At 43.8% G+C, this 70,000-nt stretch overlaps 3 protein-coding genes across 3 annotated transcripts in view; 1 reads left to right on the top strand and 2 right to left on the bottom strand.

Moving 5' to 3' along the window:
• The window catches only part of Mat1a (methionine adenosyltransferase 1A), a 17,424-nt gene extending 14,301 nt beyond the window's left edge, over nucleotides 1-3,123 (bottom strand). Inside the window, exons 1-2 of the mRNA XM_032918764.1 lie at nucleotides 2,789-3,123; nucleotides 94-171 (exon numbers count right to left, since the gene is read on the bottom strand). Of these exons, the coding sequence (XP_032774655.1) occupies nucleotides 94-171; nucleotides 2,789-2,882 (172 nt within the window). The 5' untranslated portion in view covers nucleotides 2,883-3,123. The remainder of the gene's footprint in view (nucleotides 1-93; nucleotides 172-2,788) is intronic.
• A 21,510-nt stretch (nucleotides 3,124-24,633) lies between these two features.
• Nucleotides 24,634-38,812, bottom strand: Dydc1 (DPY30 domain containing 1). The gene is made up of 6 exons (XM_032919469.1): nucleotides 38,665-38,812; nucleotides 38,122-38,223; nucleotides 33,422-33,511; nucleotides 29,813-29,866; nucleotides 28,775-28,879; nucleotides 24,634-24,663 (listed from the first exon to the last, which is right to left on the bottom strand). The coding sequence occupies exons 1-6, from the start codon at nucleotides 38,809-38,811 to the stop codon at nucleotides 24,634-24,636; spliced, it is 528 nt and encodes a 175-aa protein (XP_032775360.1). The 5' UTR covers nucleotide 38,812.
• Nucleotides 38,813-44,218: 5,406 nt separating this feature from the next.
• Nucleotides 44,219-57,655, top strand: Dydc2 (DPY30 domain containing 2). The gene is made up of 4 exons (XM_032919446.1): nucleotides 44,219-44,314; nucleotides 52,439-52,594; nucleotides 52,927-53,052; nucleotides 57,542-57,655. Exons 2-4 carry the CDS (start codon nucleotides 52,448-52,450, stop codon nucleotides 57,653-57,655), a joined length of 387 nt encoding a protein of 128 aa, XP_032775337.1. The 5' UTR covers nucleotides 44,219-44,314; nucleotides 52,439-52,447.
• Nucleotides 57,656-70,000: the final 12,345 nt, after the last annotated feature.

Below are 70,000 nucleotides of genomic sequence, written 5' to 3'. Positions count from 1 at the left end.
GACTTGAATATGACTCTATGATCTATGTGCACCATGAACTTCTTTTTCCAACATACTCAGGTCTCCAGCAAAAAAAGGGAACTTGTCTCTTACCACAGGCCACCTTGGCATTGGGGTCTTGCTTGAGGTGGGCATCCAGCACTGCATCACTAATCTGGTCACAGATCTTATCTGGGTAAGAACAAACACTGAGTGTAACAAGTAATATAATTGGTAAGCACGTCAAACTTAAATGCTAAAATAATTAGACATCTTACGAGGCAGCCTAACCTACCTATCAAAAAAATGGGATAATCTCTTACATATCAGAAATGAGAAATCCTTTTATAGATTTTGAATTTTTCCCTATTCTTTGGCAGTTGTGTATGCACAATATATTTTGCTCATAACCAATCCCCATTACCCTCTCTTATTCCCCTCCATTCCCTTGGAGCCTTTTCTTTAGGTCCCCCCTCTACTTGACTGTTTTGGTTTTGGTGACCCACTAACTTTGATTGGGGTAGCCTGCATGAGTGTGGATGTGTTGTTATTTACCAATGCATGACAGCCTTGCCACCAGTGGCTATACCACAGAGAGAAAATGACCTTCACTTCCTTAGCAGCCGTTAAGGGCCAATACAATAATTCCTTGGCTAGGTGAGGCCTCGTGAGCCCCCAGAAATGAAAATAATTTATTCTAATTCCTCCCTCATTTTGGATGGCATGCATTACATAAACTCACGAATACCTTAAAAGGAAAATGCATTTCAAAGCCAGCTCTTCTAAGAGTCTAAGGAGCTCACAATCACATTTTACTGAGAAGCCTTTCATCCCCCAATCCTATTCTCTAGTGCTAGCATCTAGAAAAGTTATGGCTATAACATCCTTCATGACATCGGTAAGATTGGGTACTAAGTGACCAGACAAATGCCTTATTGAGGTTCCACAGATGCAAGCTAAAAGATGCAAAACACAAACCAAGGTAGATGGCACCACCTACGATTCCCTCCACGAGGGAACCCACAGGCACCATTGTTGTTCATCGGAACACTACCATAAGCAGCTCTCAGATACTCCCTCTGGTCACTCGGCCTCCTGCAAGTCAGATGTCCTAAAAGCTGGGCTCAGATGGGACTGACAGAGATTGAGCAAGAGGCAGGAATAGTCTAATATGTAGATCACCAAGTGACGTTTTGCACAAATGTGCTCCAGCTTTGCAGTTCAAATGCGTCTACTTTAACTGCAAGTAACCGATTAGGAGATAAAAGAACTTCCTTTAGGAAATAGTCTTTTACTTAACGTTCAAAATGCCCAGAGTCTTCTCTTTAAGAGTGTCTTTAAGATTTCTCTTTATTTGTGTAAATGCATGTGTGTAATACGTGTGGGAGAATGTAGACACGTGGTCACAGATACCCATGGAATCTAGAAGCAGATGTTGGTCCTCTGAAGCTGGAGTGGATGCTGGGCCCCAAACCCCAGCCTTCTACAAAGGCACCGAGTGCCCTTAGCACTGAGCATCTATCTCTACCGCCCCTAGAGATTATTTTTAAGCATTCAGATCCTGAGTCAAGGAATTTAGTTATCAAACATAGGTACTAAGATATTGATTTATTTGCCATTGAAAGTCAACTTTTTAATTTTAAATAAACGATGGAGTTTTTCTATCCATCCTCTTGCTGGTTTTAAATCTGGGAAGATGTGAGTCCACAGCCTCTGGGATTCATATCAGCAAAGGCCTCCTTACATCCTAAAATAAATTGCATGGTGGCCAATATTGGCCTGTTAGAATGCCTAGAAGCTATTCATAGGTTAACCACAGACAGACATCCAGAAATCCCTTTCGTTTAAAGGACCCAGCTCACCTAGGGTACCGCACTATGTAGGAAATACAGGTACAGGAAAGTCGTGAAGACAGTTGGGTGATAAATCCCTGAGAGACCTCCCTCTCTCTCCTCCCTCCCCCTCCCCTATGGGATTTCTGAGAGTCACACAATGAGGTTTGCCTTGAACTTGCTCTACAGTCAAGGGTAATCTTGATGTCTTAATGGTCAGTGGATTGGCAGATGTCTCCATGCTCTGTCCACTAAGCACATTGCTGTTAGGTACAATGGGCTACACTTGAGACAAGTAGCCACTAAGAAGAACTCACTTCCCCAGGGGGTGTTCTTCACACACACTGGTGACTATCAGAAACTATGGAGCTGTCCAGTGGGTACCGAGTACCAGAGATGGACTATGATGAAGAGCTGCACTAGTGACATTTGGGACCAAATAGTTCTCGACGGTGGGGCTCACTCGTGTATTGTGGGATGTTAGCTGCCTGTCTGGTCTCTACCCAACAGCCCCCAGGAGCATCCTGCCTCCAAGCCCTAGAATGTAACAATCGAACAATGGCCCTAGACATACCAAAATGCCTCTGAAAGAAGAGGGCCTGGATTGCCTTCCGTTGGGAACCTGTGCGTGTTTCATGTGCAAAACTTGTTCCTATTTGGGACCCATTCTCCAGTGACTTTAACAGATCACTGGTAATAGATGAAAGCTTTACCCAAAAATGTATTGTTTAGTTTAGTCCTGTTAGTGCATACAGTGCATAGCCACCAGCCCCTGGCTGCACTGCGGAGATGCTGAGTGGGCTGCATCATGGACCTAGGCTTCAAGATGGGTGACAGCTTTACGACCAGCTCACACTCTCTGCAGAGTCTCTACAGCAACCGATGACCCTTGTTTTTAAGGTACCTAGTTAAAAAGGAACTCTCTGGGCACAAGCTGGGGATGGCAGGCTTGCCTGAGTTCAGGACAACCTACTTACCTGGATGCCCTTCTCCTACCGATTCAGATGTGAACATGAAGGCTCCCTCTTCACTTAGAGAATGGTCACACAAGCCATCCACAGGTCCATTCATGGTGTCACACTTTTCGACTTCACTTCTCCAAGGTGACAACTTCAAAGCTGAAAGTTTCTTTTCTCTGTCTCTCTCTTTTTTTCTTCCTCCCCCTACAAACCCAACGGGCAGATCTTGGGCAGAATCACAAGGAGATGACTTCTGCTTACGTGCCTATGAGCTTATGAGAACAGATTGCGGATGGGCAAAGAGGGAGAGAATGGATGGACTACAGATGTGTCACTCCCGGCTGGTCACAGCTTGCTCCCGGGTGACTCCTATATATGGAAAAGTGAAAGTGGCTGAATAATCAAGTAAGGACAACGGAGGAGTCCATTTCCTGGGAGGGGAGTCTTTTTACCTTGAGGAATTTCAGCCTTCAGCTCTGACGTTTCAAGTGGGAAGCCTGTGGTCCATGGGAGATGAGGAAAGGCTGTTTAGCCTCTCAGAACGGAAGTGCCTCCTGGACTTCCTTCAGCTCCTTAGCAGCTCTCTGAGTAGTTCCCCGAGATACGATCCCACTCTGGAGAGTTGAGGGCTTGGGGTCACTCAGAGGTAGCCAGAAACTCTCCCAGAGACTTGGTATGGGCTAAGGTTGCAACACTGTGTGGCTCTGTGAGTGCGTCCCTCCACCCCCACACCTGATCTGGATTGGGCTCAACCCCTCTACCTCCTCAGGGCAGAGCAGGAGCCAAGAACACGCACCTGTACCCTGAACCAGCTGTACCATTACACAACAGATTCGTTTGAGTTCGAGGGAAATCTTTGGCGCCAGCATTTGCTTTTTCTGCCACAAGAAATCACCTAAGTTGTCAATATCTCTTAAGAGACCTGCAAACAAATTAACAAGCTAGAGGTTTGGTGTTGGTGGTGGTGTTGGTGGTGGGGATCCAGGACACAAAGATTATTACTATTTTAAAATGTAATTTTGAGAAACAGATCCATTATGTGCACATTAGAATACACGCGATAATCACACCTTCCACGAATTCAGTTTTGCTCCTCTCATAAACACCTGGTTCCTGTAACTTCCTCATTCTTTTTGTTTTGCCCAAGGAAAAAGGAGTAGGCAGGATTGATAATATCCTTAATTAGCTTGTGTCATAAATGATAGCATCTATCTGCAGCTTTTTCTCCTACTCGCAGATCTATAGTCTTTGAAAAATGGGGAGTTGAGAGCAGACAGGGGAGTAGTAAGAAACCAGTTCCTTCTAGAATACAATAAAAAGTAACCAACCAAAACTCTGTGCATACAAAGTGGACTGGAGGAAGCTTGAAATAGGAGGGGGTGATGTCTCAAAAAACTAACCTTAGTGACTAAAACCTCCCCTCCACTTATACGGGTACTTAATACATTTTTTTTCTGGCACAAATTCTAGTTGTCCAAACATCGAGGTGAGTTAATCAATACATTCACTCTAGGAAATTAAAACTATCTTAAATCGACGTGGGATGCTATGAGGCAGTTGGTAAATACACAGGTATCAAAGCACTTAGCAAGAAGTGAGCTAACTTGTTAGACACAAAGCTAAAAGGTGGGAGTGAAAATGGCCCCTGGGAAGGGACAGAAAAATGAAGGATCAGATTGGGATTTTAGATCAAATGGCCAGCACACGAGATCTTTCCTGTGTGTACTGAAAATATTTCAACATTGTTGTCTCTTTGTAAATTACTTTTGGGTACATTAGTTTCAAGCCTAGAGACGTTACAAGCTAATGTTTAATTTGAACCTCAGACCTAGGTTACCCTGGCTAGTGGAACTGTAGCAATTGGGCTATGAATTTGCTTCAAGATCGACGTAAAGTCTAAATATCAAGAATTCTTCAAAGTTCTTAGATCCGGCAAGGAGAGAGAAAACAAGACACTTTTCTTTTGAATTCCAAAACAAGTAATAACATGATAGGGGCAGAGGGTACCAGTTAGAAGATGTCCTTTATAGAGAAGTGAGCCTTCAGAAATATGTGCCACGAATTCAAAGTGAGGGGGAAATCCTGAAGGCAATAGATTCAGCCTAGATCCTGTGCGAGCTCCGTACAACATGGCCACTAAATACAACGATGCCTCATGTTTTTTCATAAAATAAATGACAAGAAACCACAGAATATGGCAGGTGGCAGGTCAGGCTTCAGGGGTGGAGCCTCAGTTGTTTCTCTAACCTACTGCACAGCCCAGAGCAAACCTCTGTACTTCTGCAACAGGTAAAATAATTACCTGCCTTATAGAATTACTGTAAGAATGAGATTAGACTATTTATACAGAATGAGTCTTTAACTGCTAGAAAGCAATATGATGTTATAAATATTAGCAAATATAATTAGACAAGCTGTGCATGCATGTATGGTACTCTTCTGAGCAAAAATAGAACATTGTATATGTGCATATGTTTATCCACATACACATATTTGCAGTTTTTCCATATCTATATGTAGCCCACATTTTATATTTGACATACAGATAGATATTTCTTCTAGCACCTGAACAGTATCCCACAATAGGAATGTACTATATATTATTCAGGTGCTCATCCCCTGGTGCTTGAATATTTTTACTTTTCCGTTTATATTAACATCACAAATATATTCATCATACGCATGTTTTGATGAAGTAGAAAATGGAAATAGATTTTGCTGTTTTCACCTATAAATTGAAGCATTTCACAGGAGGCTGAGGCAAGAGGATTGTGAGTTGGAGGCCAGTTTTGGATAGTAAAATGATGTTTCCAAACAAAAACAAAGGCAGGACTTAGCAATGCTGAAGCAGATAATGATTTAACCTCCATAATAAATGTTATTAGTTATATAAACAGCAATCTATACAAGAATTAAAATAGTAGCTTCAGTCCTCTTCACAAATAACTAACAGATCTTGGCAGAGGTATAATTATTCTAAGAGCCAAACCCATGAAGACTTCATAGCTCTAAATTGCCAACTAAATGTAAATTGAATCTTTCTTGTGCACAGGCTGTCCTGGTGTCCCTTACGCATGAATTGTCCTCTTCCCAGAACTACTGATAACCTAAGTTCAACACATCAAAGTCTCAAATTTGACCTCAATTCCATGAGCACCCTTCTGCTCTAAAAACCAATTGACTGACAAGTCCCTGAAGAAACTTTTTGTTTATGCTCCTTAAAGGGAACTTTATGAATGCCTATGTAATAAGATGAGGCTGCTCTCAAATAAATACCCTAATGATGTACCTCCAGGTCTTAGAAAACAAGCCAAACTTTAAATTTGGAGATAAAAATAAATAATAAAGATCAAGGTGGATATTAAAGAAATGGACATAAAAAGAATAATACAAGTAGTCCTAGTTGATGGAATAGTTAATTCTTCAAAAGGTTAAATAAGACAAACAGCCAAATGAAGGAAAAGGATATTCAGGTTAATACATTTTAAAACTAAAAGTGATATTAAAACAGATACCAGTGAATTCAAGAGGAGCAGTAGAAAATATTTTGAGTTCCCTGGAAGACACCATATCCTGAAACATTCCAGAAGATCTGCTGCACTCAGAGCATTTGGTGAGAACCCTCCCAAAGTCCCACAGATGCTGCTGGGAGCCCAGTGGACTCGAGGATCCATCAACCCCCAAAACCTCCACCCACTGAATACCCCTCCTCCCAGTCCTTTCTGCTGGGACAGACTGCTAATTAGTCTGTTCCCTGGAAGACATCATATCCTGAGGCATCCCCAGAAGATCCACTGTACTCAGGACATCAGGGTTTGAAGACATCCCAGGAGTTCCTCTGTACAGGAGCTGTACAGGGTACAGGGTAACTGGGCAACCAACACCATAGTCTGAAGACTGTGGACCTATGGCATGCAAGGCAACTGACCCAAAAGACTGAAAATCTACCTGGAGTTCTGATGCACACAGGGAAACAGAAACCATAGTACACATCCCCCCCACACACACCCACAGAGAACAGCTGCACATAGGACAACAGCTTGACTACTCTACTAAAGATCCAACAGTCTGAAGGCCCTGCCAGAAGATCTACTGCAGCCTATAGTAGTACAGACCAGCAACTTCTCTATCCATCTGAAGACTCTCCAGTAGGAAGGCCCCACAGTAGGTCTGCAACAGCCAGGACTGCAGGCCTACAAAGAGACCTGAAGCAACCCAGGGACAAAAGAGGCAGATTCCAGACAAAGTTATCCAGACCAGCAAACACCAGGGATAACCAGATGGTGAGAAGCAAGTGTAAGACCATAAGCAACAGGAGTCAATACATGTGGGCATCATCAGAACCCAGTTCTCCCACCACAGCAATCCCTGAATACACCAACTCACCTGAAAATCAGGAAGCTGACCTAAAACCCTATCTCATGAAAATAGAGATAATAGAGTCCCTTAAGGAGAATATAGAAAGCTCACTGAAAGAAATACAGGGAAACACAGGGAAACAGGTAGAAGCCCTTAAAGAAGAAACAAACAAATCCCTTAAAGAAATACAAGAAAACACAATCAAACAAGTAAAGGAATTGCAAAAAGTGGTCCAAGACCTAAAAGTGGAAGTAGAAACAATAAAAACAAAACAAAAAAAACAACAAAAAAAACACAAACAAGCATGGAAATGGAAAACACAGGAAAGAGGTCAGGAATTACAGGTGTAAGTATCACCAACAGAATACAAGAGATAGAAGAGAGAATTCCAGGTGTAGACGATACTGTAGAAGAGATTGACATAATTGTCAATGAAAATTCAAAATATAAAAAACTCCTAACCCAAAACATCCAGGAAATTCAGGACACAATGAACAGACCAAATCTAAGAATTGAAATAGAGAACAAAAATTCTCAACTCAAAGGACGTGAAAACATCTTCAACAAAATCATAGAAGAAAACTTCCCCCAACCTAAAGGAAGAGATTGCCATACAAGAAGCCTATAGAACACCGAACAAATGGGACCAGAAAAGAAAATCCTCTCATCACATAATAATCAAAGCACTAAATGCACAGAACAAAGAAAGAATATTAAAAGCTGCAAGGGAAAGGGGCCAAGGAACATACAAAGGTAGACATATCAGAATTACACCAGACTTCTCAACAGAGACTTAAAGCCAGAAGAGCCTGGTCAGATGTCAAGCAGACTCTAAGAGAACACAAATGCCAGCCCAGGCTTCTACACCAGCAAAACTCTCAATCAACATAGATGGAGAAACCAAAATGTTCCAGGACAAAACCAAATTCAAACAGTATCTATCTACCAATCCAGTCCTACAGAGGATCCTAGAAAGAAAACTCCAACACAAGTAAGGAACCAAAAAAAGATATTAAGCGTATCCTAACAAAGCCAAAAGGAAAGAACCACAAACACATAATGACACCTACAAAAACAAATATAATAGGAACTAACAGTCATCTGTCTTTACTATCTCTCAATATTAATGAATGCAACTCACCTATAAAAAGACATAAGCTAACAGACTAGATATGCAAACAAGATCCAGCATTTTGCTGCATACAAGAAACACAACTCAATAACAAAGACAGCCACTATCTCAGAGTAAAAGGATGAAAAAAGGTCTTCCAAGCAAATGGTCCCAAGAAACAAGCTGGAGTTGCCATCCTAATATCCAATAAAATAGACTTTCAACCAAAAGTTATCAAGTGTGATGAGGAAGGAGACTTCATATTCATCAAAGGGAAAAATCCACCAAGAGAAAGTCTCAATTCAGAACATCAATGCCCCAAATGCAAGGGCACCCATATTCATAAAAGAAACTTTACTAAAGCTCAAAACACACATTGAGCCCCACACAATAATAGTGGCAGACTTCAACACCCCACTTTCACCAATGGACAGGTCATTGAAACAGAAACTAAACAGAGACACAGTGAAACTAATAGAGGTTATGGACCAAATGGATTTAACAGATATCTACAGAACATTTCACCCTAAAACAAAAAAATACACCTTTTTCTCTACAGCTCATGCTACCTTCTCCAAAATTGACCATATAATTGGCCACAAAACAACCCTCAACCGATACAAGAAGACTGAAATAATCCCATGCATCCTATCAGACCATCATAGTCTAAGAATGGTCTTCAATAACAGCAAAAACAAGAGAAAGCCCACATACACATGGAAACTGAACAACTCTCTACTCAATGATAACTTGGACAGGGAAGAAATAAAGAAATTAAAGACTACCTGGAATTTAATGAAAATGTTGACACATCATACCCAAACCTATGGGACACAATGAAAGCAATTCTAAAAGGAAAATTCATAGCACTAAGTGCCATGGTAATGAAACGGGAAAGATCTTACACTAGCAACTTAACTGCACACCTCAGAGCTCTAGAAAAAAGAGAAGCAAACTCACCCAAGAGGAGTAGACAGCAGGAGGGTCGTCATACACAGGGCTGAAACCAACCAAATAGAAACAAAGAGACAATACAAAGAATCAACAAAACCAAAAGATGGTTCTCTGAGGAAATCAACAAGATAAATAAACCCCTAGCCGAACTAAATGATGGGCCCAGAGGCAGTATACACATTAACAAAATCAGAAATGGAGAGGGAGACATAATAACAAAAATGGAGGAAATTCAAAATATCATCAGATCCTACTACAAAAGCCTATGCTCAATAAAACTGGAAAATCTAGATGAAATGGATGGTTTTGTAGACAGATACCACAAACCAAAGTTAAATCAAGAGCAGGTATCTAAGCGGGCTCATATCCCATCAGGAAATAGAAGTCATTAAAACCTCCCAACCAGTGCAGCATTCTACCAGACCTTCAGAGAAGACCTAATACCAGTACTCTCCAAACTATTCCACAAAAGAGAAACAGAAGGAACACTACCTAATTCATTCTATGGAGCCCCAATTACTCTGACACCTAAACCACACAAGGACCCAAACTAAAAGGAGAACTTCAGACCAATCTTGCTTATAAATATCAATGCAAAAATACTCAATAAAAGTCTTGCAAACAGAATCCAAGAACACATCAAAACCATCATTCACCACAGTCAAGTAGGCTTCATCCCAGGGATGTAAGGTTGGTTCAATATACAAAAATCCATCAATGTAATCCACTATATAAACAAACTCAAAGAGAAAATTACATTATCGTCTCCTTAGATGCAGAAAAAGCATTTGACAAAATACAACACCCCTTCACGTTAAATTTATTGGAGAGATTGGGAATTCAAGGCCCATACCTAAACATAATAAAAAGCAATTTACTGCAAACCAACAGCCAATATTGAATTAAATGGAGAGATACTTGAAGCAATCCCACTAAAATCAGGGACGGGACAAAGATGTCCACTCTCCCTATATTTATTCAATATAGTACTCGAAGTGCTAGCTAGAACAGTAAGACGACAAAAAGAGATCAAGGGGTAATACAAATTGGCAAAGAAGAAATAAAGGTATCACTATTTGCAGATAATATGATAGCACATAAGTGACCCCCAAAATTCTATCAGAGAGCTTCTCAAGCTAATAAGCAACTTCAGCAAAGAGGTTGGATATAAAATTAATTCAAATAAATCAAATGATAAGCAGGCAGAGAAAGGAATTCGAGAAACAACTCCCTTCACAATAGTCACAGATAATTTAAGCTATCTTGGGGTAACTATAACCAAACAAGTGAAAGATCTGTATGACAATAGCTTCAAGTCTCTCAAGAAAGAAATTGAAGAAGATCTCAGAAAATGAAGAGATTTCCCATGCTCATGGATTGGCAGAATTAACATAGTAAAAATGGCCATCCCACCAAAGGCAATCTACAGATTCAATGCAATCCCCAGCAAAATCCCAACACAATTCTTCAAAGACATGGAAAAAGCAATTTTTAAATTCATCTGGCAAGGCAAAAAACCCAGAATAGCAAAAACAATTCTTAACAATAAAAGAATGGCTAGGGAAATCACCATCCCTGACCTCAAGCTCTACTACAGAGAAATAACAATAAAAACTGCATGGTATTGGTACAGAGACAGATTGACCAATGGAATAGAATTGAAGACCCAGAAATAAAACCACACACTTACACATACTTGATTGTTGACAAAAAAGCCAAAAGTATACAGTGGACAAAAGAAAACATCTTTAATAAATGGTGCTGGTCTAACCGGCAGTAGGTATGTAGAAAAATGAAAATAGATCAATATTTGTCCCCTAGCATCAAACTCAAGTCCAGGTGATCAACATAAAACCAGATACATTCAATCTAATAGAAGAGAAAGTGTAAAAGGGCCTTAAAATCATTGGCACAGGGGGAAATTTCCTAAACAGAACTCTAATGGCTTATGCTTTAATATCAAGAATTAGCAAATGGGACCTCATGAAACTGGAAAGCTTCTGTAAGGCATTGGACATAGTCAATAAGACAAATCAGCAACCTACAGCTTGGGAAAAAATATTCGCTAACCCCACATCTGATAGAGGGCTAATATCCAAAATATATAAAGAACTCAAGAAGATAACCACCAAAAAACCAAACAACCCAATCAAAAAATGGGGTATAGAGCTAAACCGAGATTTCACAACAGAGGGATCTTGAATGGTTAAGAAGCACCTAAAGAAATGTTCAAAGTCCTTAGTGATCAGAGAAATGCAAATCAAAACGACCTTGAGATTCCTCCTTACACCAATCAGAATGTCGAAGATCAAAACCTCAGGTAACAACACAGGTGATTCGAGGATGTGGAGAAAGAGGAACAGTCCTCCATTGGTGGTGGGATTGCAAACTGGTACAACCAGTCTAGGAAATCAATTTGGAGATTCTTCGAATAATTGGAAATAGATCTACCTGAAGACCCAGCTCTACCACTCTTGGGCAAATAGCCAAAAGATGACCCACCATGCCACAGGGGCACATGTTCCACTATGTTCATAGTGGCCCCCTATTTGTGATAGCCAGAAGCTGGAAACAACCCAGATGTCCCACGACAGAAGAATGAATACACAAAATGTAGTTCATTTACACAATGGAGTACTACTCAGCTATTAAGAACGAGGACATCCTGAGTTTTGCAGGCAAATGGGTGGAACTAGAAAATATCGTTTTGAATGAAATAACTCAGACCCAAAAGGATATGCACTGTATGTACTCACTAATAAGTGGATAAAAAAAGTTAAAAAAAAAAAAGTACAGAATACCCAAGCTACAGTCCACAGAACTCAAAGAGTCAACAAGCTGAAAGGCCCAAGTGAGGACGCCTCAGTCCTACTTGGGAGGGAGAAGAAAGCAACCACAAGGGAGGAGGGAAGGAGGGACCTAGGAGGGAAAGGGGATGGAGCAGGGTAGTGGGAGGACATGATCTGGTATTGGGTGGAGGAAAAGGACTGAATCCCCGAGGGCCAGCATAAAGAGTGGAAAGAGGCAACCTCAAGAGGTAGGAGGTTGGGAGGATCCTCCAAAATGTACCAGAGACCTGGGAGGTGAGAGACTCTCAGGACTCAAAGGGAGGGGCCTTGGATGAAATGCCCTACAGTGGGGAGAGGGAACTCGAAGAGCCCACCTGCAGCAGAAAGACAGGGCATCAAGTGAGGGATGGGGTTGCTATCACACAGTCAAAACTCTGACCCATAATTGTTCCTGTCTGAAAGAACTTCAGGGATGGAAACTGAGAAGAGCCTGAGGAAAAGAAAGTCCAGTAACAGGCCCTAAGTGGGATCCAGCTCAAGGGGAGGCCACAAAGCCTGACACTATTACTGAGGCTATAGTACACTCACGAAAAGGGACCTATCATGACTTCCCTCTGAAAGACCCAACAAGCAGCTGAGACAGATGCAGATATTTGCACCCAACCAATGAACAGAAGCTGCTGACCCTGTGGTTGAATTAGGGAAAAGTTGGAAGAAGCTGAGGAGGAGGGTGACCCTGCAGGAGGACCAGCAGTCTCAATTTAACCTGGACCCTCTGAGATCTCTCAGACACTGGATCACTAACCACCTGACATGAGGCCCCCAACACATATACAGCAGAGGACTGTCAGGTCTGGGTTCATTCAGAGAAGATGCACCTAACTTTCAAGAGACTGGATGTCCCAGGGAGTCTAGAGGTCTGGTGGGGTAAGGACATCCTCATGGAGACGGGGAGGGACAGGGAGGAGGTATGAGATGTGGAACGGTTGGAGGATGGACAGGGAGGGGAATGAAACCTGAAGTATAAAAATAAAATAAGAAAACAATAATAAAAAGAAAATATTTTGAAAAGTTACATTGTACACTAGAAAAACTAGAAGAAATGAACAAATTTCAAATACATAAAACCCACTGTTCTGGTTAAACTTGACTGTGAACTCAGTAGGATGCTGAGTGGCCATGAAAAGAAACATCTGAATATGTCTATGAGGGACTTTCTAGACTGTTACGGCGAAGAAATTTCACCCTAAATGTGCTGAAGTCCTGAACTGGATTTCAAACAGAGAAGAAGATAAAAGGGAGTTCCATCTGGATGGTGGTGGTGCACGTCTTTACTCCCAGGACTTCGGAGGCAGAGGCAGGCAGATCTCTGAGTTTCAGGCCAGGACATATTGAGTTCCAGGAGAGCCATGGCTACATTGAGAAACCCTGTTTTGAGCCATGGGTCAGTCCATGTATAGTCTTTGGGTAGTGGCTTAGTCCCTGGAAGCTCTGGTTGGTTGGCATTGTTGTTCTTATGGGGTCTCGAGCCCCTTCAGCTCTTTCAATCCTTTCTCTAATTTCTTCAATGGGGGTCCCATTCTCAGTTCAGTGGTTTGCTGCTAGCATTCGGCTCTGTATTTGACATGTTCTGGACATGTCTCTCAGGAAAGATCTATATCCAGTTCCTGTCACCACACACTTCTTAGCTTCATCCATCTTATCTTGTTTTGGTGGCTGTATATGTGGGGCAGGCTCTGAATGAATGAATTTAGTCTCTGCTCTAAACTTTGCCTCTCCATCCCCTCCTATGGATATTTTTCCCCCTTTAAAAAGGAGTGAAGCAGCTTCATTTTGGTCATCCTTCTTCTTGAGTTTCATGTGGTCCGCGGATTGCTTCTTGGGTAATTCGAGCTTTTGGGCTAAAATCCACTTAACAGTGAGTGCATACCATGTGTGTTTTTCTGTGATTGTAACCCTAGAATGTTATAAGCAGAGGTTAGTGGGCCATTGCCGTGGGTTTGAGAGAGCAGAATACTAACATATGACCCCCAGAGGGTTAGCCGCTAAGGTTTTGGAGAACAAGAACTCTAATGGGAGCTGAAGCCATAATATATTCTGGAAAAGAATCTGGCTGCATTCTGCTTGTGTCCTGATTATTTGAGTAAGGCTACAATTTTTTAAATGGATTAGCTTGTTTAGCATACGAAATTTCAAGATAAAATACCATGCAGGGTATGCTATAATTAATGTTCACTGTGGTTATCCAGATATGTAATGACAGGTGGCAAAATATGTAGAAGAATATATATGTGCAGATAAGACAAGTTTGAAAGCTGTTATGACTGTTAAAGAGATTTGCACCATTAAACAAATACCCAGTGCTCTGCACAGCTACAAGAGGATAGGGGCTGTCAGACATTACCAAAAGAAAGGTGTATGTTGTAAAAACAAAAATGCATTTGGGGAGAGAATCTAAACTGAGAATTCCACTGAACGAGTTTCCCACCTCAAAAACAAGGAAAGTGTTTTCTCAGAGTCAGAACACAGAGACTCACAGAGTCGGCTGCAACAGAAGTCCAAGGAGGCCCAGCTGCATACCGGGCTGGCCAACGGAACTTAGAAGCATTGTTCATATAGTACTCTGAGCATGAACAATTCAAAATGGAGTAGTCCCAGACCTTGAGTCATCATTTCAGAGTGCTGCTGGGGCAAGCAAATGCTCGAAAGAGTTGGAATCCTGCGTGAAGTTGGAAAGGTAAAAGCTAAGTTATAGTGATGATTCCAGGATGTTAAAGACACAGGAATCAAGGAATAGACAGTGTATAATGTTGCATGCATGGAGTGGGGCTGCTTCGCGGGAGAGGCTGCCTGTGTCGTAAGCAACAAAGCAAGAAAATGGGGCTACCCAAGCCCTTTGCAGCCCAGATGATTCTGTTATGCGCTCTAGATATTGGAGGTGGAACTGCATGGCTTGCTATGCACCATGCTGGGAGTTTGTTTTGCTTTTGTCTTTGCTATGCAGCCCCTCTTCCCTTTGTGATGAGAATGTTTACTTCTGTATTCCAGAAGCATTTTTTTTCTTGTTCGATTGTTTGACTGTGAGGAATTCATTATTAAGAGATTGGCTGGATTTTAGGAAACAACTCTGTATGTGACACATTTTGAGCACTGTTGAACTATTAAAGACTGTAGGAACTCAGGTTAGCCTCTGTTCATTTCGTATGAGATGAACATGTGCCTAGGAAGACAAGGACTAGAAGGGTTAAAGTGATGAGTTCGGGTCTAGAGTTGACAAGAGGTAGAGTTGTAATGGTTAATCTTAACCGTCGACCTGTTGGGATTTAGAATCATCATGTGAACAAATCCCTGGCTGAAGTAGAAGTTTCTAGTTGTGTCATGTGATACAGACTCATGTGGTGTTTTGCCAAAGGAAAACCCATGGGAGGTCACATGATGTTTGGCGATCGTATAAATAAGCCTTGGCAGACATTGATGGGGCACTTGCATAGCTAGCTGTGCAACTCTTCATTGGTCCCTCATCTTCGATGATCTTCAGTTCATTGAGAGAGGAGCAGCAGAGAACTTCTGGCATTCCAGCTGTTGTACCATCCTGGCTGCTCCCACTGCCTCATGCCAATTCAGCAGAGGCCTGGTGGTTTCTGCTGGATCATGCTACTGTTGCTGATTTCTGTTTGGTGACACTTTTGAACTGGACTGTTGGTATCCTGACAACAGACACTGGAATCACCTCAAAGAATACTTCTAAACAGGACGACGGCCCCTTGTCCTACTTACCATCTTTATTCCCTAACTTTAGGGAGTGGGTTTGGAAAAATAGAAGCCTACAACTTGGAATACCTACTGGGCCAGTTTCTAGGTTATGTTGGGGGGCACTATTCTACGGGGTCCTGATATAACATGACCAGCTGTCCCATGTTCCTGCCGCTATGTTTATCATCCACTGAGAAGGGAAACAAGGGATGATGCTTAAGCTATAGAAAGAATTAGTCTCTTTCTCATAGAGAAAACTTGGAGGAAAGCTAAGGTTGAACACCAAATAACCTGGCAACTGAAGAGGTTGACTTTGAAAGAGGAACAAATTGCTGCCCCTCAACCAATTAATTAAAATTCCCTAGGGGGAACCCACTTTCCTAATCCTAGTAACTATTATTCTGAGTCTAGAGTTGTGTCAGAAAGCTTTGACCTTCCTAAGCCAGATCAGTGCTGGGGGTCAAGATTTAAATAGAGGTCCTCCTGTTTTGCTGGAAACCTGTCTCTGAATTGGCCATGTAGACATCCATCCATCCATCCATCCATCCATCCATCCATCCATCCATCCATCCATCCATCTATCCCCCTTCCAGTCTATACATTCTCTGAATGTGATTTAAAGACCTGCCATAGACCAACCCCATGGTAGACTCTCTACAGTAAAAGGATCTGGTGCAACAGAAAGAAAAGATACTAAGCCCATGAGTCAGAAATGCATGGGATCTCAGGGACACTTCAGGTGTGCTGTGAGGTTGGGGCACGGAGTGTGGTCTAGTGAACAGCCAGAAAGTAGCACAGGAGTCCGGAGTCACAACAAAAAGAATCCTTTGTGTTCTGTAAGGAGTTTAGTCTTGATGACCGAGGTAAGTGCATGAAGGCTATCAAACAAACTATGTCAGTTGACATGAAATGTAACCAGATACAGTTGTTTGCAAACATGTTGCTGGCCGCTGGACTAGACGAGCCTGCCTTAGTTGACTGGTGTAGTCAGAGAGTAGGAGTATGGTCTGATCCTTCATTGAGTCTGGTAAGCAGGGAAGTAGGAGGATTCAGGAGTGACTTCCAACTTTCTGGCCTGAGTAAATATGCAATAGTCCAGAAGAGACAACAACAGCAATAGATGCAAATGCTGTGCCCAGCATAGGCATGAGGTAGTGCTGGTGCCCTGGGTGAGAGTGCTACTCCTAGCAACCTTACTTGGCCTTTCAACTGTGCTAACACTGTATAATTCCCTTGTATGAGTAACTGAAGGATTTATTTAGCATGAATCTAAGAAGCGTTAAGCAAAACTCGTTTGTGGGCGAAAAATGTAAAAGTAAACCACTCTGGCAAAAAGGGAAATTTTTACAAGTCATGTAGAGTCACGTGACTCTAGTCACTCCGCAGTCTGCTGAAGCCTGTTGGGATCGCTAAGTCAACAGAACTCACCTTGCATAAGCAAACATGCCAAGATAAATATTCCAGCAGTGTCAAAACTGAAACGAGCATGGATGTGTTCAAAATTAACCAATAATTTCAGAGGAAAACACACAACGTTGGGCGGGACGAAGAGCAGGGTAGGATTGGCCGGTCCATCTCCCAACCAACGTAAGCACAGTGAGGGGAGGAAAAGGAACAAGATGTGTGCCCAGAACATATCAGGAATTCTGAGCTGCTGAGGACTCTATCCAGCTAACAGAACTCTATTCTAGAAGAGGTTCCAATACTTTCAAGAAATTACAAGGCCAAATTTATGATTCGATCTACAACAATTAATATATTAAATTCTATACCAAGGAATCAGATGTTGCCTCTCCATTCTAACCCTTTTTCATTTACAGCTTTGTTCTGATGTGTTGAGAATTGTGTAGACATCTGGAGGCGTCCCTGAAGCCACTTTGAATAAGGTCAGCATGGCCATAGCTACCTAATGTAAAGTGGTCTTGTTTTCAAAACAGTCTCAAGAAATCTTATTAAATGTATAGAGATTTCAACTGTGCCCTAAGTCAACTCATTGAAATTCAACAACAAAAATAGGAAAGCTAGAAAATACACTTTGTCCAAGCTGAGTGACCTCAGTTTGCTCCCCTAGCTGACATTAGGTCGTCGGCCTAGGGTTGTGTAATATCACCAACAGCCGTGGCAAAGTCACTGACAGTTCATCTTTTCCCCAACACAACTTCTCCAGTAAACCACACACCAACACATCAATAAAGCAGGGATTTGCAACACTCCAAAGACAGAGATTATGGAGGAAAGAAAGTGAGAGAGAGCTTGATTTCTTTTATTAATCTTTTGTGCTTTAGAAAAATCTTATAAGATTTGTTTTATTTTTCTTTATATGTCTGTGTGTGTGTGTGTGTGTGTGTGTGTGTGTGTGTGTGTGTGTGTGTGTGTGTGTGTATGCATGGGGGGTTTGCCCATGAAGAATGTCAGATTTTTTTGAAGCTGAAGTTAAAGACATGAGCACTGGGAACAAAACTCTGCAGGAGCAGCAAGTGTTCTTACCTGCTGAGCCATCTTCAGCCTTTTAGACTCTCTCTCTCTCTCTCTCTCTCTCTCTCTCTCTCTCTCTCTCTCTCTCTCTCTCTCGTTCTCTCTTTTTGTTCTCTCTCTCTCTCTCTCTCTCTCTCTCGCCTCGCCTCTCTCTCTTCCTCCCTCCCTCTCTCTCCCTCTCTCTCTCACTCGCTCTCGCTCACTGACTTGCTTTCTGTGTGTGTGTGTATGTGTGTGTGTGTGTGTGTGTACACGTGTATGTATGTTGTATATGCATGTGTGCACATGTGACTATAGAGCAGAGGACGGCCTGGGCTGTCCTCAGGAGCCATGCACCTTGTTTTCTATTTGTGATATGGCTTCTCTTACTAGCCTGACCGAGGCTTGCTCATTCAGCTGATCGCCAGGACCCAAGGATCCTCCGGCCTCCTCTGCAGGAATTAAACAAACGAGTTTTCTCCTTCACCACCTGAGTTCAGGAGATCCAACTCGGTTCATCGGACTCAGCAGCCAGTACCTTTCCTGGCTGAGTCAATCTGTTGCCATCTTTTTGTTTCCACCCGAGTGTCTTGTGTACCTCAGGCCCCAGACCCCTGTGTAGCTGACGCTGGCCTTGAACTCCTGGCGCTTTTGTGTTTGTCCCGTAAGTGCTGGAGTTCTACCCGTGGCTTCTGATTAATAATGATCACCTATTACATCAGGAAGGGTAAAGTAACAGCAGCCCTTGGACTGGATTCAGATCCTGCCCCGTGGGCCAGAGGCCAGCTAGCACTGTGTCCACCATCTACATTCCCACCAGAGGTAGCCTTTTCATGCTTTCCCCGGGGCTCTGCCCTGCTTTCAGTGGTCTCCAGCAGGCCATGTCTGTTACACTCCTCTCTTTTTCTCTCCAGTCCATGCTCTCTGAACTTGCACCTCTGCCTCTATAAAACACAGACACTAGCGACAGAGCCCAGATCATGTAGACTCTTGCATCATATCTGGATCATAGTACATGTTTTCTTCCTTTTAAAGGAAGGCACCATAATACCAGAGGTAGCTGAATTTCAAAACGGGACTGACGCAAATAAATACCTCGTTGGGCAGAATGGTCACACGGAAGTTATTTTGGAGCATGTAAACATTTCTTGTGACTCATAAAATCTGTCCACCAACCATGGTCAGTCTCACGGCATGGAAAGTCAGTCCGTGTGCCTCCCAGCTGTGAATCCTCCCACACTAACTTGTACTTTGGGATTCAAAAAAATCTCGGGGTGGGTTGACCTGTTGGAGCAGCAGCAGACAGGCTCGGCCTCAGTGCCTCAAATCCATTTGTCACCGTTCGAGTCGGGAACCAGAATCCTTTTCTTCTGTATAACCGCTAACAGTACACTTTACCACACCTTTACATTGTAAGTTTGATTCCTAGTCAGCTTGGATTAGAATAAACTTGAAAAGATAATCCTTTGGCCAAGTGACCCACCCATCCTAGAAGATTTGAAAAATTATTTATGGAAATGGGGGAAGACATAAATGGAGTATTTAAGTAAAATAAAACCAAATGCTTTTCCCAAACAGTAAGCACAGTAAGGCAGGTGAAGTCAGTCTACCACCTGAGTGGTTTCCCAACATACATTCAACAAGAAAAATCAATAAGCTAGACACAGACAAATCAATACGGTGTGTAAGCAAACACGGACCATGTGGCCCCTGGAGGCGCAAATCAATCAGCAGTAAACAGGGAAGGATGTCATCTTACACGCAATAGAAGAAAATGCAAATGAAACCACAAAGAAACTGTGAAGTGCGCTTCTGCGGTGGGGGGACGGTAGGAGCGAAACATTCCTGGGTACCAGAAAGGAGGACCGCAATAGCGCAATAGGGACCCCCATGCCCAGCTGAGAGCGCAGTGTGAATTCTTTGGCTACTTTGGAAAGCAATGCGATGCTCTCTAGGATCCTGGGAACGGACCTGACCTATGCCCAAGGCTTTCACAAGGCTCCCTTGTGTACCCTAGAGTGCCTGGAAATTTGGTAGCAATACAAATTTCAATCAGGGTGCCGTGCTTGACGCAGGAGAACTGGGAGGTCAAGGCCACATGAGACCCTTCCTAAATAAACAAATAAAATAAAGGAAAGGCAGAAAAGACTGTAAGGTTTTCAGTCCCAGCCCAGACTTACTGAGTGGGAGTTGGAACATCATAATTTTTAAATCTGAAGGACCCAGGAGGGGGAGCTGCATGGGGTTTCTATGGTTGAGGAAAAAAATGTAACAACTGCTTAATGTTGATGAAATGAACCTGTCTTGGAGGCATTGAGCCTATGCATTCTAAGACTCTGGGATGCTGCTCTGGGCGGGAGATGCTGCAGGGTTCAAACGAAAGCCCTTTGCTGACAGCTAGAGAAGCCTGGACTATTCAAAGCTGCCAGCAAGCACACTTGTTTCCCACTTGTTATCAGCAGAACAAGAAAGTCTGGGTAAGGGCTGGAAAGATGGCTCAGTGGTTAAGAGCTTTGTCTGCTCTTCCAGAGGTCCTGAGTTCAAATCCCAGCAACCACATGGTGACTCACAACAATCTGTAATGAGATCTGATGCCCTCTTCTGGTGTGTCTGAAGACAGGGACAGTGTACTTACATATAAATAAATAAATCTTAAAAAAAAAAAAAAAAGAAAGAAAGAAAGTCTGGGTAATGGCAGCATTGTCTGAAGACCAGTCTTTGGACTACTTTATCCTACAGGCAAGAGCATTCTACAGACTGAAATAGCATGACTTTCAAGAGTCTTTTGATCTTATGGGTATCCAAAGTACGTGGGCGCCATCCACACTGGTGACTAGTTTGAAGGCTGTGTTTACCGACTGTGACTGCACTCATTCAACCAACGGACCAAGGTGCGAGAGCTTTCTTCAAAGCATCCTATTTACAACAAATGGTTGCCCGGGCCATTGGACACGATCAAATCTAACCGAAAGCCACCAGAATTGTCGAATAGGATTAATGTTCTGCCGTCCAAACTGCTGCAGAAGCATCAGGAGAAGTCACACTGGCGGCCTTTGGGAAAGCAATTAAAAAACATATTCAACGGTTAGGGTTATCCTCAAGGTAAGAGATTTATTAGTGCCTTGGCAAACAGGGTGGCAGGAGTTTGGAGTAAGTAATATCAGTTTCCCCTTTGCCTGGCAAAGTTTCTAATCTTAAAGGTTTCTGAGGGGAGGGGAGGGGGAGGGGGAGGGGAGGGGAGGGGAGGAGGAAGGCGTTGTGAGGAAACAGGCTCAATGTCGCCTGTGCCGTGGGACAGAGAAATGTGTGACTCAGGCTGAGAGTTAGTCAGGAGACGTCCAGAACGGGGCATTGATAAAGATCTTCACAAGCTCCTTGGGACGGAGGCTGAAGAGTCACAGAGTGGGAGCAGAGGCTCCAAGAAAGCTCACGAGGGAGCTGGCAGAGGTACCCGGTATCCTCATCCAAGAGCACACAAGTTAGAAGAGGTACACAGCACAGGTTTACAGGACCGGACAGGCGGACGCCAGATGCTCTTGATTTACCACAAAGAAACGACATCGAAAGAAGAAACTAATGGTGTAGTCAATGCTTGGTGTCTCCCCAAACAAACACTGTACCTGCTAAGCCAGCCCTTGTGCCTTCTGCCTCCTGTTCTTGAGTCTCATCAGGAAAGGGAGGAATTCATGATTATGTCACCATAGCTACTGCAGGCGATTTTAGCGAGATGCCTTAACCATCCTCAAGACCACGGTTCCTTCAGCTCTGTGGGTTAGGAACCTGTTCACCCACTCTGTTCACTTTCTGTGCAACACGCAACAAACCTCCCAAGTATTAAACACTTCATTGTAACATTGGCTTTAAATGATTTTGTCTAGCTATAGACGTAAAGGAAGTCTCCCCAGCATGTTTAAGTTGGAGAATGATCATGGTTGACGGGATGGCCATACTAATTGTGGATTTGTTGAGCTGTAAGGCAAGGAGCCGCTCTGGTTGAATTGAATCGTTGCGACATCTAGTGGTCACAAGCAGTATTACAGCCACACAACCAGAAACAAGTACAGTTTAATGAAGTCTTAATATCTGGGTTCCAGGATTTTTTTTTCAAAAGTTTCTGCTTTCACTTTTTAGTCACTGCTTCCAGGCATCTATATATCTGTCTTTTTCAATGTGTAGGAAGCTTTGGGACAGTGTGCCATGTATGCATGAGTTATGCGGGTTAGCAGCCAGCCTCCTGGCAAATGTAACCATTATGTCAGTTCCAACGTTCCTGGATAGGTGCCTCCTATCCCACTCTCCAGGCCAAGGAACAACAGGAAAAATCTCTGAGCTCTTGATTTGTGTGCTTGGAGCCAAATGTGGGTCCTCTGCAAGGGCAATCTGCATTCTTAATTGTTGCTGGGCCATCTCTCCAGTTCCGACAGTTTTATAATAATATTGGGGCTAGAGAAATGGTTCAGTACAAATGCGAGGACCTGCGTTTAGATATGTCATCACCCACCTAGAAGTCAAATGTGAATGCACAAGCCTGTAACATCACTGGATCTTGAATGCTCACTGACCAGACAGTCTAGCCAAGAGGTGAACTCCAGGTTCATTGGAGAGAATCTGTTTCAAAAGAAAAAAGAAACTAGAGAAAAAGGAAGATCTCAAAGCTAACTTCTTTTTTTAAAAAATATTTATTTATTATATATGAGTACACTGTAGCTGTCTCCAGACACACCAGAAGAGGGCATCAGATCTCATTACAGATGGTTGTGAGCCACCATGTGGTTGCTGGGATTTGAACTCAGGACCTCTGGAAGAGCAGCCTGTGCTATTAACCACTGAGCCACTCTCCAGCCCTCAAAGCTAACTTCTAAACTCTACAAGCACACACATACACACTACCACCACCACCACCATCATAAACTGAAGGATATCAGATCAATTAAAGATCATAAACCCATGAAAATGAACATCAATTAAAAGAAAACCAAGGTGATGGAGAGGCTCGGTGGATAAAATTGCTTACTATAGGAGCCAGATAAAACAGCCAGATGTGCTGGTATGTGTCTCACAGCACTCCTTACACTACGTGGTAGGAGGTAGAAACAGGAGAATTACCCAGAAGCTCGTAAGACAGCTAGCTTGGAATATACAGCCCAAAAAGAGGCCCTGCCTAACAATGTGGAGGAAAAAATCAACTCCCTATATTGTTCTGACCTCCACATGTACATCATGGCACACATGCATCTGCCGTACACACACACACACACACACACACACACACACACACACACACACACAAGAAATTAAAGTTTTTAAAATCCAGAAAAAGTCTCTACTTACTTAGGAAAAGGATATTATATACAAAATCATATTTAAAAGCAAAAGTTTTCTTTCTAGCGTTTGTGGTTTTAATACCCTTATTTATTTATTTATTTATTTATTTATTTATTTATTTATTTACCTTTATTGTATGTGCATTGGTATTTTGCCTGCATGTATATCTATGTGAGAGTGTCGGATCTCACGGTTACAGACAGAGCTGCCAACATGGGTGCTGGGATTTGAACCCCGGTCATCTAGGAAGAGCAGTCAGTGCCCCTGCTAAGCCATCTCTCCAGCCCCAATGCCCATGTCTTGAAGAACTGAAAACTCACACCATAATCTTGGATTTAGAAGAGTTCTGTAAAGGGAGTTCTCCCAAGATCCCTAGGTACATACTGAAACTTTATAGGTATCAAAGATCTGTCTGACCAGTGCGCCCTGCTGCCTGTGCCTACTGGCTGATCAGGAAAAAGAACTCCCCAGGTTCTCCAACACTGTTTCCCGCTGCACTGTCTCTGTGTGAACACTCATTTCACAAGCCCTGAATAGACAGACAAGACCTGGCTACCCAGCTGCACAGAGTGAAGAAAAGGAACCCCCCACATCTGTTCTCCAGTGGGGGTGGCTGAGCCAAGCTCCTCTTGACCCCACACCTCCAGAGTAATGGGGAAAATACTCCCTCCAATCCTGGCTACGTCATGGGAGTTTGAATGTTCTCTGGGGCTCCATCTGCCAGCAATCTGGAAAATACTTTGCAGTTCAATCTCAAAGGAGGGGCCATATCTGAGGCTTGTAGAAACTCTTGAGACCGCCGTCCTCTGTACAGTAGTAGTTTCTAGAACTTTCCATGCAATCTTGTTCTTCATAGAGGTGTATATTCTTTTGGCTCATCTCTTGCCTCTTTTCGTTGCTTCAACAAATTCTGTCATACTCCCTCAATGTATCATAAGAAACTAATTTGTATTGAGATATCTAAACTTTATTTTAAGGATACACTTGAAGCCTGTTTATAAAATTAATGGGTATGGGGGGTTAGAGTTCAAGTTTGGAAGGAGAAAAATACATGCTTAGGGTCCTTGTGATTTGAAGTTTGAGGCAGGTAGAAAATATTTCTTTTCAGTTGGTTGGTCCTACAGATCTTGATCGATGTTTAAGGCAATCTGAAAATACAAGGTAAATAAACCTTACTACAATGAAAAGACGCAAGACAATGAAAATCAAGCTTAAATAATGTCAGCGTGAACCTATAAAGGTAGCTGTTTGAGTTCCAGGTGATTTCAAAGAGTACCAGTGTAGTATATAATTACAAATGATGTTGCAAAGAATGTCCTAGCCACACCTTTCTCATCCTTCTTGAGAGACCCTCCTTTTCCAGGGCCACCCCATATGGGTAACATAAGCCTTGTCCTGTTGATAATGAACCTTGGCCTTTAAGGGTCTGGGAATTCCTAATGGTTTCTTCCTACCTAGACCTCAGGCCTTCCCACTCTGCACTCTCCTCAACGCTGTGCTTCCTCAATCTCAGTTAACACACATACCCTTGGCTACTAAAATTGTATCTTCTGTATGGCCCTCCTATCCCTACCAGAGCATGAAGTGGTTCATCTCATCATCGCCTGAAATTCAGCATCTCCATGGCTAAAGCCTCCCTGTGCAAAAGCCCTACTTCCTTTTCTAATGTCCACCAGTTCACCCAATGATAACACTCACAGCTCAGCTGCTCAGGGAAAAAGGCTGGGTTTCCTTCTCGGCTCCCTCTCCCCCATCTCATGAGCCAAACTTAAGTCTATTCCGGTTATAACTTCCCAGGCCTCGGGGAAGCACCGAGACACTGTTCTGGGGGTAGGAAAATGCAGTCTGAGATGTGAGAAGCTAAGCGGGTATTCTCTGACCCCCAGACATCTGGTTTCCACTAGAGTCACACTGAGGACTCAGAAATGAGGGATCAGGGGTCCACTGGACTGCAACGAGGGGTCCCACGGGCTGAGGATGGCGTCTAGCTGGGGTGGAGGCTGGGAGCTCCAGGTTAGCTCAGCATCTACTGTCCTTAGCACAGAGAGGCCTTCTACAGGAGACTTGGGCAGTGCAGCTCTGTAGGCCAAGGCCTTCTTCATGCTCCCCATGGTGGTGGTAGATGAAAGACAGTCCTTGGTGCAAAACTGTTTACTGACTGTTCATCATGGAACATGGATATGCACAATCTCTTAGCATGGATAAATGCCCTTTGCAGGGAGAAATGTCTGTGAAGGGGAGCTTATTGGCTAACTCCTCAGTACCTCTAGGTCCTTCATTAGCCTAGAGAAGTCTGTTCCAGGCCTATATGACCACAGGTCACGTTGTTTCCATATGTAGGAAGTGTGGCATGTGTTTCAGGGCACCCTGAGTTTCACTCAGAGACTCAGACCTGCTCTACCTTACCAAGTTCCCTGGTAAGGTCCATTGCCCCACACCAACATGCCCAACCCCGACGTGGTCTGGCTTTTCCACTCCCCCACCCCCGCCTTTAAGTCTCACCACTCTCCCAGCTCTGTGATGCCAGAAGCACAGGGCTTCTTGCCAGCTTCTTGCTGTCTCTAGTTCCAAGTCTCTTTGCCTGGTCTCTTACAGCCCCTTCTCCGAGGCCCATAGGCTCAAAGGGAAGACATTATTTATTGGTTTAGCTCCCTGCTTTCTATCACCAAGTCCTTCTGGCCCCGCTTTCTGAACAGCTCTTGAAAATAGCTTTTTCTTCTACTTCCCGATAAACGCTATTAAATATTGCAAGTCCCAGTGGTCCCCACTCAGCCCGCAGGCCTTCTCACTCTGTACAGGCCTTGTTCCTTCCCTTAGCTCCTTTAGCTCTTTCTTCCCTTTCTCCTCCCACACTGTGGCTGCCACATGCTCTTTCCAAAGTGCAGCTCTGAAAACATAGGCCTCCTTGCCCTGCCTGCAGGTAAACATCAGAGGAAGCCCCGAGTAGGAATTATAAGTCTTTTCAGGGTCTGGCCCCTGCTGTCTCCTGACCGCTCTTTGCTCTCTCCTACCTGAGTCTTTTTACTCCTCTTGTGTTGTCCACCTGTAATTCTTCCTCGGAATTCCCTTTCCCCACCACTGAGTGACAGTCCCTAACTTCTTCCCAGAACTATCCTCCTTCAGCTTGCTCCATCCTCTCCTATCCCACCCTCTCAGTACCCACAGAATGAAACAGCAAGATGTCCTAGTTTGCTTTCTTTCTGTTGCTGTGACAAACACCACAGCCAAAGCAGTATGGCAGGAGGAGGGTCATTTGCTTCCAGGTCACAACTCATCACTGAGTGAAGCTGGGGCAGGAACTGAAGCAAAAGCCATAGATGACTTGAACCAGGCCAGACTGAAAGGACACCACCATCTCCACTTCAGAACCAGGCCTGGCTTCAGAAGGGGAGACATCAGGCTCAGGAACGACATCATAGGTCACCAGTTCCATAAAATCCCCATCCAAAGAACACCCGGGAGATAACCACGAGGATGGGGAAACATCTCAGGATTGACCCCCCATGCTGGGCAGCCTTGTATGGTTTGGGTAACTCATCTTGTGGCTAAACGGTCATGACATAGAAATGCAGACCACCTGGCACAAGCCAATCAGAAACCAGTCCATTTAGCACCCCCATCGCCCAACCAATGAAATTTTAGATTACCTAACCAACTCTCTAAGGTCTCACCAAATAGAGAAGAACATAACAGCCAATCAAAATTCTACTAATGTCACCACTTTGGCCCTTACCGATCACATTAGAGATTACCTAGTGCCTCTGGAAAATTCCTCTAGCCCTGCATTAAGAAGGACTGGAAGCGCCTCTGAGGTGGCCATTTTGAAGAATGGTTGACCTCCGCATGCTGGTTATTTCTGCAGAATAAACACTCTTTGTCTTTGCATACTCTTTGCATACATATTCGAGCCTGGGGTCTTCCTTCAGACCCTAACAAGATCGCTACTTGCTGGCTGACTCCCTCACTTTCCTTATTTCTTATTCAGCCCAGGCCTACAGTAGCTCTCCTACATCAATTAGCAGTCGAGAAAATGCCCCCACAGGCTCATCTGGTGGAAGAAATTAAAATTCAATTCCAGGTATGTCACATTGACAACCAAAATTAGCCATCACAATGTTCTCCTGGCAGGACAGTCCCCCTGATGGTCTGACCCGGTTATTCATAGGCCTCCCTCTCATCAATAAACCACACTGGCACGCATAGTAGATTTCCTGATCATTTTCATGAGGAGCCCCTAATACTGGTCAGATTGCGTTTCTCTTCTAAACAGGCAACACCCGCAGGTAAAAACTGCCTTATTCCTTACTCCCTCTGGCACGACTGCCTGACATGGACGTCACAACATGCTTGATGAATGAACACACGCACTCACATACCACAACACACTTGTTCACACTGAACTATTTATGTGTTTGCAGAGTTTCCGCCATAGAGCCAAAATGGTCCTTTCCCTAGTGAATTCAAGAATTGCATAGCTCACAAAATTCTTTTACACATGTATTTCTTTTCTCTTTTTTTTTCCTTGTGACCTTGGTAGTCTTTTTATTATTATTTTATTAATTAACATTCCAGCCATTGTCCTCCCCCCGACTCCCTTACACATGTATTTCTAAGAGGTTCTGATGCTTTCAAAATTCAACTGTAAAATATATTACAGATTATTATATATTACATATAATACGGATTATTATATATTGATAGAAGCATAGAAAGCTATAGAGCTGTGCATGGAAATTGACAGAGGTGTTCTGGCGTTGCCTCCTTCACAGGCAGAACACAGGTTAAGAATTTGGTTCCGTGGGGTTGGGGATTTAGCTCAGTGGTAGAGCGCTTGCCTAGCAAGTGCAAGGCCCTGGGTTCGGTCCCCAGCTCCGAAAAATAAAAATTAAAAAAAAAATTTTTGGTTCCATGAGGCTGGGGAAATGGCTCAGCAGTTAAGAGCACCGGCTGCTAGAGAGGTCTTGGATTTCAACCCCAGCACCTATACAACAGCTCAAAACCTTTCCTAGGAAATCTGGAACCCTCCTCTGGCCTCCACTGGCACTGTACATGTATGGTACACGGACATGCATACATGCCAGCAAAATATCCACACACATAAAATAAAGGTCTAAAAAAAAAAAGAATCAGGTTAGCGCCTGCACTTTTGGTCTTTCTTTGCATAAAGAAAAACTATTACTTGCCAACCAATTCCATACATACTAGACTTTATGAACATGAAGAATGATCTGTCTTGGGATGATGCATCGTGGTACTTACATCGGATAACATTGGCTCATCCAGCTCTTCCACTCGGCTCAGGTTAGGCGCCCCATACCGGTCGCTGATTTCTGCTAGGGTTTTGCCGGAGTCCATCATCGATTCCTATAGTGATAAAATTCACTTTCTGCTTTCACATAGCTTCAAAATGAACATGATCCTTTCCTTTCGACTTGGAAATGAAATTTCTGGATGAAACACTTAGATCAACACTTTCAGTTGGTCGGACTCACACCTACCACGGTATGAGAATTCTAGCAAGGATCGCTAAATGCTATTTTTAAATCCATTTGGAATCGCAAACTATATAATTTGCAAGCAATCCTATGGGCAACATAATAGGACACTGTGGCATTCAGAGTGCCCAAATTCAAGGCACTGCACCCCTGTGACATTGCTAAAGTACCCATATGGACTGTCACTTTCAAGGGGTTTTGGTTTTGCTTTTGTTTTATTAAGGCAGGGTCTTACTAAAGCTTTAGGCATGCATGGAAGGAATCAGAACTTTCCAGCCTCAGGCACTGGGATCACAGGTGTATGCCACCAGAATGGGGACATTCTGATATCGACAGGGCCCTTATTAAAAGTTTAACCACTTGTGATGGTTTGTATATGCTCATCCTTGGGAGTGGCACTATTAGAGGGTATGGCCTTGTTGGAGGAGGTGTGAGACTATGGGTGTGGGTTTTAAGACCTTCATCCTAACTGTCTGGAAGCCAGTTTTCTGCTAGCAGCCTTGAGATGAAGGTGTAGAACTCTTAGCTCCTCCTGTACTGTGCTTGCCTGGATGCTGCCATGCTCCCACCTTGATGATAATGGACAGAACCTCTGAGCCTGTAAGCCAGCCCCAACTAATTGTTGTCCTTATAAGAGTTGCCTTGGTCACAGTCTCTGTTCACAGCAGTAAAACCCTGTTTTAAGGTATGTGTTCATTTCAGATGGCACACAGTAGGTCATCCCTCTCATGACCTCTGACTGCGTGCCCTCCTTACCCCTAGCCGTGCTATCACAGGACGCACAGTAGGTCTTCCCTCTCACCTCTGACGGCATGGCCTCCTCGCCCTTAAATATGCTCTCTGTGCTCAGCGTGTCCTGCATAAGGTCAAGAAAACATTGGATATTGTTCATTCCTGTTCCATGTTTAGCTTTTTAAGTCCTGTTTTTATAAAGTACTATGATCTGTTTGATGGCAAAAGCAATGTTACTTTCCAAGGACTCATCAGAATACAGTACACACGAAACAATGCATCACAGTTTAATTTATTACTGCCTACTAAATATGCATAACTGTTTATAACTAAACACAATTCTTTTTTAAAAACAGAGCAGACCGGAGGTGGAAGGTAAATCTCATGCCCTTCAGACACACAGTCCTGGGCTGAAAGAGACCTGAGTACACTTTATCCTGGAGACCAGTTTTTATGGTACCAGAAGATACCATGCAAGCTTCCATAGGAAAGGAGCGACAGCTATGATGCCAATGAACCACAGTGACCAGCAGGGCAGGATAGCCCAATGGTCCAGTAGTGGCTCACACACCTTAGTGGTTACCAAGAGCTCTCTAATGGGACTTAAGATCTAATCAATAAGAGAGGCATCCTGCTTGGTCCTGGAAACCTAGCTAACCACTGGGGCTGAGTGAATTCACGGATCTTAAACCACCATTTTTCTAAACCAATGTAATTCCTAATAGCACTCTAAATATTTGTTCTTGAACCCATATGTAAATGTTTGGGCTCATCTAAGGAAACTCATTAAACTTCTCTGAGCAACAGGCAGAGACTGTTACAGAAAACCACATTAAGTTAAATGGAAACCACATTAAAATTAAATTAATATAAAACCTCATTAAATTAAATTGCGGAATCGAGGAGTCTAGTTCCAATGAATGCGTCTACAAAACAACTCATGCACCTAAGGCTCAGGGGACATGAACAAGGGGACAAAAAGATTGTAAGGACCGAAGGATCAGGGAGTTGGCTATGAGGCTATGTCTCCTAGTAATGTCAGAAGTCTCACAGCCATGATTGCACAAACACAAACTGAACAAGGACAACAATAGCCAAAGAAGACAGGGAAAGCAGATGAGACTGTAACCCTACGCAAAGAAGTACAGGCAGCTAAGGAATACTGGGAGTAGGAGAAATGGTCTTCCCCAGAGAAAAGCACACTAGTTATCCAAGGCCAAATTCAGGGCCCAGGCCCTGAAAACATGTACAAAAGTTACATAATACAGACAGAGCAGGAATATATATACATATGTGGGAATTATGGGAAATTATTAATTATTAATGGGAAATATTAATTAATTAATTATTAATGGGAAATAATTAACTAATGGGAAAAGGCAATGAATTTGAAAGAAAATAAGGAGAAGTCTATGGGAGGGTTTGGTTGGAGGAAAGAAAATAGAGAAATGATGTGATTACATTGTAGTCTTAAAAATAAAAGGGAAATGTATAAAAGAGATACACTGTATGAAATTTCTAAAGACTTAATAAATATTATGAATTTTAAAGATGGGCTGAAACATTAAAACTGAAGCTAGCATTCTAACAACTATGAAAAACACCCATATTAAAAGAGCATCTTAAGTAAGATTTTTAAAGAGAATTTGAAGTTGGGTATAAAGGAAGAAAGGAATGCATATTTCTAAATGAATTAACCTTGTCGAGCTACCGTACCATGCCCAAGTGGTCTCCATAGGTCCTTAGCAACACTTAGACTCTGCAGTGGAAATGTTTGCCCAGCATGGAAGGCCACTTCTGAATGGCATCCTTCTCTTCATCACTATGACCTTCAGCAAGGTCACATGACTCTCGCCAGGTTAAGGCAGTTTGGTAGTTGGAAGAGGACTCGATCTGTGATTGTGCATATGACCACCCTACTAGAGATATATGTGGTACTATTTTGCAATGCTGATTGCATTTCTTTTCTGGGAAGTTTTCACCTCTTTACTTTTGACCTTTTTTGAGATGGGGTCTCACCATGTAGTCCTGGCTGTCCTTGAGCTATGTGAACCAGCCTGGTCTTGAACTCAGAGATTCCTCTGCCTCACTGCATACTAGGATCAAAAGTACGGATCAGTATACCTGGCTTTTCCAGGAAGCTATTACCTTGCATCCACGCAGTAGCCCCAGGCTGTTTATAAGCTTACAAGAGCACGACCCTCAACCATACGGATGACTGTTTGACACTACCTTTTCCCCAAGTTCTTTTAACTGAACTAGAAAATGAATGCATTCCTCTGTAATGCAGGGAGCTTCGACTTATGACTCTCTGGAACCCAATAAATTCCAAGGCCCTCATCCTCTACCATAAACCAGAGCATCAGGAGAGAGGCTAAAATCAACAGCAAGGTGCAGCAGGGGAGACGTTCCCTTTAGCTCTTTATGTTTGCTCCCAGGGGTCTGAGGCAAGCATCCCTGACTGGCCTCTTTCTAACTCGGGAGTCCTCATACATTCGAGAATGATAGTTTTTATATAGTGCATCTATATGCCCGAACAAGGGACATGAAAGGACTCTTAGCAGTGATTAAGTGTTTCCAAGGTGGAGATGAGGGTCATTAAGCCAATATGGACACAAAGTATTAGAGTTGTGTTGGCTCTGTGGTCACACAGGCTTGATACCTGGTTCATGTGACCCTCCGGTGTGCTGGATATGTGTAAGCTTATGCACACCCCCCAAAAATGCTCCTGCTACCCAAGCTAACAGATCAGCATGTGGATAGTAAAGTTATGCAGATACTTGAATTCACCCTTCAACATCTCACCTCTTTTACTCAATTCACCCTGACCCTAAGTGTTTTTAAAGAGTTGTTCACCCAGTCTTTAATCCCAGGACTCAGGAGGCAGAATCATGATCTCTGAGATCTCTAAGCACTGGGCTAGCCTGGTATACAGAGTAAATTCCAGGACAGCAAGGACTACACAGAGAAACCCTGTCTCAAAAAAAAAAAAGTTTCAAATGATGGACTTTTTCCTCATTTAATGTATTAATAAACATATCAAATACATTTGATAAAAGTTGCTTCTGATATCAGTATTAATTGAGGGTTCAATAAAGAGAGCTTCATTTGGATAGGGAAGACAGTAGCCATAGACAGTCATTCAGAACTCTGGCCTATATGGGACACATTTTCAGGATATCAGAGACTATTACCAATGAAAATAGGTGTTTTTAAAAATTAACTCACTTCATTGTTTATTTTCATAAGAGACATGGAAATCAACATGAGAACAGATTTTTTTTTAGGTGTAAATTATTTTTTTGATAAATGTAACATCATGATGAAAAGTTACATATCTCATCTACCAAGTGCCTTCCAATCAGCTGCCATAATTAACAACAGCTGTCCCTGACAAAACCTTTGGCTGAGTCCCTCTAGAGACCATTGTGACTCACAAAGGCATACGTGTGACTGTCCTCACTTCCTGAGCGATCCCTATGGTCCTCCTATCTACGCTGTAACCACTGTCGTTAAACAGAAGAGCGGCCAGAAAGACCGGGGCTTGATCCCATAGCTGATGGAAGTCAGAGCTCTGGGATATGCACCCTACAGTCTTTCTGCTGGCATGGCTGGAGGTAACAACCTCAAGAGGCTAGAAGCTTCTCACAAGCAGACATGGGACAGAGCTTCAGATTACCTTAGTGGATTTTTCTTGCTCTGTCTTGAAATCTTCTGTCTTTTGTTTCTCTTTTTCTTGCATTTCCAACTCCAACTGGAATGCCAGCTGCTGCTGAAAAATCACAAGCATTGACATCATATGGCAGTTACAGCAGATTAATAGCTGCGCATCAGCTCTACCCCTCCAGTTTGCTTCTTTGTCTTAGACAGGTCTTGCCTGTATAGTCCAGGCTGGACTCTAGCTCCTAACGATCCTCTTGCCTCTACCACTCTAGCGCTAACATTCCTGGAACCGCAACAACTGCTTAGGGCACACTTTTAAGTCCCCAACTAAGTTTCAGGAAACTAGAACTTATTACAGTCAAATACTTCTCAGCTTCTACAATGATTGATTTCCCTAAGACACTTCTTTAATTGCTGAAGGCAGGAAGCAGCGCTCGCAATAAGTCTTGAGTGCATGACGACGAGAGAGAACGATCTGATAAACGTGAAGCTGAATCTGGAAATGGACTGACTGACAGTGTGCTTGGTCCTCACACACCATCAGGTCATGCTAGACAGATGTCCAATAATGCCTTTCAACCAAGGGAGACACTGCTCCTGTTTGGTTACAGCTCAGAAGCCAAACGTATCGTGTATATCCTGTGACGGTTAAGGGAAATCATGATGGAAGAAAAATAACGATACAAAATACACGAAAAGGATATAGCACCCAAGTTTCAGAATGTCCAAATAAAGTTTTATTGAAATGTAGCTAGGCTCGTTGAATTGTGAATTGTCTGTGACTGCTTTTCACTGACCACAGAAGAGCAAAGCGGCCACAACGAAGGCCCGTGGCACCACTGCGGGATGGATCAGAGCTAACACGGCACACTAACCATGTTTGAAATGTTGTAATATCACTATGCTCCAGCGTTATCTTTAAAAGAAAATGATACCATCTAATCAAACAAAGGAGCTAGGTGCAGTGACACACACTTATAATTCCAGCTTCTAGGAGCTTAGGACAGGAGGATCTGGGATGGGAGGCTTATTTGGGTTAATATAATGAGACACTGTTGCAAGCAAACAAACAATAAAAGACCAGGATGTTGAAAGGCACGCTTTGAAAACACAGTGAGACAGGAATGTTTTCTTACCTCAATAGCAAGCTACAGTTTGTTTTCTTTAACATGGTTGACACTGCCCTAAAAGAACCTGGTGAGTGAGAATGGCAAAGATCAAAAACTCAGGGGACAGCAGATGCTGGCGAGGATGTGGAGAAAGAGGAACACTCCTCCATTGTTGGTGGGATTGCACACTGGTACAACCATTCTGGAAATCAGTCTGGAGGATCCTCAGAAAATTGGACATTGAACTACCCGAGGACCCAGCTATACCTCTCTTGGGCATATACCCAAAAGATGCTCCAACATATAACAAAGACACATGCTCCACTATGTTCATCGCAGCCTTATTTATAATAGCCAGAAGCTGGAAAGAACCCAGATGCCCTTCAACAGAGGAATGGATACAGAAAATGTGGTACATCTACACATTGGAATATTACTCAGCTATCAAAAACAATGACTTTTGGGGTTTGGGGATTTAGCTCAGTGGTAGAGCGCTTGCCTAGGAAGCGCAAGGCCCTGGGTTCGGTCCCCAGCTCGAAAAAAAAAAAAAAAAAAAAAAAAAAAAAAAAAACAATGACTTTATGAAATTCATAGGCAAATGGATGGAACTGGAAAATATCATCCTGAGTGAGGTAACCCAATCACAGAAAAACACACATGGTATGCACTCATTGATAAGTGGCCATTAGCCCAAATGCTTGAATTATCCTAGATGCACAGAACACATGAAACTCAAGAAGGATGACCAAAATGCAAATGCTTAACTCCTTCTTTAAAAGGGGAACAAGAATACCCTTGGCAGGGAATAGTGGGCAAAGTTTAGAACAGAGGCAGAAGGAACACCCATTCAGAGCCTGCCCCACATGTGGCCCATACATATACAGCCACCAAACTAGATAAGATGGATGAAGCAAAGAAGTGCAGGCCAACAGGAGTCGGATGTAGATCTCTCCTGAGAGACACAGCCAGAATACAGCAAATACATAGTTGAATGCCAGCAGCAAACCACTGAACTGAGAACAGGACCCCCATTGAAGGAATCAGAGAAAGGACTGGAAGAGCTTGAAGGGGCTCGAGACCCCATATGAACAACAATGCCAAGCAACCAGAGCTTCCAGGGACTAAGCCACTACCCAAAGTGTATACATGGACTGACCCTGGGCTCCAACCTCATAGGTAGCAATGAATAGCCTAGTAAGGGCACCAATGGAAGGGGAAGCCCTTGGTCCTGCCAAGACTGAACCCCCAGTGAACGTGATTATTGGGGGGAGGGCGGTAATGGGGGAAGGGAACACCCATATAGAAGGGGAGGGGGAGGGGCAGGAAAATGCTGGCCCGGAAAACAGGAAAGGAATAACAATCGAAATGTAAGTAAGAAATACTCAAGTTAATAAAGATTAAAAAAAGGAAAAAAAAAAAAAAGAACCGGTGAATGTCATTCACGGATGAGGCACCCACCAATAGTCTCGAAGACAAAGGTCAAAGGTCATCAGACAGCTTAGTGGGTAAAAGCACCGTCAGCGAGCCTACCGACCTGAATTCAATCCCCATAACCAGTCTGAAGGGGGAAAAACAGAAGCAACTCCACAATGCAGACTTCTGACCTCCGCACGTGGGCCGTGGTGTGTATGCATTCTGTTCCCACCCCTGCATAAATCGCACACTCGTAATAGTATTCTTTTAATTTAAAAAAAAGTAAATGTTAAAAAAAAAAAAAAAGAAAAGTTGCAGGGTGTGGTGGTACATGCCTTTAATCCCAGCACTTGGGAGGCAGAGGCAAATTGATTTCCGTGAATTCGAGGCCACCCTGGTTTACAGAGTGAATTCCAGGACTTCTAGGGCTACACAGAAAACCTCTATCTCAAAAAAAAAAAAAAAAAAAAAAAAAAAAAAAAAAGAACGAAAGAAATTTTAAGATTGATTCTCTTATTACAGCAAAAGTTCTTCATAAAACATAGAACAAGCCTGCAAAAAATATTGAGTATTTAAGTAATTCACTTGTTGTCAAAGCAAGAATGACATTTGCCAGTGTGAGTTCATTTAAACAATGTTGATTTCCACATTCAAAGAAATGACGTGTCCCCTGCAGAATCAGCTTGTTTGTATTATTAGACTTTTGGTGAGAAAGCCTTCTCTGCTGGGCCAGCCCTCCTCCTCTCATGTGTTTCTGCTCACCAAACCGACGCCTTTAACCAGCCGCAGTCTCCTTGTAGAATGTCACCGTACCTTCCGCATGCCTGGCACAGGAAGTGCTTCGCTTTCAACGCACAGCAGATCAGCTTTGCCGGCTAGCACGGCTAGCACGGCTAGCACGGCTAGCACGGCTAGCACGGCTAGGAAAATGCTTACTTTCTGGTGTTGCTAACGTTTATTCAAGTAGGGTAAAAGAGATAAGTGAAAGGAAGTGGAGTATCTTCCCGTGAACTCACTGTCCCAGAGAAGGAGAACTACGGAGATCCCTGCTTCTCTTCAGTAGGACACAGACCAGCAGGAGAAGCTGTTAGGGGAGGATGGGCCAAGGGACCAGCACTATTGTGAATATCGGTCTCGAAACGTGGCGTCATGCAGGCTGAGGATTTTGTTTCAGAGATGCTTCGGACTAGATCTGCTCCAGATCTCTTAATTTTGACATATTTACATATCTTTAATATGTAAATCAAAATAGAAAGATGCCTTAGGTATGGTACCCAAGCCTCAACATGAAATTCAGTTACATTTTGCCTTCTACCTGAAAATAATTGTATGCCATATTTTAATAATTTTTGTGTGAAACAAAGATTAACAGTGTGGGATTTCTCACTTTTTGGCGTTGTGTAAGTTCACAAAAAGTTTCGTGCTTAGGAACATTTTTTGGATTTTTTTTTTTTTCAGGTTAGAGATGTTCAACATGTAAAGCTTGATCAGCCCACTGTTTCATCCCCTACCGTATTATTTAATAATAATAAAATAGAATTATCATTAGTACCATATTATTTCATTATTCTTCATGTGTGTTCATGGTTGGTTCTTACTTTGTACAGACAATAGAGACGGTAGCGTGAAGTCTGCTTTTAACTTGTCACCGGCTGACACACCCACCTAAAACGGAGGCCACCCATTCTCTGTCCCTGAACTACAATAAGAAGCACTCGTCCACTCGTTTCCCAGGCCCATTTTCTCTCATGCCTGTGGACAGAGCCTCTAGACTATTTTTTTCTATTTTCTAATGTCACTCATTGTACTCTGTGTGTTCTTAAACCAAAATAAAGCCCACTGCTCGTCCCCTCACAAGCTCCGTGAAAGGACTATGCTCACTCATTATCTCTCTCCTCACCTACCGCCCTCCACCCTGCCCACTCTTCCTAGAGAGATTGCCTGGCCTTAGAATGAGCACCAGCCCAGCAGTGGGGCTGTTGGCTACTGTCCCTTGGCCTCACTGTTGCCTTGGCTTCCACCCCAACTCACCCTCTGGGTTGTCCTATTATCTCATGCTATAGACTTTTCCAGAAAGAGAAACGGAATACTGGAGAGCCATGTCTAAGTGGCCGGAGATCGTCAGTACCTCAGGATGTGGGTTCACTCACCAAGGGCGATGTTCACTTCAGCCACATCCTCCCTCTTGTCTCACCTGCTGAAACAAGAGTTCCTCTGCTTTGAGTCGATCCATCATTTCCTGCTCCATCATAGCTAATTCTCTCTCGTGCTCCAACGCAATCAGTTCTTTCTGTCTCTAGCAATTGGCATGAAAGCAACAGCACACAGTCAGAGATCCAGAAGTGTGTAAATGCGATCTCAGAAGCGTCTCAATTACAAGCACTAGAAGGTCTGTTAAGCAAATGATGGTCTATTCACCTGGAAACTATGCAACGGTTTTGGGGGAGTTTTAGGTTTTAGCTGAATGAAGAACGCAAAACTAAGATTATACCATAAATATAAATAAAAAGAAAGCAGAAAGAGAAAAGGTGTACAGATAAATATGTCAACATATTTGACATATTCAAACACAACAGAAAAAGACAACACAGAGAAGAAAATATTGAAAATCAAAACAAACTTTCAGTTTCCTCCCCTCTCCACTTTTATATATTGTAGTAGAAAAACAGATTGAATACAGAAACACAGACAAGAAGAACCAATTGTCGTGCTCTTCTAAAAGGAGCCCCGTATTTACCAATTGCTCCATGCTCTCGTTTTCCTTGTACTTATAAATCCACAAGGCTAAATATTCAATGGGATCCAGTGGGCGAACTCTTGCAACTTCCGCAAGACCTTGAGTTAGGCAGGTCCCCAGGCACTGCTGAAGGTATCTTGACTCCATTTCTAACTCCTAAATAAAACCAGCCACAGAAGTTTTTCATTATAGCCAAAAGTGTTCTGAGTAGGCAGAGTTCGAAGGAAAGTGGAGGCAGGGAAGTCAGTGGGGCGTACATCTTTAATCCCAGCACTAGAGAGACAGAGGCATGGACAGCCTGGCCTACAGGGCGAGTTCCAGGACAGCCGGGGTGACACAGAAAAACCTTGTCTTGAAAAAACAAAACTAGGGCTGGAGAGATGGCTCAGTGGTTAAGAGCACCCGACTGCTCTTCCAGAGGTCATGAGTTCAATTCCCAGCAACCACATGGTGGCTCACAACCATCTGTAATGGGATCTGATGCCCTCTTCTGGTGTATCTGAAAACAGCTACAGTGTACTTATATATAATAAATGAATAAATCTTAAAAAAAAAAAGAAAGAAAGAAAAACCAAAACTAAGCAAATAAACAGAGAGTGATCAAGGGAGGCAACTCAGCAGTAGTCATAGTTATATTAGCTTCTACATCCCAAAGGCTCTCCAGCTTAGTCCCAAAACCAGGATGAGACATTAGCATTATTAATAGCACTGTGCTAAGTAATGCTGGTGCCAGTTTATGCCTACCCCATCCGAGGCAACTGGCAGATAAGGCGCTAGACTCAGAGAGCTTGACTGAGCAGCCGTGAGCTCTTGGCTGGCAGATTAATGAAGGGTTTGTGCTCACTTCTTGACTTCAGGGTCATAACTCTAGTGACTCTAAGATGCTTCTCCTAAGCACTTCAATAAAACATCACAAAAACTGTCCATCTCCTCTTTAAAATCGTGGATATCAGTTCAAATCCCAATAAACAGCAAGGGTTACTCATAAACTTCTGTATTAGTCAGAGTTTTCATTGCTGTGAAGCAACACCATGACCAAGGCAACTCTTACAAAGGGGAGCATTTAATCGGGGTTGGCGTACACTTTCAGTGGTTCACTCTATGATAATCATGGCAGGAGCATGGCAGTGTCCGGGCAGGCATGGCTCGGAGGAAGCTGAGCGTTCTCCATCTTGATCTGAAGGCCTCCAGAAGAAGACTGTCAGTTTCAGGTAGCTTAGGGGGAAGCTCTCCAAGCCCAGCCCCAACAGTGACACGCTTCCTCCAACAAGGCCACTCCCTGGGCCAAGCATATTCAGACAAGCACGTTCCACTCCCTTGCCCCCATAGGCTTGTTCAAATACATGAGCCTGCGGGGACCATACCTAGCCATAGAATAAAGCAAATACATTTCATCCAACTTCAAAAATCCTCATACTCTGTCACAGTTTCATCAAAGTTTAAAAGCTCAAGTTTGAAGTCTCTACTGAGGTTCATGAAATTTCTTAACTGTAATCTCCTATAAAAATAAAAATAAAAAAAATCAGATCATATACACACAGCACAGTACCAAAGCAAACCCAAAAACCAGCTGAGCAAACTCCAAACTCCATGTCTCCAAGTCTGATATTCAACTCCTTTGATGACTACAATAACTTCTCTCCCCTGGGCTGGTTCCACTCCCTGTTAGCAGTTTTCCTTAGCAGGTATCCCACAGCTCTGACGTCTCTAACATCTTGGGGTGTCCGAGGCAACTTCAACTTCACAGCTTCTTGTTCCAATGACAGAGTCACACATGATCTTCTGGGCTCCTCCTAAGGGCTTGGGTCACTTCTCCAGCTCCGCCCTCTGTAGCACTCTAGGCTCTGGTTGACTCCACTCCACTGCTGCTGCTGTTCTTGGTGATCACCCCATGACACGGGCATCTCCAATTCACTGGAGTCTTCTGTTGCATCCAGGCTTCACCAGTAGCCTCTCATAGGCTCTCTTCACGGTGCCAAGCCTCAGTTTCTTTGCATGACCCCTTCAGTCCTGGGCCATCAACTGCAATTGAGGCTCAATCTTCACCAATGTCCTTCCCTCATCTCAGTGCCCTGCCTCAGCTGCTCTCCATGACCACTTTATTTCTTCCAAACCAGTACCTCCTGTGTGGTTCTTACCCATTCCAAGTACAGCTGCAGCACAAGGTACAACCCGGAACACAGGTTCTGGAACACAGCTTCTTTGTGCTCTCAAAAAAACACTTCCCAGATTTTACCTCATTGATACTGGTCTCTTCTTACTCACCCCTAATTTCTTAACTGCAGCTAATCAGCATCAATTTTCCCAGTAGTCCTGTCTAGTTTTGACTCTACAGCCAGAGCCATGTGGCTGAAGCTGGCGAGTCCTGCTGCTTGCCGAGGCTGGAACATAGCTCCCTTGTTCTATTACATTATTACCAGCCCTTCTGTTTTCCAACTCCTTTACTGCCTAAGATTAGCTCTCCTGGAACTTGCTCTGTAAACTGAACTTCAACTTAGAGATGTACTTGTCTCTGTGTCCTGAGTTCTGGGATTATAGGTATGTACCATCACACCTGGACCTAAGCTTTCCTTTACTTAGAACTTGCTCCGTAGCAGACTGACCTTGAACTCAGGTATCTGTCTCTCTGTCCTCTCTCTCTCCTCTCCTCCTCTCCTCTCCTCCTCCCCTCCTCCCCTCCCCCCTCTCTCCTCTCCTCTCCTCCCTTCCTCCTCTCCTCCTCCCCTCCTCCCCTCCTCCTCCCCCTCCTCTCCTCCTCCCCTCCTCCCTCTCCTCCCTCCTCCCTCTCCTCTCCTCCTCCTCCTCCTTCTTCCCCTCTCTCTCTCTCTTCCTCTCTCCCTCTCTCCCCCCCTCCCCCCCCCCTCCTCTCTCTCCCCCCCCCTCTCCCTCCCTCTCCCCTCCCTCCTCCCCTCCTCCCTCCCTCTCCTCCTCCCTCTCCCTCTCCTCCTCCCCTCCTCCTCCTCCTCCTCCTCCTCCTCCTCCTCCCCTCTCTCTCTCTCTCTCTCTCTCTCTCCCTCTCTCTCTCTCCTCTCTCTCTCTCTGGACCTAAGTTTTTCATGATCACTGTTCCTCAAGATCTGGATCAAAAGCATGTGTCATTCTACATCAAGATCAAGCCTGTCTCTTCCAACCTTAAGACATGGATCACAGGTGTACCCTCCATTTCTGGACTGTAGTTCATTCTAGACTAAAAGTCCAAATGAAAACAATAACCAGGTAACAACACCTAACGTGATGTATAACTATTCCTTGTCCAACTGCAAGCACATAAACAATAAGCTTAGCTGGGTGGGATCTTGTCCTGAGGTCTTCACTCCCTTAATCTATTTAATATACTCGAACACAGGATTTCATCCCATTGCACTTCCTGGTGCCCATTTATTATTTGAACCATACATCTTGTGGTTTTCTTTTTAGGCTTGCTATGCTTAATCAGAACAATCTTCATGAGAGTAATCCAGAGGACAAAGTCTATGCTGGGTGTTCCTGAGACTTTCTTTATCAGTGTGATTAATCTGAGTCCTTTCACCTGAGCCTCAGATAGACTCTTCAGACAAGGGAAAAGAGCAGCAACATTCTTCACCAAAGCATAAGAAAGATCTCCAGAGTTCAAATCACCAATGTCTTCCATATTCCTACTAGGACGAACCATTAAGCCTCACTTGAAGCATTCCATGGCTTTCCAAATCCAAAGTCCCAAAAGCCACATTCCTCCAGCCAAAACCATGGTATCACAGCGATCCTCAGTCTCTGGTATCAGCTTCTGCGTTAGTCAGTGCCCGTGACCAAGGCCACTATTATAAGGACAACACTTAATTGGGGCTGGCTTGCATTTTCAGAGTTTCAGTTCATTATCCATAAGGCAGGACCATGGCAGCATCCAGGCAGGCATTGCAAGGGAGGAGCTGAGAGTTCTACATCTTAATGTGAAGGCCTCCAGGAGAAGACTGGCATCCTCAGGCAGCTAGGAAGAAGCTCTCAAAGCCCACTTCCAGAGTGACACACTTCTTCCAACAAGGCCACACCTCCTAACAGTGCCACTCCCTGGACCAAGCATATTCAAACCACCACACTTCCCTTAAGGCTCACCTCAAGCACGTCCCTGTCATCATATATCCTGGGCTCTTACCCCACTGAATATCCTGCCATATTCTAGATATCACACTGTGCTTTCCCATCTCAATAATCCTTTCCTCTCTACTCTTGGAACATACCTCCTCCTTCGAGCCATAGATCATGTCTGGCTCCAGAGTTTTGTCAAGCAGTACAAGGGAGTTTCTCCTACTTCAAGTAGCTCATATGGCCCTTGTCATGCTGCCTACAAAGTGTATAAGAGAGTGTGAGTACGTGTGTGCATTCATGTGCATGTGTGTGCACTGCTGTCTCTCCATGGTGGCAAGTAAGCAAACATGTGCCTGCTCTCAGCTGTTCCCCAGTCTTTTCAGGTATGAAGGCAGATATGTGAGGTTTTTTTAGGGGTGACTATTTCTATTTATAGTCATATGGGATAACAGACCAAACAAATGATCCCACCCAAGCCCAGAATTGTGAACCAAAGAGATTAAAAGACCAGAATATGTTCACCATTGCAGTTCTCGACTCCTGTCTCAAAGGTGCAGACTCAAGACTGGAATGACATGTGAACGTGGTATTCACACGTTATTATTATAGTCAGACTGAAAGTGCTGTCTGAATGTCCAGGCAGGGGATCAATTACACACAACACCATGGAATCCAGCGACAATCCAGGGATGGAAATGCTCTCTAAAATAGGCAGTGGTTTCCTAGTGAGGCGCAATGCAGGAGGAAAGGGGAGATGTAGAAATTGCTCCTGCTTCCAAAGGAATATCCACGTGTATGTATAGTGTAGCCCTAAGAACGACTGGAGCTGGCACAAATACGCTGATTTCCAACTAGATTGGCACTGGTGTCCTAATCACAGCGAGAAAAACAACTGACTGGGCTGTGTCTTCACGGTGCTTCTTCCGTGGGAAATTCTCTATAGATAAAATCACCACATGGACGTATCAATGTCATTTACATACAACATGGAATATACTCTTTCTGCTGCTCCAAAAACATAGGATCTGGGGCTTCTGGCAGCTGCTTAGCGTTCTCCGTGGGGCTTTCATGAGGTCCCTCTGTCATCTCTGTAACATACATTTCCTAGTCATGTTAGCAAACTACTAGCCATCTCTTCTGTCCTAAGAAATGTTATTTCCCAGCAAACACCAGTGCTCATCCAGCTTCACAGAAGAAAGTCCGTTCCCACAGAAACATCTGGAGCAGCTGCTCTGAGACACTGAGGGAGGTTCTCTGCCAGGGCCTGGGAAGAGTGCTGGATTCGGCACTCAAAACAACCGCAGACCTAATTTCTGAGAGACAATGAATAATTGTCTTATAGTATATTTGTGCTAACAAGTAACCTGTTTGTCTAAAAATAAATTTCAATCAGGCAGCCACCAACCTAGACACTTAGATTAGTTTTCCTATTGGGTGGCTAGAGGGCGGGAGAAGGTGGGGAGGAGGAAGAGAAAGAGGAGGAGCCGGAAGAGAGGAGGAAGGAGAAGGAGTCCTTGCGCTCCACAGGCTCCTACAAGGGAACTAACCCTCCCTCGGATTCCGAATTGAGACCTACTTGACTCTCAAGGTGAAAATTTTAGAACTGCTTCTGCAGAGACTCTAGAGGGCCGGTTCGAAGGAAAACGCTCCAGCTTCCTTGGTGCACGCATCCAATGCACGTTCTGGCCACCTGCCAGTGAGTCGCGTCCCGTTGCCTGGCAACGAGAGCACGCTCTAGTGTAGACCTAAGGTTCCATTGCAGCCCAAGCAGTGGAGGCAAAGGGAAATGAAAGGAGAATTCGCACTCTAGGGGAGGGGGTGCACTCTCGATAGAGCCAGGAACGCGCACTGTAGGGGAGGGAGCACGCAGATGAGAGAACCAGATTTATGGGAAAGGAAACACTGTGGAGAAACAGCGGGAGGAACCCAGCCGACACAGGGATTCTTCTTAGATAGGAGCCCTGTGGAGCAGCAGATCTTTGAAGTCTGGAGAGACACTTTCGGTCCCTGGGGGTTAAAGCTGCAGGCTTGTTGGCTTGGTAATTTTAAGACCTTTCAGAGTGAACTCATACACAAGCAACTTCAGCTAGCCCAAAGACACCCTCCACCAGGCCCTAGCTTGCACTCTCCCCTGGTGTGTGTGGTTAGTTCTTGTCAATGTGACACAAACCTAGATATACCTGGGGGCAGGAAATCTCAAATGAAGAATTGCCTCCATCAGATTGACTCGTGGGCGTGTCTGGGAGGCATTTTCTTGGTTGCTAATTATGGGCATATGTCCACTATGGGGAGTGCTTGTCCCTGAGAAGGCAGGCTTGGGCTGTGTAGAAAAGGTAGCTGAACCAGCCAGGGAACGCAAGTCTTCCTTTCATGGTTACTGTTTCACGCTCGCTCTCCCATTGCGTTGCTGGCTTGGCTTCCCTTGATGATAGACTGAGTGTAATCTGTAAACCAAATAAAGTCTTCCCCCCTCCCCCTGGGTCATAGTGTTTACCAGAGCAACAGAAAGCAAACAATGGGCCTGGCATTGCTTGGTGGTAGAGGCTTGCATAAATGCAAGAAGGGACGCTGATGGATCAACAGAGTCTGAGCCCTTCCTTTACCCACCCGCCCCCAACATCAGAGCGCTCAGACATCTTTACTCAGTACTGGATGTGGGACAAGTGCCAGGGGTGGTATCCTCAGAGGGCTTGTCACGTTTAAGCAGTGCAGCAGTCACTCAGTAATCCAGGCATGGAGAGACGCTCTGGTAATGCATTGGTGATTCTGTGCTGGGATTCTACGAGAATAGCGAGAGGATCAGTGACTGAGGGTTGCACTGGGGATTTTGTTGAGCCACACATATATTGAATCTGAGATGTGGGAAGTTGCACTTCACCAATCAACAATTCCTCGTCAGATCACATAAAGCAGCAGGGATGTGGAAAACTTTATCCACACAATCCCTTCTGTATGTTCCATTTCCCTGTCTTCTGACTTCTAGAAGCTATCTCTGGACATGATCTTGACTTTCACGCTGCTTCTATGTGTTTTGTCACTCTGCCACCCTCCACGTCTGGCCTTACTGACACCTCTGGCAATTACAGCCGTGCCTATGTGGCGCTTTCCGTGAGAATGAGCCCGAGAGGCTCAGATATTTGAATGCTTGGCTGACAGTTGCTGCAACTCTTTTGAAAGGCTTCGGAGATGTTTTGTTGGAGGGGGTGTGTCACTGGGGGTGGAGTTTGAGGTTTCAAAAGTCACAGCAGTCTCGCTCTGTCTGCCCCTATCTCCAACGTGAAGACAGAAGCTTTTGAGAACCGCTCCAGCACCAGGCCTGCCTGTGCCCATGCTCCCAATCCCATGGCGGCTGTGATTCCCCCGCTAAAACTGCAAAGCTTCAAGTTAAATGCTTTCTTTTATAAACCATCTTGATCGTGGTATCTCTTCACCACCAATAGAAAAGTAACTGAGAGGTCCCGCTTGTATAACACACTCCTTATTTAAGATCCTTAATCACAATTCCAAAGCCCCCTTTATCATACAACATAACATCTACAGGTTCCGGGTTTGAGAAATATGGGTTCCTGTGGAAGCAAAAATGTAGCACTGGAATAAGCCTTCAAGGTGGCTCCTGTGTCTACAAACATTGTCAGAGTCTTACTTCCTGGCATAATAAACTGTCTCTGGCTGCTTATATATTTTTTTTTTTTTTTGCCTCAACCCCGGAGCCAAACTTTTCCTTAAGGATCTACGATCCCTTAATTCATGAACAATATTTAATCCCCCTTTGAAGCTGGGTATGGTGGTGCACACCTCGCATCCATCACTGGGAAGGGATTGGCAGGAAGAAGCACAAGTTCAACCATGGTGGGCTACCTAGGGAGTTGCTGGCAAGCCTAGCACAGTGAAACCCCGCTTCATGAAGATAAACGAAGAAACAAAGTGTGCTGGGAGCATTCACTGCTCCTAGGATGTTTGGGATTCTAGACTCTGATATTGGTGAGGGGGTACAATGTATTTATATTTTCTATACCAATGTCTAGTTATTCAGCCGTGAGCTGAAAAACTGGGAATATGGAGGCTTGGTGCTAGGAACATATGTTGTTCCGTAATAGCTCCTGTTTCTTAAATTCTTGCTCAGTGCCCTTCACATGATCAGTAGCTCCATTCGCTCCTTCCATATTGTGAGGTATGTATTTTACTTCTGTTTTCGAAAGGGTGCCAAGACTCCGAGACACCAAGGGACTTGCTGAAGAGCACACTGTTGTAAGTGGCAACACCAAGACGTGGGCTGTCTGGTGCAGGTCTCTGTGCTGCTGCAGCTCTGCTCTGGTACCGCAACTTCTGGGTCAGACGACATTATCTGCCACTCTTGACACCTATTAGGAAATGTAGGATCATCCGCTCTCCCTAAAGCCGTGCTGTGGTATTGCGTGTCAGATGAGGCTTGGCAGGCCCATCATTTGCAGGCCCATCATTTTCTTCCTCCTCCTCTCTCCCTGTAAAGTAAATGAACCTCTGCTGTTTATGTCATAGACTAGCTTCCAACCTCACAATAGCACAGCTTGCTGTATACACAGAGTTTCTCTCCAGGGCCTTATTTTCTCTGTACTTAAGAGGGAATATTGTGTGGGTTGGTTAAAAGTCTTCAGCACCCTTGACTAATAATGAGCCAAGCCCTTTCAACACTGATGACCACTGGGACTCCTGGTCTGACGTATCCAGCTGAAAAGCTGAAGAAGCGGGCTTGAACGTAACAGCGATCGGCAAGGGTAATTTGGTTGGTTATTCTAAGAAAGGTAAGGTTACGGTTTGCATCTTAAGTGACCCCCCAAAGCCACATGTTAAAGTCTTGGTTGCCAGTCTGTAGTTTTAGCTCCAAATGAAATCACAGTTCCTCAAACTCCAGAAGGCAGTCCGAGTATCCAGAAATGGGTCCAGCTTGAACTATAGGAGAACTTGTGGTGCTTGATAAAAGCCAGCATGCTGCAGGAACTTGTGAAGCCAAAGCCAATTCCTTTCTACCAAAAAAAAGTATGTTCCCTTATCACTGGCAGAATGTGGTGCCTACTAGCATACCAAAGTGCCTACTGGCCTCCAGGCTTCCTCAGTGTCAGTCACATGTACCGTTTCAAGGTTCATGCTAGCATCCAAGGTCTTCTCACCTTCTCTCCTACCCTAAACTCCCTCCATCATGGGCTTCCCTTCCCCCAGCTACTCATTCTCCTTATAACCCTGCTAATCTTGATATACATTCCCTGCCCCACTGTGTCCTCTCCCATGCCCTGCTTCTGCTTCTTTCCCGGCCAGGTTCAGTCCACTGGCCATGCTCAGTCTGCTTCTTTCTCTGTCTCTCCCCAGCCTCTCTGCTCCTAACATTTCCAGATACCTCTGGTTGTTCTCTCTCTCCCATCTACAATAAGAGCCTTCCCTGACCCATCCCATGGACAGTCATGCCATCGGTTTGCACGTGTAGTATTGCTGGAGGCTGATGGAGTCTTTAATGGGTAGGGTCTACTGGAGGAAGCTGTATCAGTAGAGCATGCCCTGGAGGGAACTGCAGGATTCTGACCCTTTATTCTCTCTCTCCTTATTTTCCTGAGGTGAGCAGCTTTGTCCTCATATGTTACTCCACACCCTGAGGTTTCTTCTGCTTTCCAAAGGCCCCAAATCAATGAAGCCAAGTAAATATGAAGGCTTGGGCAAGAGTAAACCTTGCCTCTTTAGTTGATTATCTTAGCCATTCTGTAATAGCAACATTAAGTTTGCTGATACAGAAAATCGGCACCAAGAAGTCAGGCTTATCGCTCTGATGACTTGCTAATGTGCTTCAGAAATCTTTGGAACTTGAAAATTTTGGGGAAGCAGGCCTACAGTGCTATAAGCAGAACTCGATGGCCAGTTGTAGCAAGGGCACAGAAGACCAGAGTACTAATAAGGATATAAACTGAAGATATGACTGATTGATGGTGTGGGTAAGGGGAGGGTTTCATTGTAGATGGAGGGAGAGAGCAGCCAGAAGTATCTGGAGAGTCCAGAGCATAGAGAGAAAGAAGTAGGCTGAACACAGCCAGTTGACTGGACCTGGCCATTAGAGAAGCAGGAGCAGAGAGAGAGAGAGAGAGAGAGAGAGAGAGAGAGAGAGAGAGAGAGAGAGAGAGAGAGAGAGAGAGAGAGAAACTTGAGGAGAAGGCAGGAGACAGAGAGCACATAGCTGAAAAAGCAGAGTTATAAGAAGAATGAGTACCTAAGAGGGGGAGGAAGCTGGGAGCTGGGGGAGTTCAGGTAGGGGAGGAGGTGAGAAGAGGAGGCTGGACTTAGAAGTGTGTGACAGGTGCTTGTGACACTGAGGGAGGCTGGGGGCCAGCAAGTGCCTTGGTGTGTTACTAGAAGCCACGGGAATTTGGGGAAGCTTCCTTCGGTCCTGACACTAAGAATGTGAAGACAGTGTGGAGCCCACAGACAGGCTCCTGAGGTTCGGGTAGAGAGAAGCTCTTACTGAGAACTTGACTGGAGGCCCTTTGCGTTGTATTCTGGCAAACTGCTTGTCTGCATCTGTCCATGCCCGGCAATTTTACGTGAGACTGAGTTTAGATGTAGGACTTCTGGCAGGAGAAGTTTTCAGACAGTCCAGCATTCAGGCTAAGTACTGCAGGCTGTTTATTGCCAGGTTTACCATGAGATTGGAGAGTGAAAAGTAAAGAAGAGAGATCCGAGGAGCTTGCAGTTGAAGGAGTGTTGCATTAATTATTAACACTACTCAAATCGTCCTGCCAGCGGCTGTGGCGTGGGTTCCTTGCCACTAGCCAAAGTGCTCTGGGTTCTCAAATGAAAGACGCACACGCACGTACACAGTGCACGCACGCACACAGCCTTTTATTTTAATACACCTTAAACAGCTCAACGGCTGGGCCCCTCTCAAACTTCTATGTAGCTAATGCCTCCCCTCCAATACTCCTAAACCATTACTTACTAAAAGCCTATATTTTATCTTTGCTATGCAGACCCAATCAGGGGAGAGGCCCCTGGGTCTCTGTGTTCCACAGCTCTCGAGCCTGCATCCAATTCCTTTCCTGGGATGCTGGTTCCCAATCCTCCTCCTTCCTGTGATTCCCTTGCCCAGGAAATCTAAAGTCCTAAAGTCCTGCCTCTGCTTCCCTGCTCAGCCCTTGGCCACCGGCAACTTCATTTACCCATTAGAACCAGCTGGAGGAAGGGACCCTCAGAGTCTCACACACACCAGATGTGCAAATTCCTGTGAATTTGGGAACCCAGTTAACATAATATAAGCAAATCCCCAACAGAGGAGGAGAGGAGGGTCTCTACAGTCACAGCCAAGCAGGAGGTAATTGCCAGGGAAGTCACATCCTTAGTGGTGGGCACACGGTGACTCACAGCACTCTGGGGTTTGAGGAGGCTAAGGCAGGTGGGTCTCTATGAACTTGAGGTCAGCCTTGTCTACAGAGATGCTATCTCTACTGTCCCCTACCCCCAGCCCCAAAGAAAAAGAAGTGGTCAGATATCTCACATCGGCACAATTGAAAGGATCCTTTGAAGGCATCTCAAGAGTCAACGATGCTCTATACATCAAAGATTTCAAGACATGATTGACGAAGTCATGGAGTTGCATAGCTCTGGGAACACAGGAATGCCCAAGGAATTACTTTCTCATGACTCATTTCCCTGTATTTAACCATCCAGTCGTCTGCAGTTCTGATCCAAGTGGACACCCCACGCCCCCATACTACTCAGTTCGGTAACTGTGGTTTTGCCCATGTCATGTTGCTCTTTCAGGCATACAGAATGGATGGGCTGTAGGGTCGTGAAGGCTTCCACTTAAAACTCAAAGGAGGCCCTGGAAGACCAGGTAGTGTGTGACAGGACAGAATCCCTGCAGGCAGCTCCAGAGAGGGCAATATCTGAGGCTGTGAGGGTGAAGTCAAAGCTTGGGGTGGGGTGGTGGGGGGACCCAGAGATGCCAGAAATGTGGACAGGTGAGCTAGTCCCAGAGAGAGGCTTGCAGCCAGGCAGGCGTAGACAAGAGACTGCCCAGCACTTAACTGCCATTATAATGCTACTATGCTAGCAGACATGGAGTTACAGGATTTCAGGTTTGCCCTACTGGGCTTTGGTCTTGCTATGCTTAGATTCCAACATGGTACCCTTTCCCGCTTTACGCTTTAGTAGAAAGTTTTCTCTGTGCAGCTGTCTCTATCTCTTCTCCCTCTTTCTCCTCCTCCTCTTGTTCTCTTTGCAGTATTGAGAATGAAACTGGAGCATGGTGTATGCCAGCCAAGTGCTCTACCACTGAACTATGCCCCTGAGAATGTTGCACTTTGAAACAGGGTCTTACTAAGATGCCAAGGGACTTGAAGTTGGTCCGCCACCTAGGAAGACTTTGAGCCGTGGATCATCTTGCACTGGGCTCCTAAATAACTTTAGTTCTTCACCATCAGGCTTGTGTTGCAGGAAAAATTAAAACACACTGGAACCGGTTCCTGTGCATATCCAGGCAGTCACACTCTTTTGATAGTTCTGGCTCCGGTGGGCCATTGGAACTAGCACTAATTATCTCAGCAGCTCCATGCTGTCCCCATCTACTTTCTGACCTGCTGTCCTCGAGCCATTCCAACATGGCACCCTGTCAGACCGCCCCACCCTCACTCGCAGCTGTCTTGGCTGGTTTCCACCATGCCAGGCATACACATCCCAAGTCTGTGGCAGCCCAGTGCATCCGGCCACCATACGCTCTCTTGAATTCCATTAAGTTGCCACATGAAAGAACACATCACACAATATCCTCTGAGGCAACTGATATGATGTAATTTGCCCATCTAGACAACACAAAATCCATAACAACCTGTAATAAATGCAGAGAAGAATCTTAACATCTACTGCCATGTTCTCTCAGCTTCAGAGGCAGGCAGAGGCAGGCAGATCTCTGAGCTTGAGGCCATCCTCTTCTACCAAGTGAGTTCCAGGACAGCCAGGGCTAACACAAAGAAAACCTGTCTCAAAAAACCAACAAAAACAAAACCAACCCCCCCCCCAAAAAAACCAAAAAACAAAAAACAAACAAACAAACAAAAAAACCAGGGAAATACTCCAGAGACTCTTGACAATATACTGAGTGTATCTTTCATTGTAAGGTAAGTGCCCATCTTGGGAGCCAGTGGCACAATGTTGTGATTCAGATCTTAAAGATTCCCCCAAATGGTCACATGCTAAAAGCGTGTTTGTGGATGTGGCAATACTGGGAAAAAGCAGAGTCCTTAAGACAGGAAGCCTAAGACAGGGAGCCTAGTGGAAGGAAATTAGGTCATTGGGTCAAACCACTGAAGAGCGCTCTCTCTCTCTCTCTCTCTCTCTCTCTCTCTCTCTCTCTCTCTCTCTCTCTCTCTGTGTTGTAAGGGAGGGGTTGGGAGTGTATGTCCCTCCCTTTCTCTTTTCCTCCTTTCTTTCCATCCTTTTCCTAAAGTGGGCTGGTCTTACCTACCATATACCCTTTCTTACAAGCCAAGAGAGATGGGACCAAATGTCCATAGAGCCAAGCCTTTCCCTCTTTAGTTGATGAGATCAAGCATTTCGTTACATTAACGGAAAGCTAATACTAAGTGTGATCCAAAAATATTTCTTCTTTTTCCTGGAACAAACCTAACTTGTGAGAATGGACCTACTTTAAAAGTTAGATTGTGTTTGTAATTAGAGTATCCGATTTGGTGTTTCCCAGGTCCCCAGCATGGAAACTGCTTACCTGAAGAAATGCTTTGGAAACACCCTGACCCAGGCACTGGCAGAGGTGGCAAGGGTGCAGCCAAATGACCCAATAGAGTACCTGGCTCACTGGCTTTACCATTACAGGAATATAACCAAAGCTGAAGAGAAGGTGTGTTGTGCACTGGGTCTGCTGAGGGAGGGTGCGGCTTGCTCAGAACAACTTGGAATCCAAGTCACAGTCCTGAGCTGGCCCGGGGGTGTTTGACTCATCTGCCTTCTGAGGATTGAGATACAGTTGTCCCAGCTGTATCTGAAGTATGAGGACTGTGGGGGAGGGGGGGAATCTAGCTCAGTGGGTTGTGGGGTTGGGTTTGCAGTTACTGCTAGCTAATGCTTGCAATCGGAAGTTCAGTAGGCTTCATCAGCCCAAGCCTGCCTCAGATGAGGGAAGGCTCCCTTCTAAGGGATGTGACCTGATTGGTCTCTCTCATATTTCTGCAGAAAAAGCAAGAGGAGCTACAGCTTCAAGAAGAAGTGCATGACAGCAACTCCAAGGAAGCAAAAGCTACAGCAACACTGAAAGAAGGAAGCTATCAGATTCAGCAGAAGTGTGAAAAGCATCACCAGGTAGGAAGGAGGAGTGGAAAAGTCAGCTCGGCCTCTCTCAGCCAGGGGTCAGAAATTCCTCAAGGTGCCTAGCACAGGGTAAAGCATCCTGAAGCTACCCGGGACCTGCTTGTCCCTCAGAGCCACACACACTAGGCATAGTAAGTGACTCCCGTTGACATCTTGTCCACAGAATCCTTGAAAATAGAAAAAAAAATGAATGTGAAAAGGCAAATTTAAATTTTAGATTTTAGAAAATGTCATGAATACAGCTGGCTTTAAGAACTTCAGATTTAAAATACTTTTTCATTCGAGTTCCTTAGAGCCCCCTAAAAACATTCCAAAGTTTTCAGAAACTAGATATGATTGTCGATGGATATATTTGATACATTATAGTATTCCATTTAGTATTTTATCTCTAGATTATGACTATCTGTGTGTCAAGCGTCAGGCATGCCCTCTATGACGTAATGCAGACATCAGTTACCAACTCCAGTTGACAGCAACTCTGCCCTCTTCAGATTGGCAGTCAGAACTTGAGTGTCCCACAGTCTTTTCTACAAACCCCTAAAAGCTGTGCCATTTCACACAGAATTAGAGAATTCACTCAACTACAATATTGGGGTTGACACCAGACAAGATGTCTTAAATTTCTTTTTTTTTAGTATTTTTTAAAGATGTATTTATTTGTTTGTTTATAAGATTTACTTATTGATAAGAACATTGTAGCTGTCTTCAGACACACCAGAGGGGGCATCGGATCTCATTACAGATGGTTGTGAGCCACCATGTGGTTGCTGGGATTTGAACTCAGGACCTCTGGAAGAGTGGTCGGTGCTCTTAACCGCTGAGCCATCTCTCCAGCCCAAGATGATTTAATAATCGATATGTCCTCAATATCCTCAGTGAGGTCCTCTACGTTCGCCAGCTTTGCTGGTTCCCAAAGCCAAATTAGAGGACACTGAGATTGTTTACATTTGATGCGAAGAGACTCCATAGTCTAATAAACTCTCATAATCAGCAGGCTTATTTGTAAGGCTTGCATGTCTGGTCAATAAATTAAAAGGGAGATGCACTAAGTTTGGAAGCCTGGGCTACATGGAAAGTTGAAGGCCAGTCTGACAAATAAAAGTCTTAAGGAAGAGCTGAAACTATATTTCTGTGTTAGAGAGCTGGCTGGTATGTATAAGGTGCTAGGTACAATCCACCAGAATGAAAGGATGGGGAAGAAGAGGGAAAGAGAGAAGAGAAGAAGGAGAGAGAGAGAGAAATTCTCTATGTAGTCCAGGAACTCATTGTGCTAAGAATTGTAGTACTTTTGACAATCACAAGAGTCCAATCCAGGTACTCCAAGGTAGCTCTGATTTTGGGTGTTGCAATATTTTTTTTGTGTAACTACATTGCGTAGGTCTCAAACTTGAACTTTGTAGTACCTGAGGGTTGGGCATGCATGAGAAAGAACGTGCCCTCCAGGGTCCATTCTTTGAACAACTGAGATGGAAAGGAGAAGGCGAGTTAAGCAAATGCCTCACTGTTTGCTGGCCATGCCAATCATTTTCCAACACTGTTTTCTTGTGAATAGAAAGAAATCAGCAGGTAAGACGTGACTCCCCTGCACGACCTTCTTTTCTGCTGCATTACTGGAGAAAGCTTTGCCCACACTAACTGCACTAGCAGTGTCAATTGGCCCTCCATGTTTTCCTTGGAAGGTTTTTGCACCCTGTAGCAAGGGTTAGATAAACGAAAAGTATGCCATTCTTTTCCCAAGTGTGAGAGGAAGCCCTTGTAAGGGAAGACAGGAAGAACCAGTGATGCCCAGACCGTACAAGCTTTCCTTTCCTTTTCTTTTTCTTTTTTTGAAAAGTGTTTATAGGCAAGTTGTAGTCGTGGACATTGAGTCCCTTCATTAGAATCCTCGGACTGAATCAAGCTGATCAGATGACTCGCCTGGTCTCCTGACTCAGGTGTGCATTGATATCCCAGCCAAAGTTGAAAAGATTGGGGGAAGTGGTGAGGGTTCCGGTTCCTGGGTGACTGGGCGTAGACCTCAGATTAGTGCTTGCTATGTTTGCCTTTAAGTTCGTGTCACTAGTGTGGGAAGCTTGGTTTCAGTCAGGCCTAGGATGACCTTAACAGTACTTCAGATGACTTGCTGATTTACCTGATACCTTACATTCACTTTCTTTTGCGATTTTTCCTTTTTCAGGTGGTTTGACTTGTTTGTCTTGGATTTGTGCATGTTTGGTTGTTTTGTTTGGTTTTTGAGATTTTTTTTTTTTCAGACAGGTTCCTATCGTACGATTCTGGCTTTCCTGGAACTCTCAATATAGCCTAGGATGACCTGAAGCTCATAGCAATCCTCCAGCCTCAACCTCCCCAGCGCGAGGATGTCAGGCATAAGACGCCATGTCCGGCTGTACTCTCTGAAAACTAGGCTTAGATCTAAGTCTTTTGACTTTCTCTGACCAGATGCTGTTAGTAGACGTAGATGTGTCAAAAGAGGAATGAAGACTAAGTGTTAAATGTGGGAGGAACCATATCCAATGGAACTCGGGGAGAATATCATGGAGGATGTAGCCCATGAGTTCAGCCTATGGAAGAGTTTGCAAACATGGTCTTCAGTTGGTTTCCATTTATTAAGCAGAGAGACTCTAATCAGGAACCCATAAGACACAAAGCATTCCTATTATTTATATGGATCTGAACCACACAAGTGTCTTAGAAAACATTTTCTTAGACCCAACACAAGTATTTGCTGCAGAGCCTCAGCACTGTGAAGTTAGAAACGTCTCAGCGGGTGTGTCATGGGACTCTGCTGCGATCTGTGGGGTTCACACTGTAGAATGGACTTCTGGGGCTTCCGTACAAAGGCCACGCAGAAGTAACCCATCAGGCTTCGGTTCTAATTATTCTTCCTTTAGCCAGGGACTACGGTAACATTATTCCCCAAATCACTGGAGCTCTGGTTTCTTTGGCTTTTGCGTGTATTGTATCTGAATGTGCACACGTGATTTGTGCGTGTGGGACATATTTGTGTGTGGTACATGTTTGCACATGCATGTGTGTACACGTGAGTGTGAAAACCTGAGGCTGATGTCAGGAGACTCCCTCAACTGCTCTCCACCTTATTCATCCAGGCAGGGTTGCGTAATTGGACACAGAAGCGATTAGTGTAACTGGCTAGCTTGCTCTTGGCATTGGTGGTTTACCCACAAAACATCTCTTCAGCCCTCTTGTTTTTCTTTTGGGCATGCCCCACCCAGAAGACAGTGTTCACTGCCTTTCCACCCCTTCCTTCTGATCTTACGTTCTTTCTAGCCTCTCTGCTGCCTTTGAGGAAGTGGTAACGATATTCCATTTCAGGCTGAGCATCCAAACAGTCAAGCCACTTACCCTCAGCACCTTTTTTCTCAGCTTCAGGTTGAATTATTTCTATTGATTTTCTGTCAAGGTTAAGCCTTTTTTCCTCTCAGAGCCAGCATTCTATTTAGGTATCTCCTTGATAACCTTTTTTTTTTTTTTTTTTTAATGTGTGAGTAGCTATGCATGTATGTCTACATGTGGAAGTTTCTAGTGCCTTCCATCTTGGGTTTTGTTTTTTAAGATTATTTTTATTTTATGTGAATGAGTGTTTAAGTGTCCATGTGCATACAGGAGTCATGGAGGCCAGAAGAGGGTGTTGGGCCTCCTAGAACTAGAATTACAAACAGTTATGAGTGTCCATGTGGGTGCTGGGAACCAAACATAGGTCCTCTTCGAGAGCAGCAAGTCCTCTTAACTACTAAACCGTCTTTCTAGCCCCCATCCTGTTTTCTGAGGCAGGACCTCTCACTGGCCCACAGCTTAATTATTAGGTCTGGCTGACCAGGGAGCCCCTGCCCTGCCTTTTCCAGCACTGGGGTTACAAGCACATGCCCCCGTTCCTGATTGTTTTGTTTTGTTGTTTTGATTTTTTATGCTTCATTTTGCAGATGAAACTCAGGGCCTCCTGCTTGAATAGCAACTTCTCTATTGGTCAAACTTTCTCTCCAAAATCCTCTATGATTTTATTAAAATGCAGATATTCTTTTCCCCTCTAGAGTTCCTCTATTTCTATTTTCTTGACTGTCCTCCTTAATTTCCACTTATGTCTGTGTCTCTCCCTTACGATTTTGAAAATATTGACTGACTATTTTAAATCCCTGTCTGTTATTCCCATCATCGGTGACATACAGAAGTTAATGGCTCATGTTTGCCTCCTTCCTCATCTCTCTAGTAACTCCTATGTGCAAGCAGTTGATGTTTTGCAGGGACTCCAGAGCGCATTGCGTTAGGTTTTACCCCTGCAGGCGATTGACTCCCTGGTGCACCACTTCAACCGCAGTGAGACCGATTTCGTGATTCTTTGGAGCAGATTTATTTCAGCTTTGTTCTTTGTCGGTGTCTGCCATAGGAATAACAGTTCTGTGTGCTTGCTATTTCCGTGTTTAACCTCTACAGACACCTCCTTTCCTTTGTGTTTTCTTTTTAGGAACTGCCCTCGACCTCTGTTTCCTCAGACCAGACCCCAGCCCGGCAGGAAGACCTGGCACTCCGAGAGGAGAAGAGTACAAGGCAGGAAGTCCACCAGGTGTCTCACATGTGATTACTAAGACGCCTCAAGGTGCTATTCCCTCATAAAAAAAAATAGCCTGCATGGCTCTCATCTAAGGTTTAAGAGACTGAGAAGGAGGGGTCTACAGCCATAGCTACCTTTAATCATGTGAAGTTTTGAATTAGCTACTAGAGAAAAGTGAACAAGAATTAAAAACAATAAGTCATCAAACTAGAGAGGCCTTTTCCTCCTGACATTACAGTGTAAGAACACACACCCCTTCTACTGTATCTGTCTTAACTTTAACTGTGCTTTGCAGTCAGGGCTCTGGTAATCCTTGCCCTGTGTCCGGGAGGCTGCCAGTGGCACCAATAACTGATGTTTTCTTCACTGTATGTCACCATTTAAAAAAAAGAGTTCCCATTTTTTATTATGATAAAACACATGACAAAATTTACAGTTCAGTGACAATAACACATTCTACCTACCAACCAACCAACATTCAAACTATTTATTTACCTTGTAAGGCTGAAACTCTGTCCCATTAAATAATAACCCCATTCCCCTGCCCCCCCCTCCAAACTCTAAAAACCATCATTCTACTTTGTCTGGGTTGTTTTGACTATCCCAAGTACCTTATATAGTTGGAATCATATAGTAGTAGGGGAGGTGTGTGTGTGTGTGTGTGTGTGTGTGTGTGTGTGTGTGTGTGTGTGATTTCATCTAGAATTCTGTAGCTATCCTTGGTGTTCTAGTGGCTAGGAATTAGAGTTTTTATTTGGCATACTATGTCCTCAGGGTTCACTCATACTTAATATAGATCAGAATTTCCTCCCGTCTTAAAGCCGATCAATATTCTACCCTGATATGGAATACATAGAATATAAGCATTTAATCATGCACTATGTTGCCTTGTGGATGTGAAAAATAATTAAGAAGGAAACAGAAGGGGATTCATTTGCTGACAGGATAAAGAGACTGGAAATAAGGGTCATTTAAGATGGTCGCTCTGTTTTTCCATTGCATCCCAGGAGTGGATGGAGGTAGTTTTCCCTTCAGTATAGGACAGAAGAAAAATGTGTTGTGCTGAGTATATGGTACCTGTGAAAGGGACAGGCATGGGAACACCACAAAAGACAGCAGTCCTGGGATACTGCTCTCCCAACCCCCAAAATAGTCAAAGACTCAAGCCCAGGCCAGGATCTTCTGTAAAATGCTAAATCAGGAGGAAAATTTTCTATTCATCTAAAGTGGGTCTCAGGACCAGAGTGGGGGGGGAGGGAGAGGGAGACAGAGAGAGATGGGAGGGGGAGGAAGAAAGGAAGAGAGCGAGAGCGAGAGAGAGAGAGAGAGAGAGAGAGAGAGAGAGAGAGAGGTATATAATATAAATACACGCCAAGGACCAGCCTCGGCTTGGTTGGGAGTCCTGAGGAAGGGGTATTTGAGAGCAATGAAAAGAACAACTTGAAGTTAACTCATGATACAACAGCCTTGACTTTTGCTCAAGACAGTTCTCTCCAGATATCTCCAGAGAGCTCATCCAGATAACACAGCTCTAGCAGACCAAAGCCCCGTCTTTTGATTGCATATCAATTCAATTGTCTACCCCAGGTTCCCTTTTGATTAATTCATGAATCAGAATTTTTTGACCTTAGCCACTTGATTCTTAGAAAAAGAGAGCAAGTACATTTTTTTTTTTCCCGGAGCTGGGGACCGAACCCAGGGCCTTGCACTTGCTAGGCAAGCGCTCTACCACTGAGCTAAATCCCCAACCCCAAGTACATTTTTTTTTAAGCATGGCAAATGAAATTCGGAAATCTTCCTGCTTTTGTAAGCAATCTGGGTGGGATCTCGAGCTGACATTGCCATTCCCACCACACTTGGCTCTGTCCCAGGATAATCTTGAATTCAGGAATTTGCCTGCTTTTGTCAACACAAACAAAAAACTTGGCTGGGTGGGATCTTGTACTGCAATCACCACTCCCCAAATCTTGTTATCTCCTTCCTTATCTTTCTGATAAGCTCATAATGCAACTGCCTCTGTTTTATTAGGTTCATGAAACCACTCATAGGATTCATATTGCATTCTTATATTTTGCATAGTTGAGTAATTATACATTCGTGAATTCATGTTTTCAGTGTTCTTTCCCACAGCCTTAAGGCCCCTGTCCTGAAAGTCACAGTGTTTGCCATTTTGCAACGCACTCTCTCCTCCTGGATTCCTGCTGTCTCTGATTATCATAGAGTCGATAACCTTGACAGAGAGGACAAAACATAAAGGAAGAACATAAAGTAAAATATACAAACAAGCCTTATACTTAACAACTATCAACACTCATAGAGACCCATGCCCTACTGGTTCTACTCCAGAGGTGGGAACCATTTCATGTCATTCCTTGCATATGGTCATGCAAGCCTTGACAATTACATATATATGTATATGACATTTGTGTGTGTGCATACACCACAACACACATGTAGCTGTCCGAGGACAACTTTCAGAAGAACCACATGGATTCTGGGGATGGAACTTGGGTTGTCATGTTGTCTCAGGAAGCTAAACCATCTCACAGTTCCATATTTAGATAAATTTAAACTTAAAATAGTTTAAACTATTGGAATTGTATAATGAAATTCTGATCAAAGTGTGGCATATTTTTGCAAATAATTTCAAATCCTATATATACTCTACTTTAAATAACTCATATCCATTTTCCACTATTTGTATGGGTCCTACCTTTGCACGTGTCTTTTTTTTTAAGTACTGTGAAATTATTCTAGAAAAACATTAAATTTTGCTTTTTAGTTTTACCATTAATGCTAATGGAAGCAAAATAAAACAAAATGGTACTACTGGTCAGTGGTGGCATAAAGTCAACTTTGAGTTAGAATAGTCTTATGATTATTCTTCAAAGTGATTTTTAAGCTATGCCTTCTTCGCTTGATAGTTTTGTGATGACTTGACACAAGCCACAGTTATGTGAAAGGAAGAAACCTCAATTGAAAAAATGACTCCATAGCTTCCAGATGTAAGGCATTTTCTTAATTAGTGATTAGTGGGGAGGACCTAGCTCATGGTGGGTGGCACCAATCCCTGGGCTGGTGGTCCTGGGTTCTAAAAGAAAGCAGGTTGATGAGGCCAGGAAACGGCACCTCTCCATTGCCTTTGCTCTAGCTTCTTCACTGAGGTTCCTTCCCAGTTTAACGGTCCTGTCATACCCTGTACTGACTTCCTTCAGTGATGAGCAGTGATATAGAAATGAAGCCAAATAAACTCTTTCCTCCCCGAGTTGCTTTGGTCATAGTGTGGCATCGCAGCAATAGAAAACCCAAGACCCCTTCCATTATTAAGCTCCCCGTGGAACCAGCATGCAAGGCCCAGCAGGAATGTCCAACCACTGTGTCTGAGAACCAGGCATATGTTGGGACATCCAGGAGTTAGCACAGGTCTTTCATCTTAATGCAGAAGACTACGCATATTTATTTTCTCTCCTGAGCAACAACTACTACCACCTAGCAGCTTAGAACAATACCCAGGAGTTCCTTAGGTCGTAGGACCAAGCAGCTTGTAGAGCCTTGAGGTAGAGCCTTAGTGTTGTCCATGGCAACCATCTTAACTAGAGACTGAAGGTTCTCCTTCTCACACTTATGTTTTCCTTTTTGAGGTAGAATCTGACGTGTCTCAGGATGAAATTGAACTCCCTGTGCAATATACTCTTATACTCTTGCTTCCACCTCCTCACGACTTAGAACCAGTTTTTGTAGGGCTGGGGAATCAAACCTACGACTGCATAGATACTAAGCAAGCACCCTAGCTACTGAGCTATGTCCCTCACCCAGCAATTTCACTTTTAATGGACACAAAGTCAATGGATTATAGTTCAGTCATGGCCCTGATATCCCATGATGTTCATCAGCTCTACACACACACATACACACACACACACACACACACACACACACACACACACACACAGAGAGTAAACACAGACATACACCAAGGAGTAAGATCCCCAAGGCTATCTCAGAGCTCTGCACTAAACAAAAAGCTTTTCAGAAAGCAAAGGGTTATGACTAAGAGTGTAAAATAGCACATGAGGAATTCAGTGACCAGAGTCCATGGGGGTGCACGCACTGGAAGAATCTTCACTGAGCAGTGATGACCAAAGACCCAGAGGGTTGGAGTATGGATGGATGCAAAAGAGAGATTGGACCAGTGGAGTACCCTGGGGAAACCAGCAACAAAGAACAAATAGATATACACTGGGGAAAACAGGAGCTCACTCAGCCTACAGGCTGCTTGGGAAACAAGGACAGGGAAATAAGGAGAGCCCAGTCTGAGGTCTACTTCGAACTGCAAGCCTTTCACTGAGAAATGCTCCTACCTTGTGAGCTTTTAGTGTAATCACTAACTTTTCAAACCCATGACTTCCTATTAACTAAATGTCCCCATTAAAAATATCACCTAAACATTCCCTGGTTAAGGCTTAGAGACCATAATTTAACCTCTCCATTTTGAATGCTCCCAAATCTCCATCAACTAGCATATGGTGCTCACCTTCAGACTAAAGTCTGGAGTTACCTGAAATGGCATGCAGAGACCTTTTTACAATTTTTATTAGAATATGCTAATTATTCCAAGAATGACATTTTCATAATATATTTTGACTGTATTCACCTCCTATTACACAATTTTATTCTCCAACTCCAGATGATTCCCTTCCTCTTGCCAACTAAGTCCCCTCTACTTTCAGTCAAAAATATTCCACAGAGGGTTTTGGTGCACGGGATGAGTTGCATGTGTTTTGACAGAGTTTATCTATATAGTTTAGGTTGGCCTTGAAGTGGTTATGTAGCTCAGGCTGGACCTCAGACTCTCTTTCTGCCTCAAGTGCAAAAGTGCTTCACAACTTGCTTAGCTGATGTTAAAACATGGTAGTTTTCCCATTGGGATCATGAACAAGGTAATATCCCTTCTCCCCATTCCTTGTCAACACTCCTTGTCAATGTCATTGCTGCAATCATAGCTATTACAGCAAGACAAGACAAAACAGTAAAATACAGACAGGCGAACATCGGTAACCCAGTGCTTGAGAAGCTGAGGGGAGGGGTTATGAATTCAAAGCCAGTTTGATTTACAAAGCGAGTTCCCAGCCAACCTGAGCTACATAGAGAGACCTGGTCCAAGAGTTCTGTTGTGTTTATATGAGAGACTTGTTTCAAATAAAGAACAGAAAAGTACACCAATAGGAAGGGTGAATTCAAATTGTTTTTCTTCATGATGTCTCAACCGTTGATGTAGAAACAAGGAACAAAGAGAAGATTCTTGAAACTGATAAGCAGTTTGCATACAGTTGCAGGCTGCAAGGTCAACACAGACTGTCATATTCCTAAGTGTCAGCAATTAACACAGAAATCAAAATTAACCTAATACTTAAGGCCAGGCCAGACAGTGGTGACACACACCTTTAATCCCAGTACTTGGGAGAGAGAGGCAGATGGATCTCCAAGTTTGAGACCAGTCTGTTCCAGAACAGCCAGGGGTACACAGAGAAATCCTATCTCAAGAAAACAAACAACAAAACAAAAAAAACCAAACTAGCAAACAAACAAAAAAAATACCCCACCATAATATTTAAATTAGCATCCTCAAAAATACTTAGGTATAAGTCAAACACAGAGAGAGAGAGAGAGAGAGAGAGAGAGACAGAGACAGAGACAGAGACAGAGACAGAGACAGAGACAGAGACAGAGACAGAAAGAGAGAAAATCTTTTGGTTTTTGTTCTTTGTTCCTACATGACACACACACACACACACACACTTTATGAAGAAAACTGCAGGGCTCCAATGAATGAAATCAAAGAACTAAAATGGGAGAAATGTTCTGTTTCATGGATAGGAAGGTGGAAGGTTCAATGCTGCGAAGATATCAGTTGCTGTCAATTTTATAGACTCAGTGTAATTAAGTAAAAATAGCAGCAAACAAATGCATACTGGTAAAATGGTTCTGAAGTAAGAGTCCTCCTGAAGCTTACAAGTCCCACAGAACAGTGTCAGAAATGGATCCTGTCCAAGGTCAAGTCTTACAGTAAAGCCACTGCAATTAAGATGATACCATCTTAGTGCAAGAGTAGAAAAGTTAAGTCCTTGGAGCATAATAAGGATCCCAGAAAATGCCATAGAAGCATAGTCACAGACCACTGACAAAGGAACAAAGGTAAGCTTTGAATTTGTGCTCCTCCTACCTCGTCTGAGTAGTTTGGATTACAGGCCTGCACCATTGGGCCTAGTTTGAAATATTTCTCTTTCTGGGTATTGAACCCATGGCCTTGTACATGCTAGGCAAACGCTCTACCAGTTGAGCTCGATTCTCAGCTTTCAAAATAAAAACTTTTAACAGACAAGCATATGCAAAAGAATGTACCAAGAGAGGGGGCTGGAGAAATGGCTCAGTAGTAAGAGTATCTGATGCTCTTACAGAGGACCCACGTTCCGTTCCCACTGCTCATATCAGGTTGTGGTCCCAGTCCCCAGAGATCCAACACTGTCTTCTGACTCCCACATGCACAGACGCACACACAGGTGTATCCATATACATGATTAAACTTTGCGTACTTTGCGTCTTTTTAACTGGGCAGCGGCGGTGCACGCCTTTTTTTTTTTTTTTTTTTTTTTTTTTTTTTTTGGTTTTTTTTTTCGGGGCTGGGACCAAACCCAGGGCCTTGCTCTTCCTTGTTAACCGCCCTACCCCTGTGCTAAATCCCCACCCCCAAACTGCCCCCTAGGCTATTTTTTTTTTTTTTTTTTTTGGAGCTGGGGACCGAACTCAGGGCCTTGTGCTTACTAGGCAAGTGCTCTTCCACTGAGCCAAATCCCCAACCCTGGTGCACGCCTTTAATGAAGCACCGAGGAGGTAAAAAAACAGACGATTTCTGTGAGTTCAGGACAGCATGGTCTACAGAGCCAGTTCCAAGACAGCCAAAGCCACACAGAGAAACCCAGTCTCAGAAAAAAAAATTAAATCTTCTCTTTAAAAGAATTTTGCTGGGGGTTGGGGATTTAGCTCAGTGGTAGAGCGCTTGCCTAGCAAGCGCAAGGCCCTGGGTTCGGTCCCCAGCTCCGGAAAAAAAAAAGAAAAAAGAAAAAAAAAGATTTAAAAAAAAAAAAGAATTTTGCTGGGTTGGAGAGATGGCTCAGCGGTTAAGAGCACCGACTGCTCTTCTAGAGGTCTTGAGTTCAATTCCCAGCAACCACATGGTGGCTCACAACCATCTGTAATGGGATCTGACGCCCTCTTCTGGTGTGCATGAAGACAGCTACAGTGTACACATAAAACAAAGTAAACCTTTTTTTAAAAAAAAAAGAATTTTGCCTTTGCATTTTAAGTCAAGCGTTTCCATAAAAGTTCTAATACATTTTTGAAGTCTATACAGTAAAAGAATTACATTAAACGAGGTGTATCACTTAAGAAAGCAGACAGACGTGATGCAGCCTCTTATGCAGCTGTTTGCAATGCCTCCAGTAACAGACATGGCCTAGGCCGTGACGTTAGTGAGTATTCACTCTCCGAACCCCCCACCCCCAGAGCAATGTCCAGCCCTGCAAACTCCACTGATGGGAAAAGTCCTGTACAGGTGCACTGGTTTTTGATCTTTTATAACACATTTATACTGTACATGCTCTGTGTTTAGAGATGTTTAGATATTTTTTTAAAAAATTGATTGTACTATGCAAATTCATAGCCTGGAGCAATAGGCCGTCCCACGTGGCTTGGACGGGTATTCCTTCTAGGTGTGTGGGTATATATTAGGATGTTTGTATGATGACAAAGTTTCCCAGCAATAGATTTATCAAAATGGTTACCATTCATCAAGCAACATAGGACCATTTCCACTAAAGCCCACCCAGCCTGGATCTCTCAGCTGCCTGGGTATCACCCAGCTAAATGCCAGACCTAGGGTGCGTGTTGCTTTTTATCTACTATTTCCTTAAGTTTCACAGGACATCTTCAGCCATACGCCTTGGCAACTATTGACTGTGCACTTATGTGTGCCGGCAGGGCAGCCATATGATTTGGGTTTTGTTGTTGTTGTTGTTGTTTTAAGTTAAGTTATAGATCCCACAAAATGCAAAGCTTTTATTTGTCTTTGATTTCTTAAGGAAAGTGTTTATAATACATTTCAAATGACTGTTACAGTATTTTTTATTGGATATTTTATTTATTTACATTTCAAATGTTATCCCCTTTCCAGGTTTTCCCTCTGGAAACCCTCATCTCATCTTCCTTCCCCCTACTTCTATGAGGGTGTTCACCCACCCACCCATCCACCCACTCCCTCGTCCCTACCCAGGCATTTCCCTACAGCCACGTAATTTGTAACAGTCCCTGAGTTTTACTTGCCTAGGGACTGAGCGAACACCATAAAGTAAAATGGCCAAGCTCCTGTTTCCTTCAGATGGTAGGTACTTTGACGTCATTGTCAATGCCCCATCTGAAAGATGTATTCTAAGGGGAACTGTGGCAGTCTTCTTCACCTCTTTCTTTGGATGACACCATTACGTGTGGTAGCCCTGCCCAGGCTTGCCTAGTTTCTCACAGATAAGCTGAAGAGACTGTGTGGGTTTCCTCACTGCCTTGTTCCTGTGCTGGCCATCTTACCACCCACACTGCCTGCCTCTCAGGACTGTGACGGAGAAGAGATGAGAGCTTTCACCCTGAGAATGCAGGGGGTGTCTAATGGCTACTGCAAGATTCCTGGTGTCAAGGAACAGATGCCATAAACAGGCAGGTAGAAGACACCATGTCTCAGGACAGGAGCACAGCACGCTCAAGGGCACAGGAGACAGCAGTGAACACTCACTGGAACCCAAGTAGGGGATGCTCAGAGGAACTGCCCTGGAGGCTTAGGGGCACATAGGAGGGTCTGGATTTGAGAAGGTTGGCAAGCCAGACTCAGCGGTGAGGGAGAGGGCGAGAATGACTCCCATCTTTCATTTGTTAGGGACAAATTGAAGATCCGAGTAAGTTTATTTTCCCCAACAATGCCTGCTTTTTAAGTGACATAGATAAAAACCCACTCCCAAAGATCTATGGTCAAGAATGGAAACACTTCTGTCCCAAAAGTAGAGATAGGAGAATCAAAAGTTCTGTATCATCCTTGGCTACATAACAAGTCGGGTTCAAAGACAGCCTGGGCTACATCAGAACCTATCAAGAAACATAAAATGAGAGGAGAATGAGACAATCTAAATCGGTTAGACGTTCGGGTATCAGAAGATGCCTATCAGCTTAGTAAGGTCAACTTGTAAATTTTCCAGGCAGTATTAAAATCTGTGATCCATGTATAAGGAAGGTCAGGCCAAATGAAGTGAAAGAAAATTCCAGAGCTCCCTGCTGTCCTGTTCCAGTCTATTTGTTAAGAAAGAAAAGTTTCTCCAGTGTCTTTCAACAACAGGTGATTGCCACAAAGGAAAGAGAGTCCCTGTAAGTGTCCCCAGAAACCAGACCCAGGAGCTCTACTTGGACCTCCCGGGACTGAAGAACTCTTGGGTACCAATCAAAACCCACGAATTCCAAAAGAATGGCAGGGTGTTTCTCAGTGATCATCTTCTAAAGGATTGTCTCCACAAAAGAAATGACAGGACCCAAACCTCTCTCTACCCACACAACTCCCAACTGTAGGAAAATCAGATTATATAAATGGCCAATAAGAATCAAAACTACATATTTATGAGACCTCTCAAAAGTCACTTGTTATAAAATGAGTTAACCACAAAATAACCTGGGGTCCTCCTTATATGAAGAACTGAACACCCAAGTCCAAAATGCTCGGTGTGTGTGTGTGTGTGTGTGTGTGTGTGTGTGTGTGTGTGTGTGTGTGCATAGCCTGTGTGTGCATATAAATGAGTGTGTGTGTGTATGTACATGACTTTATGACTTGTGTGTGTGTGTGTGTGTGTGTGTGATGTGTGTGTGTGTTTGATGTATGATGTGTGTGTGTGTGTGTGTGTGTGTGATGTGTGTGTGTGTGTGATGTGTGTGTGTTGTGTGTGTGTTTGATGTGTGATGTGTGATGTGGTGTATGTGTGCACATGTGTGATGTGTGTGTATGATTTGTAAAGGTGTTTGAGGGCACATTTCCTCAAGGGATGTCAATGGGTGTGTCATCAATATACAAATATAAGTAAGACTCAATTCCCCAAACACCAATTTCACTAAAGGTCACCACACTGAAAAGAGCTTAACCAACATAGAACATCTCACATGTATTTCTCAGATTATCTGAGCCAGAATGATGGATAAATCTAAAAATGAAAAATTCCCAGAATTCTAAATGGGATGAAAACATTTCCAATGCCACAATTAGAACTTATTTAACTGAAAAAAAATAACCTTAGAAGTAGGTCTAGGGGCACAGTCCTATAACCCTATCTACTAGAGAGGCTGAGGTATAGATAAAAACTTCAAGTCCAGCCTATAATAATATTTTATATATATTAAAGTAAAAACATGCTAAGGATCTGCTCTATGGTAGAGTGCTTTCCAGCACACATACCCTGGGTTCTACTCCAACTATGGAGGGAAAAAGAGAAGTCTTTACAAATAGGATTAACTAGAACAGAAGATGTTCAGGTGATTTATATATAAAATAACATCCAAACATCAAGATATTCAGAAGAAAACCCTTACTGGAGAGGATTTTGAAGAGTGGTTCGCTGACTTGATGAGAAACAACAACTAAGGGAATCCACAAAGTGGTTTTTTAAAGAATGTGGTATGTTTGCATGAATAACCATCATTAGACCCTTCCCAAACAGAATGTCAGAGGATTGATCATCGCCATGGGTAAAGCTCCCAGGTTAAGAGCAAATGCCTTAGGAATGCTCACCAAAAATAACAGTATAATATATGCATGTGTGCATATTTAAATGATATCTCCTGAAGACTGGGGGTTTTAATGTTCCATAATAAAACTCTTTCAGTCAGTTCTCTAGGAGAGGGAATGCAGTAACTTTCAGGGAGGCAGTTGTCCCCAGAAGAGACTGAGGAGTGCTGCCAAAGAATCAGTGGCTGAAACTCCCAGGCAAGCACAAAGGTGCAAAGTCTCCAGAGGAAGATGGCCAACCCCAAACGCCGTAGGGCCTGAGCAGTTTGCAGCAAGGTTGAAGGGATGCTGTGCTGCTCAGAAGCCTGTGCTTCTGTCCTGTAGGAATTACCTTTATGAAGGTCGGTTCCTGTATCTCAGTTCGCCTCTTCCCAGGAAAGCCAGAAAATCAAGGAAGTTAGTCAGGGTTCTCTAGAGGAACAGAAACAAACGCACACAGTACAAGAGGGGATCTAATAGTACAGAGCCTGGTTACTTCCACAATGACCGTCTGGCATGATGGAGAGGCAGAGAAATTAGTGCCCGCCCAATCCAAGAAGAGGAGCACCTCAGAGTTTTATTTCCGTTTCTATTATAACAAAAGTACATTGGAGAAGGAAGAGTTTGCTTTAACTGGGATTAGCTAAAACCCCAAAATATCTGGACACACCTTTAAGGGATTTTTTGCTTAATTAAATCATTGGAGGTGGGAAGACCCACTTCAAATCTGGGTCACACCTTCTGGGGGGCAGCCTATATAAGGACATGGAAGAGGGAAGCCTTGCTCTTTTCCTGCTTGCTCTTGCCCTCACTAGCAGCAAGCCCGTTCCCTCGCTGGCATTAGCGCCTACTCTCTGAGATTCCAGTGTATACTGAAGACCAGGCGAGACATCCAGCCTTGTGAACAACTACTGGATTCTTGGAACTTCCTCTCACTCACATGCAGCCATTGTTGGATTAGCTAGATACATAGCCTGTAAGTTATTCTAATAAATCATATATATAATATATGTATATTATATATATTATATTATGTATCCTCTAATTGTTACTCTAGAGAACCCTGACTAATACATTAACACATCAAAATGTATGCACAAGGTCATTCACCAACATCTCCTCCTCTGTGGACTATCTGAGATAATTCAAGTATCTATCAGGAGCTGGTATGATTGTGCTGGTGGGAGGGAGCAGATATGGAAGGCAGGGGGAGAGAAAAAATGGATTGGGTTATCCTCTTCCTTGGAAACTTTATTTCATTAGGTCCAGCATTTAAATAAATCCCTGTTGTATAACAGTTCCCTCTGAGACTGAAATATTCCATCCTGCAGAAAGCTCCTTAAACGGAAAGGTAAATGACTGAAGACAGCTCAGGGAATCCATGAAACTGGATTCACCCTGCCAGAGTAAGCACTAAGAACTGAGGTTCCCTCTCTCAGGTGAGCGGAAGCTGAGCTACAAAAGAAGACCCTCAGATAAGCGGAGCTGCAGAGAAGACGCTGAGACCGGACCAGCTGTCTGGAAACGGC

The sequence above is a fragment of the Rattus rattus genome, chromosome 13 (assembly GCF_011064425.1).
Source record: "Rattus rattus isolate New Zealand chromosome 13, Rrattus_CSIRO_v1, whole genome shotgun sequence".
Classification (NCBI taxonomy): Eukaryota; Metazoa; Chordata; class Mammalia; order Rodentia; family Muridae; genus Rattus; species Rattus rattus.
This window is presented reverse-complemented; position numbering and strand designations above follow the sequence as displayed.

Excerpts from the sequence above, each read along its gene's own strand:
- Dydc1 (XM_032919469.1), bottom strand. The coding sequence starts at position 38,811 with ATGGAGTCAAGATACCTTCAGCAGTGCCTGGGGACCTGCCTAACTCAA. Across the intron at positions 38,224-38,664 it reads ACGAGAGCATGGAGCAATTG|AGACAGAAAGAACTGATTGC; the intron begins GTAAATACGGGG and ends GCCAATTGCTAG. Across the intron at positions 29,867-33,421 it reads AGCAAGAAAAATCCACTAAG|GACACGCTGAGCACAGAGAG; the intron begins GTAATCTGAAGC and ends GACCTTATGCAG.
- Dydc2 (XM_032919446.1), top strand. The coding sequence starts at position 52,448 with ATGGAAACTGCTTACCTGAAGAAATGCTTTGGAAACACCCTGACCCAG. Across the intron at positions 52,595-52,926 it reads TAACCAAAGCTGAAGAGAAG|AAAAAGCAAGAGGAGCTACA; the intron begins GTGTGTTGTGCA and ends ATATTTCTGCAG. Across the intron at positions 53,053-57,541 it reads AGTGTGAAAAGCATCACCAG|GAACTGCCCTCGACCTCTGT; the intron begins GTAGGAAGGAGG and ends TTTTCTTTTTAG.